We start from the raw sequence: 59,621 nt of genomic DNA, 5'->3' as shown, positions 1-59,621 counted from the left end.
ACCATTGCTGTAGTCTCTTGTGGCATGTAGTAGTTTAGAAAGTTTAGTGTCCTTTTTCTTTTGTAGAGAAGCAAAGTCCAAGCATATCGATCAGTTACTAAGCCTTTTCTGGAACCTCCTGGTACTTTTTTCTCTCTCCAAACAAACTGCAACATACTGTGCTGAGCAAGTATTCTGAGGTTAGACATCCCAGATTAAAATCTGTGTTAATCACCCACATGCACCATTTCAGCTACTTGTGAACACCTACTTGATTTTTACCCTGTTAAGGCAGCTTCCCCTCTATCCACATCACCCTGAAGGCCACTACAGCAAACACCCGTGAGCTATGTTAACTTGTAGGTATCCACTGAAGATTATGATGAAGGTTTCTGTGCACAAACTATAATAGACTTGTATGGTTTTGGCTCTAAATGGGATGTGAATGGAGTTCAAGGCCTGTAATTTTCTGTAGTGTACACTGTAAGCTTCTTGCTGCTCTGGTTAAAATGGGAAATGTGCACCCTTTGAACCCTTCCAACCATGGCAGAAAAACAGTGGATATAATTGGTTTGTTAGGAAGATCAGTAATGTGATATGAATACTTTCACTAAAAATGCTGATCTGACTTGCCAAATGGTGGTCATTTGACTGTTCTCTGTTACCATTTGATTCCTGTTTGGTGCCCTTTGTGAAGTGAGATAGCGAACTCTATTCAGTTCCCAGAAACAGCTACTTGTCTGAAAAAAAACACCCCATTATTACAGGTGACACCTAGTTGTCACACTGGTTAGCAGACTCAGACAGGTCAAGAATGACCTATGACGAGCTCAGAGGTAGGAGCTTGCACTTTGCACTTGCTTCCCATTATGGACCTCAGTATTCAGGCCTGGCACCTTTTGCCAGTATTAATAAATTCACTCTTGAAAGAGTAACAATAATAAAGAGAGATCAAGCTCTCTAAGATCTAAACTCTGCCAGTGGGTTCAGCTGGGCTAGTTGGCTTCTTATAGTGCATTTTAACTCCTTGCTACAGAGGACTTGGTGATTCAGTGACTGCCTCTCTGTCTTCTTGTTTGCCATAGTGAACCCACCGGGAACTTGTGGTACCACATGGTGAGGACAACAAATATAAGCCTTCACTGCAGGTGTGCAAAGTCATTCCTGTATAAAGTTTGACCCTGGGGTAACAGGATAATTTAGCTCTGTAATTCTGCAATCCTCGGTATCAGAAAAATGTCAAAAATTGGAGGTAATTCAGAGAAGTGGGGAGAAAATGTAAGGGGCATGAGGTTTTGATATATAAAGAAAGAACTAAAGCTGTATAGCTTAACCAAAGAGTCTACGTGTATCTAAAGGGTGTCACACGGAAGAGGGAAAGGTCTGGAAGAAACAATCCTGCATTAATATGTGTGTGTGGTGAGGGTAATAAGTCTTACTCATCTCTAATTTCTATGGTCTCATAATTATACTGCTCTGCTTGTATTGCTGAAAGTGTATATTTCATCATAATGTTGCTCTCACCTGCCCTTTTCTGTCTTTCTCAGGCAGCTCTATCTCACCAGCTCTATCTATTCCCCTAAGCCTTGGTGCATTCTTTTAAGCCCAGTTGGGGTCACCCTGAGACAGAGTATCTGGGAGAGAAACTGCACTGGAGGATGGAGACAAGTTCATATGCTCCAATACTGAGCCACTGGGGGCAAACATAATGTAACATAAAAAAATAAAGGCCTCTGTTATTTCACTGCTCCTAGTTCATCTGCTCTCCAAAGTACTGAAGTGGCACTTCAAAGCCAAGTATGCAAAGTAACTAAAAAAAAAAGTCTAAATGAAGGAGGTATAAAGTAAAGCTCTTGGTTCATCAAGTCAGGTGAATGTCAAATTCCCAAGGGGGATGGAGAGGTTCAGAGGACACCATCAAAAGACCTTCTCATCTTTTTTCATTTGTTTTTTTCTTCATCAATACTAACAACACTTCTAAATGCTCAAAACTGAAGTGTCTCCCCTCCATTGCCATCAGCTGTACCAGTTTGTTGGTGTGTTTGTGGTTTCCATCACTCATTATGAGGTCTTAATTGTTCATACACTGGTTTGTTATTGTAGGGTTGTCCATGGTTGTTTGATTACATTGGTTTATTTTTATTGCACCGTGTCACCTTTCAGCCCTCTATCGCCTATCCCCCGACTTAATCCTTAGGGTTTCTGTATGCCATTCCCATGACTCTGACCAGGTATTCTAGGCAGGTACTGAGTGTTGCTGTGATATGTAACCTATTATTTAAATCAGCTTCTGTACCAAATTACTAGAGGATAGCTAATGTGACACCAATTTTTTAAAATGGCTCCAGAGATCATCCCAGTAATTACAGGCCGGTAAGGCTAACTTCAGTACCAGGCAAACTGGTTAAAATTGTAATAAAGAACAGAATTATCAGACACATAGATTAATATGATTTGTTGCGGAAGAGTCAACCTGCCTTTTATAAAGGGAAGTCATGACTCACCAATTTATTAGAATTCTTTGATGGGGTCAACAAACATGTGGACAAGGGTGATCCAGTGGATATAGTGTACTTAGACTTCAGAAACCCTCACCAAAGGCTCTTAACCAAAGTAAGAACTCATGGGATAAGAGGGAAGGTCCTCTTGTGGATCAGTAACTGGTTAAAAGATAGGAAACAAAGGGTAGGAATAAAGTATCACTTTTCAGAATAGACAGAGGTAAACAGTGGTGTCCCCTAGGGGTCTGTGTTGGGACCAGTGCTGTTCAACATATTCATACATGATCTGGAAAAAGGGGTAAATGGTGAGGTGGCAAAATTTGCGGTGATACAAAATTACTCAAGATCGTTAAGTCCAAAGGAGACTGGGAAGAGTCACAAAGGGATCTCACAAAACTGGGTGACTGGGCAACAAAATGGCAGATGAAATTAAATGTTGATAAATGCAAAGTAATGCACATTGGAAAACATAATCCTAATTATATATACAAAATGATGGGGTCTAAATTAGCTGTTACCACTCAAGAAAGAGATCTTGGAGTCATTGTGACTAGTTCTCTTAAAAACATCCACTCAATGTGCAGTAGCAGTCAAAAAAGCTAACAGAATATTAGGAACCATTACGAAAGGGATAGATAATAAAACAGAATATATATATATATAAATCTATATAAATCCACAGTATGCCCTCATCTTGAATACTGTGTGCAGAAGTGGTCGCCCCATCTCAGAAAAGATATATTAGAATTGGAAAAGGTACAGAGAAGGGCAACAAAAATGACTAGGGGTATAGAACAGCTTCTGTATGAGGCAAAATTAAAACAACTGGGAATTTTCATCTTGGAAAAGAGGTGTCTAAGGAGGGATATGATAGAGGTCTATACAATCTTGACTGGTGTGGAGAAAGTGAATAAGGAAGTGTTATTTACTCCTTCACATAACACAAGAACTAGGGTATCACCCAATAAAATTAATAGGCAGTGGGTTTAAAACAAACAAATGGAAGACAGTATCCTGTCTTCCAACAGTGTCCCAAATCACAGTAAATTCTGTATTAGCTTAATTAAGGGCCTTGTTACCTTTAGAAATTAGGGAATAAGGAGAAGAGCACAGTAATAAGGTAAGTGGGATAATTCCTGTCTAGTCTAAGATGTAACATTCTCTTGCTAGACAGGATGAAATCTTAGTTACAGTCTGTTGAGTCGAGTAAGGAAACTGCTGCTTTATTGTGACAGTTGCTATGTCAATGAAAAATTCTCCCATTGTCCTTCCCTTGGGTTTACACCCTGTATTTACACTGCGTCTCTCCCCTTGATGTTCAGGTGTGAAAACGTCCCTGTTACTGCCTGAGATATGAGGGATGAAATCCTGGCCCCAGTAAAGTCAGTGGGCATTTTGCCATTGATATCAGTGGCTAACGGTCTTTTGTGGTACCAGTGTACAGGCTGTTTTCCAAACACAGCTTCTTAGAGTAAGCATATCATTGTTTCTGCTTGTCTACCCCCTGTTCCATTTGCATCCATTATTGAATGCAGCTTCTGGACAGGACAGCCTTTCAGATGGTTTCCAATTAATTTGCAATCCTTTTTAAAAATCCCTTGAACCTGGTGAAGTGTTCAGTGTAAACATTAAATCTATTGTTTGAAACTTCACTTAACACCTCTCTGAAACTGTCCTTGTTACACCAAAACCTGTTTGCTGTTGATGGCCCCATTTGTCTCAGGCAACTTCTTTGTTTTTCAGGCTGATGGATGGTTTCACTCATTTCCTACAGCCACACGTTTAAATGTATCATCCTACCACAACACCTCTAATTGATCTCAGATCGAGCTGTAGATTGGAACAGGGTTCCTCTGAGTTCTGGGTTACACTCTGACTGGTTTGTTTTGCAGGATTACACATCCTGGGTGTTGGGTTACTGGCGTTGGATTGTTTGGGGATGTTTTTTTTAGAAAGGAGAGCACTTTGTTTGTTTGTTTTATGCTTGTTTTGACTAAATCTTCCTCTCCATAAGGAATGACATGCACTTCACTGAGAGTTATAATTACAGAAAGGTAAGTCAAGCTTGTTGCCTACCAAATTTTTCAATTTCTCCCTTAATGAGCCTGGGCAAACCTCAGTTTCCTTGTCATTGCAGTTCACCTTTGCTCTGCTCCTAGTTCACATGCCTAAGCTTGCCTGTTATATTATATAGGAACTCAAACAATAACACCTGTCCCTGGAGACTGCTTCATCCTCTACTTAATCCCATGCTAGACTGCCTCACTTACAATCACCCATTTTGATTACTTGCCTTATGCCTCCAGCAGACAGACCAGACCTTTGCATTGTCCTTCCACATCACATGGAGTGGGGCATGTCAGCTAGGAAAACAGTCTCCAGCTGCCATCTTGCATACTCAGATGCACTCATCTTCCTTAGTTTCTCCCTGAAAGGGTATCTCCATAGAAGCAAACTGGCTCATTCAGAGGCCACCTACTTAGACATCAGTAAAGATGATCAAGGGTGGGTGCTCCAAGCTGCACTGAGCTTCCATTCTGGGGCTTGTATAAAAACTCTGTAATGCTGAGTTCTTTGGCATCTTTATTTCAGTTGGTGGGATGGGGTCTGATTCTCCACAGCCATACACCGCCAAGGTCATTTATACCAGTGCAATACAGTAACCCTACTAACTCAGAATGAGGTAGTGTTCTACACCCAGGTTGCAATCCCTTTGCACTGGTCTAAATGACTGCACAAGCTTCAGAGCTATGAGAATTAGATCCAAAATGTTTTGTTTGATTTCTCTTTCTGCTGTTTCCCATGACACAAATCCTGAAAGTTTCTAGAGCCATGTTGTTTTGCTGTCTTCTGCTTTCCACATGTGCACCCGGTTGTGCCAAATCCAGATTAGTGCATGTAACTTGACATGTCTAAGCAAATTTGCAAACTTTGCAGACAGTTTTGGAGGGTGGCTGAAAATCTGTCCTATGATCTAGATCCCTATAGAGTGCTGATTTTATACCACCCTGTTTTTGTGGTCAGTGCTAAATTAAGTGACTGAGAGGAGACTGATCCAAACTTCCTTTTTATTTTGTGCTTTCCTAGGAGCTTGGAGATTTTCTGAGGATCAGATTAAAAAGGTAGCACTGATCCTTTCTGTTGCTGGCTTTGTGATACCATAAACACAGCATTCTGAGTAAGGATCATAAAAGATGAGCTTCTATGAAACAAAGATCCTGTTTTCATGCAAAAGTCCCTAGTAATAATGAACAAATGAAAAATGCCAAAATATTATTTAGAAGCAAAACTGGTTCTAAATGGAATGTTTTCCAAAGATTCCCATGGGGTGTCAACAGCTCTATATTGCCTGGTCCATTCTCAACACGTGCTGCAGAAAAACACCCAATCACTAGGAAAGGCCTTGATCTTGTTAGTGCCCCTTTCCTTATTCCACATAAAGTTAGCAGGATAGCATTTATGTCCTAGTCCCCAAAGAATGCTAAGCCAAGGCTATTATATCAACCACTTGGGAAGGGATGAATTCTAGTACTCCTGCAAATGTGGAATGGATACAAATAGCTACACCCGGGTAGAATGCAGACAGATGACATGCAAGCTTCCCATCCCTCACATCTCAACTTTATCCCACCATGTCAATGTTGATCTGTAATGGACTTTGTATTCCAGTCCTGGACCCACTGCGGTTCAGCCACCGTACTCCAACCCTGACTTGCAGCACTCCTGGCTATGCCACTCTTGGATCCGCACATAGCTCAGGCTTATGTATGTTGCACTTATTTAAAAATCATTTTTGTACCTGTTTTCCCTGTAGAAAGTGGCAGGATACAGGGACTATATAATGATTTTGTGAACTACTTTATTATCCCCTTTACTATCTATGCTTGGCAGTCTCTCCTCCTTCACTTAAGTTAATAATTCTCTAGATTCTTGATGATTTCAAACAGTCCTCTGCAGCCTACGTGAGAACATACACCAGTGCTATGGACTTGCATCTCTGCCTTCCTCCCCACAGTAGCAATGTCCTTCATATAACTGTATCTTCTTACACTCATTCCTGTCACTTTTGCACATACATTTCTGTGTTAGTCTCTGCAGGAAGCAGGCATTCAGATAATTTTTTAGGCATTCAGATAATTTTTTATCACCAGTCTTGATGGATTGAAATCCATCTGTTGTCTTGCTCTTTACATGGTGTCCTTAAAATATTACTTCTTTTAGCCAGCAATTGAGGGCTAGTAGTAATGTACTGTCACATGGGGCTCTGAACTTGCCCCTTTTCTTCCTATGTTGAAAGTAGCTGGGGAAGAGGCAGTAGGGAGCATTTTCACTGTCCTTCCAAGAGAACTCCTGCTGACCATGGGCTAGACCATGGTTATACCACAAGCCCTGAGTAAGGGACTCAGAGTTACACTCTGGTCCCTGGTTTCCTGATTTGGTCTAGGAGGAAGCAATCTGCACCAGACCTCTACATGACACAGGTTATCGACCTTGTGCATCAGTTTAGCTGTGCTGGCTGGCACATTGCAGGGGCACAATCTAGTCTCACCCACTTTTCAAGGTTTCTTTTCACTGGAGCTGAGACAGGAAGAGCACTGAACATCCTGTGACCTCTCCGGTGCTGCAAGAACTCATACCACTTCCCACCGTACTGGGTCAGTACTTTTAAATGTGACACTTGCAATGAAGAAGAGAAGGTGCTGCTTCCTCTACACTCCTTCATCATTGTATGAAGAAGTAGTGGAAGCCCTCTTTGCCAGAATTCCTCAGTCACATTTCTAATACGAGTATTGCAATGGGCTACTTGTTACATTGTGTGTGTAGGTGTGCATATATATGAGTTAGAAGACTGTCCTCATTGCCCACTATCCATCACCTGGGAAATCTGGACTTCTCCGGCATATATTTAAATAGCCACTGGAGGTCTCTGAGCTACAATATATGAAGTGACTCTTGGAGAGATGTTTGGAAAAATTGCTTCCAGATGTCAGTCTTGTTTACAAAAAGCAATGCAAGGTTTGAAACAATCTTCTGGTAAGGTGCTATGATGTGACAGGCTTCATCCTTTAATCTGATCTCACAAAATCCCAGTTAGATAGATGATTGCAGGCTAAAGATGGGATCCTGCACACTTGAAATTTCTCCTAATTATCTGTGCTAAATATTTCTTTATGAAATAACTTTGCACTGAAATGAATGGAAGCATCAGTTCTAATTGTGCAGATCAATTTAGTGCAAGTCATTTCTCAGCCTGGGGAGGAACATTTTCTCATGAACTATCCAAGGTCTCCTGAGGAAAGACAGTTGCCAAACGCTGAGTGCAAAAGTATGTGAATAGCACAAGATTCAAAACCAGAATCACTGCTGCTAATTCTTCACACCAACAAGTCGGTAATTAAAGTTGCCCATTAAAAATGTCATTCGTTTAATGGAAAGGTAGATGTGATGTGGGGGTTTGTTTCTCCATTTCTTCTTGGCACCTTCCTCCTCTCTTTAATTAATATTGTAGGGTTCTAATTAATGGCCTGTTTTCATGTTAGTATCAGTCTATCCATTTGCAGTATAACACACAATGTAACTAACTTTTACTGGTGATGGGAGCATGCATAGCTAAGTGGTTTCAGATCTGATCCTGTAGAGCAGAGGTGGGCAAACTACAGCCTGAAGGCCGCATCCAGCATGCAGGACTGTCCTGCCCGGCCCTTGAGCTCCCACCGGGGAGGTTAGCCCCTGGCCCTTCCCTTGCTGTCCCCCTCCCGTGCAGCCTCAGCTCGCCGTGCCACCACCACTCTGGGTGGCAGGGCTGCGAGCTCCTGCCAGGCAGTGCAGCGGTGTGGCTGGCTCCGATCGGGTGGTGCGGCTGCCAGTCCTGGTGCTCTGAGTGGCATGGTAAGAGGGTGGGAGAGGGAGTGGGGTGGATAAGGGGCAGAGGGTCCTGGAGGGCAGTCAGGGGACAGGGAGCAGGGGGCGATTGGATGGGGTGGAGGTTCTGGGGTGGGGCGGTCAGGGGACGTGGAACAGTGGAGGTTGGATAGGCATGGGAGTCCCAGGGGGCCTGTCAGGGGGCAGGGGTGTGGATGGGGGTTGGGGCAGTCAGGGGACAGGGAGCAGGGGGGGTTAGATAGGGGGTGGGGTCCGGGGGGGCGGTTAAGGGTGGGGGGTCCCGGGAGGGGGCGGTCAGGTGACAAGGAGCAGGGGGGGTTGAATGGGTTGGGAGTTCTGAGGGGGGCAGTCAGGGGGTGAGAAGTGGGAGGGGGCAGATTCGGGCAGGGGCCAGGCTGTTTGGGGAGGCACAGCCTTCCCTACCCAACCCTCTGTACAGTTTCAGAACCCCGATGTGGCTCTCAGGCCAAAAAGTTTGCCCACCCCTGCTCTAGAGTTTTCTTTGGAACTTTCCATAACATGGGCAGTCCTGCTGGTGAATCCCCACAAGGAAAGGTTAATGCAGTTATAAAAGTGGAGCACAGACACTTTATTGGAGTGCAGTGTAACATGGGTTAAATTTTTGCTCTTGATCTTCGAGTGGTTAGTGGAAGTGCCAAACTGTGTGTATGCCTCCTGCTCTAAAACCAAAGGATACGATCAGTTGGTATTGGGTGCACTGAGATATTTTTATGGTATTTCCTCTTGTATGTTTTATTTTACATGGCCAGGCCATTGGCCCTCTCTAGTTGATAAAGCAGCATGGAAGAGGTGATCCATTTATTGAATTCAAATGTAACATATAAAAAACAGTAGAACAACTGAGGATTGAGAGTAGTACTTTCACCAATTTCTTTTACGGTGAAAAGAACAGAAGTTATATGAGACTGGAAGACCCATGACTAGGAATTGGGTTTATAACATATTGTCACTTGATGAGCTGGCCCTTTAAGGAACATAAGTGACACATGTTGACAATTTTAGGAAAAGGCCACCTGGCCCAACCTATCGCTGCCCTTTACTTTTTCGTTCCAAGTGTGACCCTGGGACCCTCTCAATGTCAACTGCCAGAGAGCCCACCATACTGTGACTCAGATCAGGCCTGATACGCTCATTGCCCCCAACACTCTGTCATCTTAGTATGTATCTAAAAATTGTCATGTAAAGTATCATATGTAAACTGGTGACACGCCGGTCCCAAAAATCATTGCATAATGTATGTACGGGTTGTGTACAAAGATTTATATGTGTGTGCTGGAAATATGTTCTTAAAATGTGTTTGGGAGTCAGTGCATAAACCCAGCCCGCCCTAAACAAAGGAATGTGGATTTACTGGCAGAGGACAACAAAAGTACATTTATATCTATGATAAACAAAGCTAACCAGTTAACAAGAGCGGCTAAGTTCCGATCTACACTAGGAACTTATATTGGTAGAGTTATGTATCCCAGGGGTGTAAAAAAATCCACACCCCATGAGAGCCACAGCTATACTGACCAGGCATAGAAAGCTCTAGGTTCACAGAAGAACTCTTCCATCAACCTAGCTAGTGCCTCTCAGTGAAGTGGATTACTTAGGCAGATGGGTGACCCTCTCCCGTTGGTGTAGGTAGTGGCTACATTGTAGCGTTTTAAGTGTAGACATACCTTTAATGAGCACACTGGGGGGGGGCGAGAGGGGGAGGGGACCAGTGGGAGGAAGACTCACCACCCCAGGAATCCTTTCTGGCTCTTGAGACAGAGACTATGGACTTTGGGTAATGTCGTCATCATCATCATTCCCATAACTGCATTGGTCATTGGGGCACCATCACTGATGGTCAATCAACCAATTATCTCCATCCCTGACAATTGTGTGTCAGTGCTTGAGTCTCTGCGAAGTCCATTCCTGTCCACTCTTTTATGCTGTCAGTCTATCTCTTCTGTCTACCTTTTCTTCTCTTCCCCTGTATTGTCCCTTGGAGGATGACCATGGATAGGCCAGATGATCTTGTTATGTGGCCATACCACTTCAGCTTGCACTTTTTCACGGTCGTCAGGAGGTCTTCCTATGACCCAGCATATTGGGTGATGATGTTGCTGACCTTTTCATTAGTGATGTGGTCGAAGTAGGAGATGCCCAGGATTTTACAGAAGCCTCTCATCTCTACTACCTGTATTTTCCATTCAAGTTCTGCCGTAAGGGTCCATGTCTCACACGCATACAAAAAAATGGAGATGACCAGTGCGTGCAGCAGTTTCAGTTTGGATTCCAGGGAGATGGTCTTCTTCCTCCAAATTGGCTTTAGCTTTGCCAGTGCTGCTGCTGTTTGCGCAGTTCTTACCCGAATTTCTGCCTTGGATCCTTCATTAGTGATGATTGCCCCCAAATACTTGAACTGTTTCACTGTCTCCAGCTCTTGCCACTGGCAGTGATATGTGAGCTGATCCCATCATGTTTGTTTGTTATCAGTTTCGTTTTCTCTGCACTGATTTCCATGCCATATTTTGCGGAGGTTTCATCCAATTGTTTCACAAGGTTGACAAGTTCATCTTCACTGCCTGCCAGGCCATCAATGTCATCAGCGAACTGAAGATTTGAGATTGTTCGCCCCCCAATGCTGACTGTGCATATGCAATCTTCTAGGGCATCAGTCATTATGCGCTCCAAGTAGATGTTGAACAGTGTGGGCGAAAGAAGGGAGCCTTGCCGGACTCCAACAGTGGTGCGAAACCACTCTCCTGTTGTACCATTGATGAGAACTGCACTGCTGGCCTTGGCATACAGTTGTTTAATGGTAAGAATAAGCTTAAGACAACATTGCAATTCTTCATGGTTGCCCAGAGAGCTTCGTGCCATACTCTGTCAAATGCTTTCTTGAAGTCAACAAAGTGGTAGATGTCTTGCTGGAGCAAAATGGCATTTTCATTATCCACTACTTAGGGAACAAAGATAGCAGCTCCCTTTGATTTTGTGAATGTTGGGTCCACAATCTGGAGGGTTGGAGATGCTGGTAACTTGATGGGAGTAAGAAAACTGCTTAGGCAAAGATTGTAACTTGCTAAGATTTAAGTTTTAGTCACTAGAAAGTGTGTTTTGTTTTGTTTGTATTCAGATCCCTCTTTCTTTCTTTTGCTTAGTGTCACTTAAATCTCAGTTCTTTTTTTAATAAACGTATTCTTGTTTTAATACAAATCCATCTCAGTGCTGTGTATTTAAAGCAAAGTCTGAGTCTTCAGCTAACCTAAGAGACTGGTGTGGGCTCTGTCTCTCTGGAGGCAGCGAACGTAATAATTTCTGCGAGTATCCAGTGAGAGGGATTGGACACTTCAGGGAGTCGTCTCTGAGAAACAAGAGGACTGGGATTCGTTGTTTGTTCCTTACAAGGCAAGCTTCAGACTGGCAGAGTTTTGAAGAATTTGCTGGCCAGGCTGGTATGTCAGGGAGCTTACACGTAGTTTAGCAGCTGCAAAAGAGCTGTCTTGCTCTTGTTAAGGCAGAGGTGTGACACAGTGGATCACAGTTCTGGGTGCCCTGAGCAGGATGTCAAACCAAGGTACAGCTAGAGTTGAAAAATCTCTGGACTGGACCTTGAAACGTTAAGATTTCATTGACTTCTGAAAAGCAGACAAAAACTGCCATCAGTAGCAAAAGTTAATGAATTGCTCTCCAAAACTTTCCAGAAACTTCCAAAGGAGCTGGAAATATGCCTCCAGACAAAATATGGAGAGTTAGTCTCTCCACCTGGGAGGCAGAGGAGATATTCTTTCTTCAAGGCCAGAAATTTTACTACTCTTTTATGGGGAAAAATACAACTATTTGTTCTTTAAGTAGAATCCTTGAACCAGACCTGGATTAAGATCTTCTGAAATGTCAGGTCCCTCACCCATCCCCCCACTTCCTCTTAGTTACAATTTTAGGCTACTTTAGATATAATCCTCTTCCCTACATCTCCCCAACCCCGGGCAAACTGGACTCAGTGATCAGTGGTCACTCAGTGGTCACTTACACCAAAAATCACAAAATATTCAGGTTGCTTCCAGTCCCAAGAGACCCAGTCATTTACTCCAGATCAATTTGTATCTTAGATCTCACACCAAAGACAATGCTGTAGCCAATCCTATAATAAACTAACAAAAGATTTATCAGCTATAAAAAAGAAATGAGTTATGTGCAGGTTAAAACCGGCAACAGATAAGCACAAATGAGGTACGGTCTTTGGTTCCAAAAGGTGACAGTAATCTGTCCACTGAATGTCTTTTAGGGCTAACCCAGGTTAATCTGAGGGATCTCTGCATTTGTTCCTCAGCTCCAGCCCTTGTGAGAGTCAAACAGCCAAGAGATAACCATTTCCTCTTGTGAGCATCTTTATATGCCCTTTTCTCAGAGTTCAAACCAATGGGGCCAGCGCTCCTGCACATAACTTTCTCATGGATGGAAGGGGCAATCAACAAAGGTTTTGTCCTACCATGGCCAATTTAGTCTTGATAGTCCTTCTTGACGGGCAGGGGAAACCACTCTTCTTGCTTAGGTTCACAAGTTCAGAGCAGGCATTTTCACAATTATATAGCAAAACTTACATATTACCTTTTAGCACGGGATACTGATATTACAAATAAGATGTATGCATGCAGCAACTTACCAGCATGTTATAGAGTCTAAACACATTCTTGCAAGTCTAACACCTATCTTGAACAATACTAATATTTAGGTGAGCTGGTCTGGTTTGTCAGTGCTCAGCTGACACCAACAGCCTTGGCAAGAGCTGGCACCTGGTTTACCAGTATTATACACACTGTGACCACAGGTGGTCATCTTGAAACTGTTACATGAGTGTGTGGCTAGTCAAGGCCTTAACTTTGCTATGGTGGTGGCTGTCTTAGGACAAGGGCAAGACAAAGTAGCAGGGAAAGTGAAAGTGCTGCTGGGGCCAGTGGGACTCGGCAGGATCTGAATGATCTTTACTCTGACTGCCCTGGCTCTAAAAGCATCAGTAACAAAAGGGCTAGAGGGGGTTCTTCTCTTTTTGAAGTCTTAGCTGTGCACTGTTGTGTATAGCTGTCTGTACATCACCATTAAGGTCCAATCAGCCACTTAGATTGTCACTGCTGGTGACAATCACTACCGCCTGCCATACTCCAATAGGCAGTCATTCTTAAAACTTGCCAATTGACGTTGAGAAGTAAACAGCTTGACCTCAGGTTTTGCAGTTGTCAAGGCATGCCCTTTAGTATTTGAAAGAGAACGCAAAATACGTGTTTAAACAGCAATTTAGCTGCAGTCTTAACAATGAAGTGCCAAGGATTGCTTCATAACAGGGAATACAGCAGATACTGAGGAACTGTATCGATTTCCTTAGGGCAAAACTGACATATTTTTCTGGGTGACCCCAGTTAAATTCTTCCAATTTATGAGCCCCAGTGCATACAATTATTGTATTTTTTTTAATCCAAGAATGTGCTGCTATGTATGTCATTTCCTATTTGACCTCAGGTAATACAGCTCCTGAGCTGGGCCGCAAAGGCCTCTGTAAATCCTAGGAGAGCACATGGGAAGTTAAAGGAAACCAGGAAGGAGGTGAAACTCTGGGAATGCACTCAAGTAGCATCTTGACATCTGGCAACCAGACCATTCTGTTCATTGGTTTGGACTAGTAGTGAAGGAGTGTGACGGCTTAATCTGTTCTGGTTTGATGGAGGTTTCAATTCTGAAATGGTCTTTCCCAGGCAACTTGCAGAATAACGTATGCATCCAATGAAGTGAGCTGTAGCTCACGAAAGCTTATGCTCAAATAAATTTGTTAGTCTCTAAGGTGCCACAAGTCCTTCTTTTCTTTTTGCAGATACAGACTAACACGGCTGCTACTTTGAAACCAGAATAACGTAATTTCAGACATGAATTAAGATCACTCAGGCCTCATGCTGTGGCTGCCAACCCATTTGTGGAATAAGTTACAGGCATGGTTAACCGCAGGACTGTGTCATTAGCAGCTTAACCTTCAGTTCCGCTGAAGGAGGTAAGCACAATGGTACATGCCAGCAGAGCTGCTAGCAAGCTCTGAGGTGTTTTAATTCAAACAGAGAGGACAGGAAAGCAGCACTGGAATAGGAGAATCAAGCTAGCAGGAATTAAAGTTGATGAAGATGAGAGACCACAGGGAAAAGTTAAAGATGGAGAGGCAAGTAAATGAGGCTCAAAGAGGGATGGAATTTATTGATGGATAACTTGAATTTGAAAGCAGTTTGAAGCCCAGAAGACAGTCTAGAAATATAACAAGTGAAGCATGTTCCTTCCTTCCACAGTCTGGGGGTAATTCTGCCATTTAGACAAGAGAGCAGGTTACATTGTAATGAATCTATATGACCTTGGGCCTGCTCAGTGCAAATTACCTAGTAATCTGCGGATGTTTGAGCTGCTCAGAAGATGAGGGCAAACCCTGATTTTTACCAACATTTTGACTGGTACCCAAAACCTTCACAAAATAGGAGGGTTTGGATAACTGGGATCTTTAGGCCTATGAATCTCACAGGGCTGAAGGTCATCTCTAAGCTCTATAGATGCAGAGCAAAAGAGACCAGAGCTCCTGCAGGGCTTTGGAGTTTTGAGAGAATTTAGCTTCAGCCCTTTGGAACTTTTTGAGGCTGAATCTGTAAAGCAAGCTCCAGCTCCTAGCCATGTTAAATATAGTTGGCTTCAATGACACCATTCCCTCTGGCTTCTGCGGGGAACGTGTTGCAAAGTGGTGTTCCTCTTCTGTTCACATGCAAGGAAAAATTAACAAAGTCAAATATAATTTTTTTTAAAAAATAGATTAAATTTATTAAACTAAACCAAATGTTGAATAATTAGTATCTCCCTCTGAAAAAGCAGCAAAACACCACCAAGCAAAAATATGAATATCAGTATGAAAGAAATGCTATCAGGCAACAAAATCCTCAGCTTTTGCAGTGTTCTCATACTCCCACAATCTCCCCACTCCCCAGTTTTTTCTGATATAGAAACTGTAAGTGGGAAGCAAAACTGGGACACCAAAAATCTTATCAGAAAGGGATCCAGGAGCATTGCTATTTGATGTTAATTTGCCTTCCTTTTGCAATTGCTGCAGTAATGTTCAATTTGTAGCACAAAAATGATAACTGATACAATGATGTTGGTCACTTAAAAGAAAAATCACTGAAAACTTAAAAAACAATGTTTACTCTAAAAAGCAAATTACAATGTACACTAATTACCACAAATATAGCCAAAATATAAACAGAAAAGGGAAGTTTCTCCATCACTTTGCTACTTGAATATTGCCTCATATCTTTAGGATTGAGGAATGTCTTGTTGTCACCTTGTGCTTCATTTAAAAGAGTGGTACCACTTTTAAGAAGTTAAGAGATGCAAAAGGTTTTTTCATTAATATGTAAACCTAGGATCACCTAGAAGGAGGAGCACCATGGGTAACTATCCACTCGGAAATGAATCTCAAAAAATATATATATATATACACATAAACATGTCCTTCCCCTAACTCCTGTTACATTCTGACAAGACTGGGAGGAGAGTGGGATACTGGGAAAGACACTCCCACACTGCTCTGTTCAATTTTTGTTGAATAATATCCATAAAAAGAGAGAGAGACAGAGAACTATATGAAATGTCCTTGTTGTATTAACCTTGGCCAAACTCTCCATTTCATAGAGTCATAGATTTCAAAGCCAGAAGGGACCATTATAATCATCTAATCTGACCTCCTGGGTAATACAGGCGAGGGAATTTCAACTTGCGATACCTACTTTTACCCAGTAACGTGGGCTGAACTAGAGCATATCTTTTAGAAAAACTCCAAGTGATGGAGAATTAACAAATACTTTAGTAATCTGTTCAAATGTTTAAAGCCTCTTAGTATTAAAAACTGGGTCTCATTTCCAGTTTGAACTTCGCTGACTTCGAATGCAGCCTTTGGATCCTGTTATGCTGTTGTCTCCTAAATTCAAGATCCTTCATCTATCTGATATCTTCTCCCTGTGTAAGTACAGGCCATGGCCAAATTGCGTTGTAACCTTGCGTAATTGCGTTTTACAAGCTAAATAGACTGAGTGCCTTAAGTTGCTCATTGTAAGGCAGATCTTTCGGATCTCAAAACGTTCTTGTTGCTCTTCCTTGAATTCTTTCTAATTTTTCAACATCTGTTTTAAAGCATGAACACCAGAACTGGACACAGTGCCCCAGTAGTGGTTCCACTGTTCCACTAATGTTGTATTGGTGAAATGAGAAGTAATATCCCTAGTAGACTTCCATTCCCTTAAAAGAGGAGTCTTGCCAAGGGAAAAATTGCCATATATATATACACACACCCTACTTAAGCACAACCCTATTTACCTTCACATTAGTTTTCCATAATGTGTTTAATTATTCTTGCTAATACTGAAAATTGTGTGGGTCAAATTCATCCATCTAACCCCTAAAATGAGAAGTTATGCCAGAGTTGAATTTTCCCTATTTAAACAAAGGATTTGCCACTACCAGCGTCATCTTCTCTTTCTCGATTTCTGACATCAGTCATTTCCCTGGCAACAGAGCATGAACTCACTGGAGGATCAAGCAGAAGAAGTTCAAGTTGTGAGGGAACTGAGATGAACAACTATTCAGATACAAACACTTTTAATTATACCAAAAGGAATGTACATAATTGCTGACAGATTATGCAGCTTTTTTGTTTTACTGCTTTTTTTTCAAAAATCAAGTACCCCCCAAAATCAAGCTACCCTTTCCACATGCATGGCCCACTATCGCAGTCACCAAATCATGCAATATTGGATTCCATTCACTTCCTCAGCCCCGGGAAGTTCTGACCAGACCCTCTGAGAGAGCTCACTTGATTGTGGTTACTCAGGTGAGTGAGAAGAAATGTGTGATTAACATGCCATTCTGGGTATCCTCTCTCAGAACACTTTCTTAAGACTGCCTGAAATTCACCTTGTGACTCTCAAAGCAAGGGTCTTAGCTGTGAGGTTTATGATGGCCCAGTTTTGCTTCTAAGGGACCATCTCATATGGAGAATGACCATCATAGGGAAGGGTACATGATTATGAACATTCTACCTCTCTCCTATCTTGGTGTCTTAAGGATTCTTAAGGCCAGACCCAGAACATGTTAATTCTGCTGTACCTTTGACTGTGCCAACAGGATCGTGCACATCTCAGAGCTGGCCCTTTACAAGGGACTTGCCTTGATGAACTCTAGGGATTCATGTCCCAACCACATTTGGCACCCTGATTTCAACGTGTTCTCTTGCAATAGGGATACTTGTTTTTATTACAGTCAGTAAAAAGCAGACTGTTTTGGGAGCTAGAAAGGGCTCTGGGCTGCCCACATCAGTCCTGGGTCTGGCTCATGGATGTGGCTCATTGAGAATTTGGGACCAAGGAAAAGGGAGGAATGATAAATCCAGACCCAGCACACATTGATTCCTCTACTACTCCTTTGTCTCTGTCAACAGGATCTTGCACATCTCGGAGTTGGCCCTGTGCAAGGAAAGCTCACGTCCAGCAATAATGCCCCGTCTCCCCTTGCGAACAGTAATGCTTTGGTTCAGTGAAGATTCGGAGATTGTAAAGATTTCTCTGTGGAGCAGAACAAGAGCAACAACAAAGTAGTTAGGAGACTTTAGAATCATACAAGATTGGACCCAACTTGTCTCCTCAAATCAGCATGTTCCATGCTGATGGGTTCATACCTCATTCATTCCTTAAAAGTTTGATCTGTTGGACTGTTATGGCATATTCTGACAGGTGTTTTTTCTTGACTTCTGTCAATGGGGATTTATTGCCCCTTGAAAACAGTATTATATCCATGTTGTATAACCATGCTAGAGGCTGCTATGAATTTAATCTTTAGCACAGATTAACTAGCACACTTTAAAACAATTCCAACATTTCACAACACTGGACAGGGAAATTTTGCTGATAGTTTCACCTATAATGTGGACGGGGCCTAAATGTTTCAGTAGGAGGATGAACCACTGCTGTCTCAAGTTATCCCTCTGCTCCCAGCAATTGACTGAAAAGGGGAAGATTCTTAGAGAATGAGTTGATTTCTGGCACTAGTCTGCAGTGCACACTGAACAGGAGAGTGGAGCAGACTGGACTTCCAGGAAAAGCTGTGTAGCAAGATTTGAAAATCTGTGGAGAAATGAATAACTCCTCAAGAGTTTCACTCCTCAGTGGGAAAGGACCTTGGATCCAAGAGCTTCTCTCTCTCCCTGTTTTGATGCCTGACCTGTAGGTGAGGTTCCCTTCATGTCCCTGATGTATCTCTGGGGTGGTTAGGAGGCCCAAGGCTTTTCTATGGGAACCTATCCATCTATTATTTGCAAGTATTTCAGACAGTTACACTCAGCCCTGTTACCTCGAGTCAGCTAGTAAGTCATAGGAACAGTGGTATCTGCCTCTGATGCCATACAGCAGCAACAAACTGCTTGACACTTTTTTATGTTAAGAAGGAGCCATGAAGGATTTATCAGTAACAGCATAATAAACAGTGATGTTATATCTGGGACAAAATCAATATTGGCATTAGGACCAGCAGTTACAGTATAAAAGAGGTTAATTGCCACAATACTGAAAAAGACAGCCCAGCATTCTTCTGGGCACAGGGCTTGTCTTAGTACTTCTTAAGCTGGCTAACTCTCCAGCATTGTCCAAGGCTTCCTTTAACCTTTTACTGACCTCTCCAAATGGAGGGACTCAACAGAACCTGCTTTAAGTCAAATTCTGGACAATGAAACTCCTACCACGTGCTACAAGAAACAGGGCAATAAATAACTTGCTGCTTAGTGGGAGGGTGAGAACTGGTTTTCATAATAACCTCTCCTCTTGTATCCTGAGGGTTTAGTATCCCCGGATATCTCAGATGCTCATGATATTGCGGAAGGCCAAGTACCACTGGAACTAGGGAGCACAGTTGTCAAGGTTCTGAACTGAGTTCTAATGTCAGGAGGACAGGGAGAAGTAGTGCATGATCTCCCTCCACACCTTTCCCACCACTGGGAATCACAAACTAAACACTGTGTCTGGTGTGAGAATGTCCGTGACAGTAGGAGTGTCCTAATCCCCACCCCTGAGTAGAACTCCACACCCTAGTAGTCCTAGACTAGAATGCCTCATCTTACCTGTAAGGAAGCTGCTCCTCCCTTAGCTGCAGACACATGAGCACAGGATTCCCTGAAAATCTCACCGCTGTATCAAAATTGATTGAGGCTTCTGCCTCAATCTGGCTTTTCACACTGGCTTGAAAGAAAGGGGCATCGATTTCTGCTGTGAAATCAATGGCCAGTCCACCCCTGCAATGGGAGAAAGCATAAATCCTGTCACTGACCAATGCCTCCCAGGGGAACATACTGTCTGTGCAATGCCGGCAGTCTATGATTTCATTATTTCTTAATTTGTCAGCAGCTGATCCCGAAGGAAGGGGAGGTGCAAAAAAATGTTAATTAAACCCATCTATCAAAGTGAGGCTTTTAGCCTGATCCCAAGCACAGGCTATGGGAGCCTAAAGACAGTGATAAGTGACGGGTGTCTGTGTTCACGGGGAGGCAGATCTTTCAGAAGTTGCTAACTTCTTTTTGTGGGATCCTTGAACATATAGGTTCAATGGGGTAGATTTAAAGGGGTGTGTAACCGATGTAGTTCTCACAGCTAGTATAGAGGTAGAGGATACTCTATGCAACTCCCTCCCTCTCTCCCTCCCAAAAAGCCCCCATCCTCACAGCATGGGATGTGCATTTGTGTATTTGGTGGGAAAGGCATGGCTGGAAAGCATGGAGCTCTAAAAAGAAAAGGAGTACTTGTGGCACCGTAGAGACTAACAAATTTATTTGAGCATGAACTTTCGTGAGCTACAGCTCACTTCATCGAGTGCATGCAGTGGAAAATACAGTGGGGAATGGAGCTCTAGTTATCTTTGGCCAATTATATAAAATAGCCCTTTGGGGGCTGTTACAAGTCAGCCTAAGTTGGAGCAGCCCTGAGTCTGTTCTAATGTTTGGAGCAGCTCTAAGGCTGTTCTAATTTACGCTAGTCCCTGCTAAGTCTCCTGAGTGTTCAGAGATTAAATAAGTTTTCACTCATTTACCTCGTTTTGATGCTTGTTCTTGATTCTTGCTCCCATAAATTCATATCAATGTTGGCTGAAATATCTAACCCAAGTGCCCCCTGAAGTTTAACCACAGATTGCAGTCCAGACTGGAGTGGAATTGCCTGTAGAACAGAAAAGAGCATATTTATTTTGGAAGCACTTTTCTTGATCTTAGGTGCTCATACAAAAATATTAAACAGCAGCTGGCCAGAGGGGATGCTGCCAACTTTGCACTCCCAATGCCTACTAGTCTAGGGAGGGGAAGACAGGAATTGAAGCCAGGTCTCCCACATAGCAGTGCAGAACCCACCTCTAATAAGCCAATTCAGAAAACCAAATCTTAACATCCTTTGATCAATGCCATCCCATGGTTAGATTTGGCACCATCATGAATCTCAGGCATGAGCCCATGGCTTGCAAGCAGGCTTCCTCCAGAATATTCACTAAGCTGCAGTGTACCATGGTGCTGTTTAACAGGCAGCTTGGATGACGGAAAGCCCTCATATCATACAGCCATTACCTGTTCATGATCCATCAGCAGGACATTCCCTTTGACCACATTGGTTGGCTCTCCGCTGCTTAAGAGGACCTTGGCCATTAAATCCGTATACCCTTGGAAGAAAACAATTGGCCGTAACTGGACTTCAAAGAAAATGGCAGACATCCCAGCCATGAGCTCCTGCTCCTCTTCTCCTTCAGTATTACTCTCTCCCAGCACAGATTCTAACCCCTGGGCTTCAACAGAGACCTAAAATACACAAGCAGAGAAAATGTGCTGTACAAGGCAAGGCTTCCTCAAGGGTTGACCTTTACTACTTCCACTAGGGAAAGCTGGATAAAGAACCTGCTGATATGCTGATAGAAACACTTATATTGAGAGCAGTTGGTTGGCATCTTACATTACTGTACTACTGATTCAGGTAACATCTACCCGTGGGCCTAGTGAACTGGGAAGTGATTATATTTAAAGCTCAGTGAGCCTGATAAAACACTGGCCTATCCTTTGAGCAATCATTTAAGTTGAACAAAGTGATTGCAAAACGCTATTGATCTGATTCGGTATTATTTTACACCAATTTTGGACAAATGTAAATGATAACACAGGTGGCAAAGCAGTGGAGAATCAGGTTCTAGTATTTGATATTGTTTATTTTAAGGGTGTTAATTAAAGTAGAGAGGAAGGCTGTCTAGTGGTTAGGACACCATCTGGGGACTTGGGTGACTAGGTTTAGTTTCCTGCTCCATCACAGTGAACTTGGGCATGTCCCTAAGCTCTCTGTGCTTCAGTACCTCATCTGTAAGATGAGGATAATAGTAACTCCCTCATTCACTGGGGCATTGTGGGATAAATACATGAAAGATGGTGAGATGCTCAGATACGACAGTCACGGGGGCCATATAACTCTGATAGATGGACAGAAAAAAGATTCCATTTGCAATCAATCCTATAGAGTGATTAGCAGCATAGAAATCTTAGACGGGTTTCAGATCTCCTTGCACTGTGTCAAGTGTGGATCAGACCATGATGTAAAATTGTCTCTCACACTAAGCATGAACGTGTGAGGAAAGTTTCTCAAAATACAGGGGCACTTAGCGGCTTCCAGATTTCACCTAACCTCTACTTGGACATTCAGAATAACAGTTATTATGACTTTTTTAGGATGAAACCCTGGACCAGTTCCTGGCAAAACTCCCATTGATTTTAGGGGCCAGTATTTCACTCAGTCTTTGTAGTAGTACATTTTAAAACATCAGTATAACAGCAGTGTCTCTGTTCCAGTCTTTTTGAAAATGCCATGGGCTAGATCTTCAGCTGGCATACATAGGTGCAACTTCACTGAAGTCAATGGAATGAGATTGATTTACACCAGCTGAGGATATGGGCCCATATATCCATAGATAGATGATGAATAAAAATGTCAGGAAAATATTGACGTGTCAGGATGTTTAGCCAAGGTGAGCAACCTTCAATACAGGCACTCTTAAAATGTCAAACAGCAGGTTTGCCCTGGTTCCCACTTCAGAACAGTGAATAACACAGCTAAGCAGCTAAGGTATTGAGCCTTCCCATGTGTGGCTAGATGTAGCAGATGTTCTCTATTGTGGGGGCGTCTGAATGGGTACATGAAGTCAAATATTAGGAACCCACCAGGCCTACAAGGAAGGTTAAAGAGGAGATATTGAATGGCTGGCACAATGCAGGAGTCCTGGGTTCCTGCACATGTATCTATTGTTCAGTCACTCTAAAGTGTTTCACATTTAGGGACAAAAACTGATAGCAGACCTGAGCTGCCTGAAGCTGGTGGCCATGGCTTCGCAGCATGAAACCTGAGACACTCTTCCTCAGGAGACCACCACTCTCAGTGAATAGCAGCTCCAGACTGAAAGTGGACAGCATGTCATCCGTGACTGAAAGACAGAAAGATACACCAACGAGTAGAGCTGTACAGCAGTCATCACTGGGAAAATGTTACACATCCATTTTTAAAACGTTCCAATAATGGCTAAGGGGCGGGACACTTTGCAACTATCTGACTGGAAAATAAAGAGTTTGGAGGCCTCCCATGTAATATAATGGGAAGATCTGAAGATTCTGCCATGGGATTGCAGAGAAGTCCAGTGTGGTCTTCTGTGTTCAAGGTGTCGAATTCAGTGGCATTATAACTCAAAGTACAGAAGAGCTCTGATGGGGGTGCAGGAAACATTACTTTGTTATGTAACCTGTTGGGTTTCTGGGTAAATCAGACAAAAGGCTAGAGGCCTTTTGGTAAGTACCAACCCCATTCAGATCATATCATTATATTCAATATCTCTTCCCTTCCAGGTTATGGTAGATGAACAGCACAGTCCCATACACTAACAATTAACAGTCTGACCAAGAAGCCAAAATATGAGGGGTGCAAAATTTAATCTCTGTCCAAACTTATAATAATCAAAGGATTAGCCCTAAAATGTTCCTGACTCCCATTTAGTTTGCCTCTGCATGCCCAGAACATCCTTTGGGGATATACAAAGGAACACAGTTAAAGGGTAAAAGGGAGAAATGATATGAATGGGCACAGAAATGAGAGCTGGAGGGTGGGGATAAAAATATTTGGGCAAATCATAAAGGTTGTGTAAATTGTCATAGCTCCAGTCAAGTCATCAACTGAGGATCTGCCCCTTTGAAAAGCTTATTAAAATACTCTAATGAATTAAGAAATAATTAGGAATAGAGCTAGTCTCTTGGCCTAGCAATAGCAGCAATGTGCTATCACACAAGAGATCTACCACAGGTTTAGGTCCCAGATTTGGCTAATCTTTCGTGGTAGCAGATTCTGGGAGAACTGTGATACTGGCATGATCAGTGTTTGTATAAAGTATGTGGGAAGACGTACCACACGGTGGCACTGGTCCTTTAAGAGGAAGATTGTGATTGGTCAGCTGACTCCCCAAGTTGGGCTTAAAAGAGGGTACCTGGCTGGGCCCTAGATATGGCACGAAGTGGTGGTGGAACGGGGAGCGAGCAAGCATCTCTGACCCTCACCCCAACCAACCTGGAGAGTTAGAGTTGGCCGAGTCAATCAGGAAAAGAATAGGTGACAACTGCCAGAGACCAGGGGACTGTGGAAAAGTCTTGGAAGAAAGTTCTCGGTGGTTCCTGGGGGAAGGCTAAAGGCAGGAGAGCAATAAGAGAGGTTTTACTGGCTGATTTCCCCAAACCAGAGCAATGGAGTTGGAAGGCTGGAGAGAGTTGAAAGCCAGAGATCAGCTGAGGGAAGTGCCTGCTGGCTCTAAGCTGGAGAGCTGCAACTCAGGGCTGGAGAGGGCTGAAGGCTAGGGAGCAGCAGAGGGGATTACCTACTGGCACTTCCATCCTGGAGACCTAGATCTAGCAGAACAGTGAGAGGGATGGGGGAGTTAGGGATTCTCCCCTGGTGAGGATGACCTCCCAGAACAAAGGGGTTCCTACTTTGAAGAAGTGGGATTCCACTCTAGCTGGAAGGGCTGGGGTGGGTATCCTGGCAGAGAGACAGAAGAGGACTGACAAGGAGCCTAGGTGTGGTGGAAGACACTGGAGTATGGCATGGAAAGACTTCCAGCAAAGAAAGTGGTGTGGGAGGTGGCCTGCTGGGAAGAATGGGGTGTTAAGGACTATACACCCTGGGTGTGGTAGGGGTATGATTTAAGCAAATCTGAAGTGGAGTTACTGGGGCCTCTGAAAGGGGAAACTGAGGTAGGCATACTTGGCATGCTGTGACTGTCACAGAAGGGTGCTCCAGGATGGGGCTGCCCTTTGACAAGCAGTATGTCAGAAACAGATGTATTTGGATGATGGGGTGTGTGTCTGACATCACTCCACACAAAGCTTCAGAGTAGCAGTGATACGCTTTGTAAAGAATCAAGAACAATGGCTCTGCTAATGTGACCATGTCTGACTGATTTGGTGCCTCATTCCATAAAGGAGTCATTTTACGCTCTACATGTAGAGCCAGCTTTTGGATTGTGGTGGCCCTACCATAGCAGTTTCTTTCCCTCACATATCCTTCCCCCTCCTTTCCTTCCCCACTGCTTTTAAAGTACATGCAACTAGAGCTAGTGGAGAAATAACCAATGTGCTTAGACATCTCAGGACACATACAGAGGACTCTCGCCCCCTCGTCTTAAATTTGGGACAGTCACACAAGTTAGAGATCCCCTTTAACTCCCAGGGCTCCTTGACAATGGATTCCAAAAGTAGACTCTGCCTACAGGTACTTTCACTTGGTCTTTGAGATGAGCTTAAACATAATCTTGTCCATGCTGTCACCTGCCAAGGGTCCTGAGAAAGAAGAGGAACTGCCAGTTTTGGAGAGGTAGTTGTAATTATTGATCTGTGGATCTTTCAGAATTTCTTTCATTGCTTTCCTAGAACAAAACAGAGGAAAAGGTGTGTATGGGTGGGGCAGAAAAAGAGGAAAATCTAGTGTCTGAATCTAAATCAAAAAGGAGTACTTGTGGCACCTTAGAGACTAACCAATTTATCTGAGCATAAGCTTTCGTGAGCTACAGCTCACTTCATCGGATGCATTCAGTGGAAAATACAGTGGGGAGATTTATATACATAGAGAACGTGAAACAATGGGTGTTACCGTACACACTGTAACGAGAGTGATCACTTAAGGTGAGCTATTACCTCACCTTAAGTGATCACTCTCGTTACAGTGTGTATGGTTCTATAGAGAACATGAAACAATGGGTGTTACCGTACACACTGTAACGAGAGTGATCACTTAAGGTGAGGTAATAGCTCACCTTAAGTGATCACTCTCGTTACAGTGTGTACGGTAACACCCATTGTTTCACGTTCTCTATGTATATGAATCTCCCCACTGTATTTTCCACTGAATGCATCCGATGAAGTGAGCTGTAGCTCACGAAAGCTTATGCTCAAATAAATTGGTTAGTCTCTAAGGTGCCACAAGTACTCCTTTTCTTTTTGCGAATACAGACTAACACGGCTGCTACTCTGAAACCTGAATCTAAATCAAAACTCAGAAAAGGCAGCTGCCATTATGGAAGGTTTTATAGGGAGGTTAGGAGACATGCACTTAAATATATGTATGTATATATGAACAACATATTGAGAACAATTTAAATGGCATAAAAACAGCTTTACTGAAACCAGCTCCTTTATAATCTTTCTCTTCTTTTGTATGTTCCCAAAGGAGGGAGAAAATAGCTCAGCGATATCCCATATGGCATGGGCAACTATTCATGACGTGCATAAGTTTGAGGCTTGGTGGTGGTTGTAATTGATGGTTCTACAGCATAAAAAGGACAGAAGAACATGGAGCAGGACAGAAGAAGAAAATGAGGGAGAGAGGGTAGAACAGAGTGGAGTTGTGAAACGGTATAAAAGCCTTTCCTAGCTCAGGGTTTCCTTAGTCTGGGTGTAGTTATATTCCTACAAGAATAGAATGTGATGTGCTAGAGATGGCTGAAGTAGTCACACTGGCCAATGTGGTCAGTAAACTTAATCTTCTTCTTTTGGTGAATTGTCCGCAAACGGATTGATTTTTTTTTATGATTTAGTCTGTTATTCAAAATGATTTAAGAACTGGTTTGTGCAAACATATCCTGCTCTGTGAATTGCTTACAAATGATTTGCCATCAGAGCATGTGATTGTTATGTAGATGACCATGGTGTTGTTTCTTTCTTGACTGGATGACTGCCAAATCCCCAAAGAGCTTTCAAGATAGCTATGGGAACACTCCTGTGAATATCTGTTCATTGGAGCATTACAACACTTTCCCTTTCTGCATATATTTTTTGTGAATGAAAAGTTGCTTGTTATGAATGTTTGCAGAAAATGAATGAAGAAACTGTGAATACCTTTGAACTAGATTCACTTTTTTACCTGAATAAATGTATTCAAATACATTGGTGCGATATGTCATAGATTCTAAGGCCAGAAGGGACCACTGTAATCATCTAGGCTGACCTCCTATATATAACAGGCCACAGAATTCCCCCCAAATAATTCCTGTTTGAATTACAGTGTATCTTTAACAAAAACATCCAATCTTGATTTAAAAAATGTCACTGAGGGAGAATCCACCCCCTACATGCCTTAAATAGTTCCAGTGGTTAATTACTCTCCTTGTTAAAAATTTACATCTTATTTCCAGTGTGAATTTGTCCAGCTTCAACTTCCAGCTACTGGGTCTTGTTATCCATTGTCTGCTAAATTAAAAAGCCCATTATCAAATATTTGTTGCTCATGTAAGTACTCACAGACTGTGATCTCATCACCCCTTAATCTTCTCTCTTGTTAAGCTAAATAGATTGAGCTCCTCGAGTCTATCACTATTTGCCAGCTCAAAAACTTTTGCATTTCAGTCAGCTGTTGGGTTGGGCTTTTTTGAGAATCTGGAAAGACTAATATAATTGCTCATACTTTATAGATATCTTGCAACCCTGGAGTTTAGCTTCCGAACACCTCTACAGTTTTTACACTGTCATTTGGGTGTTCCGTATAATATTGTTTACTGCCTTCAACACATAGAATACCACTGGACTGAGGCAACAAATCTGGGAACTTAAATCAAATTAGTTTGCTTAAGGGAAAAAACAACAAAAAAGGAAAGACTAACAGATGAGAGTGAAGAGAGAGAATGTTGGAGAGAAGGAAAGAGAGGAAAAAGAGGAAGGCGATGGAGGGTATTTAGAGGAAGAAAGGAAAAAGGGATTTGGGTCTTAAAGTGACAATTAATACTTTCCAGTCTCCATACTCACCTGGCTGGGTGATGGTGAGAATGTAAACTAGTCTGGATTTTCGAAAGTAAAAATTTTGACATTTCTGCTTCCAGCTCTCTGGTGGCCAGTAGGATATTGGTGAGGTCCATGGGCAAAGGCTCATTGTCCAACAGAATTTCAGCAGCAGCCAGTCGAGAGGTTTTTTCATAGTTTCTGTTTTTCTGATGGAAAATCCTCCTCATTGCCTTTTTCACCTAATGCCAGAATATAGTTAAAACTTTACTTCTCACCATTCCTAACACCAAATATATAATTATTGCATCTCACACTACACTTTCATGTTATATTTTGCACGTGGAATCCTAGATTTTGGGCTTTCAACAGAAGACCTACTATTTACAACTCCAGGAAAAAAAACGGAAGTATAGTCATCACCAAAGCCCTGCAGAGCCACCTCCTGTTCCTAATCTAGATGGCATCTCTCCCAGTGGTGGCAAAGCATGAAGAATGCTCTCTCGGAAAGAAAAGTTGAGAGACCACTAGGTGTTAGAAAGATAGGCTGAGATCTATGGAACTACTGTCAGATTTGAAAAGACTATCACATTTCCTACTGACTTGGGTAAAGGGAGTCTCCATTCTGGCTCCCTGGGTATGGCTAATGCCTATGAGCCACAAAGCTCCCAGTTAATATCAGCTACAGTAATGAGCAGAACAAGCCTCAGCAAGTCCAGTCATCACACGGAGACTCTGCTAATTGGATACATCCATCTAAGCACCATGGGGCAAGCACACCACTTATTTCCTTCTCAGTGCAGGACAGAGGGACTTCTGGGAATAGCAGCTAAAATTTAAGGAAGCATTATCCCAGATGTGATAGATGGAGAATGCTGGTAGTTACAAAGTGACTTGGTGAGAATGCTATCCCATACACTTCCTGGAACACGGACACCTGGGCTGTTTCATGGAAGGGTGTTTTAAATGCATAAGGAAAAGCTCTGATTCTAAGTAGGCTCGTTCCATACCTCACCAGTGATATGCTGAGAGGAGAACCTTTGTAGGGCAGATACTGCTGTACCTGAGACCCCTGAAGACCCTTCCTCTGCATAATGCAGAAGGGTAGGAATGGTTTCTGGGAGCAGGGAATTCTGCAGGGACAACAGGTAAATGATTATCTCAGAATTCTCCTTGGTGTCTCTTAATCTTCTCAGAACAGTTTCCATTCCAAGTCCTACTTCCTGTTTATGTGGAGGAGGCAGAAACAGAGCAGGGTGAAAAAGAAGCATGACACAATTTTCAGGCAGCTGTGGGGAAAAAAGGGGAGGGCTGAAATGAATAACTGCAGCAATCATGTCAGGAAACCCACCTGCAATCCACACAGCTTCATCCGGCACAACTTGCCAGCTAGAGTGCCAATGACAATTATGCCTGTTTCCCAGATGGCAGGGTCTAACTCCTTTCCATTCAGCTTGTCCTGGGAGAGTGGGTGTAAAGAAATGAAGGCAGGATGAAGGGACAGAGAGAGAGAGAGAGAATATGTTTTAGTTATAACCCCCAAAGGGTTTAGTGAGAGAGTCTCTCTAGCTTTGCTCTCATCTGCCTTGGCCTAGTCCCTCAATATTCTGATTTCCATAGCAGGCAATTAAGCTTTTACTGTCTATATCAGCCCACTGATATAAAGTCATGCCACATATTTCCTCAGAGTGTTTATTCCCATTTCAAGTATTCATGTACAATAATATCTTAAATAGAGGGATTTTACACAAAAATGAATTTTCCTCTCCCACATTAATCCCTTTGGTGGGATTTTGCATGTCCTGGATGGAGTCCTAAAGATCCTGGACAGCTTTTCCCTCCATTATAAACCCTTTTTTTTACTTTATGAGGTCTCAGAACTCTAGCTGAGGAGGGTGGCACAGGCTTCCCTTTGAAGGCCAACTCCAGGCCATAATTGGATTACTGTTGAGCAAAGGAAGTCTTTGTCAACAGAGGTTGTAAAAACACCTTTCCTCCAAGCTCTCATAGGCTCCACTACTGTGGATGGTATGAGGCTGTGCTCTGTCCTGAGGCCAGCCTGGAATACTCCTACTGGCCCACTGATTACTCCAGAAATGTAAAAAGTAACTCCAATTCCATCTTAGGTTTGCCTTCCTACATAACAACATGGTGGCAGGAGATCATTCTCAGTGCCCCTCTGATCTTAGGCTGCCAGAGCTAACCATGGTTTTAGGGGCTGCTTCACAGAATTCCTCTTTCCCTTTCCTCCCTCCCCACTCCCTGTAGCCTTGTGTAAGTAGAGTTATTGAGATGTCAACATCAATACTGGCTGAAAAATGAGGAGAAAAAAAGATTTGTAAAAAATGTTGACATTTCAGAATTATTTCCACTTTGAGATCAAAATGAACTCATTCATTGTCTGAATTTTTTTCCCAATTGTTATTAACATGTTAATTAACATCATTATTGATTTTTTGACGACTATCAAACCTGTTTTTCCTTAATTTTAACATGTTAATAACCATTTCCATAATGATTTTGATAAAATTTTAATTGAAAAATAATGAAAAAAAAGAGTCAACAGTTTTTCATGTAAAATTTCATTTCCCAAACAAACCATTTCTGATGGGAGGAAAAACCCCACCTTATTGAAAAAATGTCAACCAGTTCTAGTCAATACACCTAGGCAACTTGCTCCCCTTAATACAGAGCAATGTTTTGTCCAAAATCATGAGGATTGCTTCTGAAGTCCCTTCATTAAGTGCTTGGATGGACAAAGGACATACTTAGTATTTTATCTTTCTCCTTTGTGAGGGCTTGATCTTGCTCCACTGAAGTCACTGGGAGTTTCTCCATTAACTTAATGGGAGCAGGATGAAGTCCAAATCCAGTAGTAGGATCACCAAAGAGCAGAAGGGGAGAGAGGAAATGCCTCTGACTTACTAGCACCAGGCGCAGAAGTTCTTTTGAGGGCCGAGGAGAGAAGGCTGCAGCATAGAGAAACTGCTCTAGGAGGGGCACTTGTCCTTTGTTGCTAAAATCCAGAAATTCAGAGAGAGCTGCCAAGGAAGCTGTTGACTGGGCAGCTACTGCAGCATCAATGAAGAAGGTACTGGAATGAGAGGAGAAAGCGAATTATGTGCGCTATGTACAGCTGAACATGGGGAGGATGGAAGCATTTGGGGCCAGATCCTCAACTGGTGTAAACTGGCATAGGTCCATTAAAGTCAAATGAACTCACACTGATATATACCAGCTGAGAATATGATCCCTAGTTTCTGTTTCCCCCAGTTCCAGAAAAGGAAGTAAATTCAGTCCTCCATTGAAGTCAGTGAAACTGCACCTACTTACATCAGGGCTAAGTTTGGTCCAGAAGCTTTTCAAAAGTGTGCAGGGTAATTCCAGTTCAATTTACATTCTACCTATATAAACACCCTTTGCAGCTTCAATTGGATAAATTATACACATAAATAATAAGCTACCATATGGAGAAGCTTTCATCCAAAAATTAGCTAATTTACAGCAGTTGATCAACTGGAACCATATATATGTAATCACATATAGATTTCACCTAGCACTGAAATGCAACCACCTCTTGAGTGGAAGGCAGCAGCCTTTAAAAGCGCACAGTGACACCATGCAACAGTTCAGCATAGGAAGTGAAAAATGACATTGTCCTGGAATTACTGAATGGGACATGTAGAGCAGGGATCTGCGTTTATATGGGGCATGTGTCTCTGAAAGGTTCCCCAGAGCACTTACTCTAAAATGTGCTGAATCTGCATCAAAAACATTCAATTAGCTTATGGTACCTTGTAAAAAAAGGCCAAGTCCTTAAAAAAAGTGGCCCTTGAACTTCTTCAGACTGGTCATTTGAGATACTGGGAATGATAATGTGCCCTTTTCGCATCTGCCTGAATGAAATGTGGTTAATCATTAAAATGAGTCCAGAAACTGCCTTGTGAACAGGTGTCTGTAAGAATGGCTGTTGTCTTTTCTGAACAGACAGTCACTGGGGAATTTACTTACACCATCTTCTCCGGAGCTTTCCTCAGCAGCTGGAGGACATCCCTCTTCTTGGCATCACGCAACATCTGGATGAACCTGTGGAATTGCCAGGTTGTTGACACCTTGGAGACATCCATTTTGACTCTCCTGTTACCAAGAGTCCTCAAATATGTTTTGAGCTGAAAACAAACACTCATATTATCAATAAATGCAATTTTATATAGATGCCATAGCATGGGACAAAATGTGCACAGTATAAAGACAGGGATTATTTCACCCATCTCTTAAATGCAGCTATCTCTGGCATGGACATTAGCAGCCTTTCCACAGATAGCAACAACATTAGATCCAAATATTTAGGACAGAAATAAAGAATACCATGTCACTGCAAGGGGGATTTTGGTAGGCAGAATATTTTGGTCCAGCTGCAATTTGGACAGGACTAATATCTCTATTCTTGTAAAAAGTTCCATGAGATATTTAATGACCACAGACAACCAAGATCTCAGTTGCCAGCAGCAAATGTTCCATCATTTCCCCCCTCCCCTTGCAATACCAGACTGGGACACTGATTAAATAGTGACTCAGAGGGAAGCGTACTACCTTCTGCATCAACAGCATGCCTTGCTTCTGTAGTGCCTTGTATTGACCCAGTTCAACTCCATTTATATTACGTGGGCTGACAAGTACAGAGGTGTGGCTCCAGGCTACTAAACACCTCTGCTCCCTCACAGGGAACATGGGTGGACTTGACAACTTTGGACATGCAGAAACTACAAAGCGAAGAACTACAGTGTGAAGAATGAGAAGTGGGAGCTGAATCTTGGCCTCTCTATTTGCAAGGCAAGTTACTCCTTACTCAGCTCTCAGGAGTCCCAGATACCAGGTGTCCTCCTGCTGTAGTTTTCCCATCATCCTTTGAAAAAGATCAAGCAGGGGAGTTAAAGCGCCAGCCTTGAAAAGCTAATAATTTCAATGCCTGACCTTCAATCATCAAAGCTCTTAAAGAAAAGCATGTGAGCAGTGAACCTCCAGGACTAGTTACTGAGGCCAAACACCTGACAAGGACCTAGACAGTACCTCTGACCAATCAAGAAAGTGGGTTCATAATGGAGTAGAGGGCTATGCCTTTGGCATGCAACCTGACATGCAACTGAAAAGTTTGATGGCTAAGGTCAACTGCTCCATCCACAAAATCACAAAACCAGAGAAAATGCATTTAAATGGGCTAGTCTGCAAAGCATGTGTTGAAGAGCAGACAGAGTGAAACTTATGCTGTGCATTGACAGTTTAATAGCCCCAGCTGGTACAATGAGGGCTTGGAACGCTATCAAGGGTCTGACCACTTTAATAAGGCAACCTGTACAAGGCATAGTCCAGTGGATAGTGCACTGGACTGGGAGTCAGAAGACCTGGATTCTTATCCTGACTGTGTCACTGCATGGCTGTATGACCTTGGGCAAGTCACTTCACCTTTCTGTACTTCTGTTTTCCTCCCCCCTTCATCTATTTTGACTATACGCTGTTTGGGGCAGAGACTGGCTCTTACTATCCTTTTTACTGGGCTTTGAACAAAGGGGGTCTCCATCTCAGCTGGGTCCCCTGGGCACCACTAGAATACAAATAATGTTTAACATGGGCATTGTTAGGGGTGCTGTCTTTGGAATGAAACTTTCACCCATGGTTCCTTCTTTCCATCGCTGGTGGCTACTGTGCAGGTGCTCTTAAAGAACCCATCACACTTCCAAAAACAATGGAGTGTAGCCCCAGTATCCTGGGCAATACTTCCTCTTTCAGTACAGTAGTCTTAATATTCACAGCTGTGTGTGTATTATTACAGAGTACATAACAGCAGACAGGCTTACCACACTCCATGGGTTTACTCAGAGAGCCCTTTATTCCAGTGCTGCAGATGAACAATAACATTTTGAAAACGTATGCGGCACTTTGGGGACCCTACATAACATTCCAATCAGACTGAGGAACTATGGAAAACTATAAGAATACCTGACATTCAGTAGGTATTTCATGTGCCTACCTGGTGTTGCCTAGAGCAAGAATCTCTAGTTGCCTTTCTCCCTGTGGGCACCTAGAAAAAGTGTCTTTACACTAGTACTTCGTTACTTTACGAAATGAAGCAGCCCTTGTGATCATGAGACTTTGGTGGACAATCTCCCTACCTACTGCCCGAGCCAAAGTTAGCCAGAGAATTCTTTTGAGCCATTGTGTTTAATCTCACAGTGATAGATACTGGATGTGTAGCTGCTGTTGGCCCTTCCTTGCCATCACTGTGTGTACTGATTTTCTATTTAAACTTCTCAGACCCTTCAGCCTTCTCCAGCTAGATCTCACTTTGTTTTGCATTCCCAAGTGTCACATTAGAAAGAGAATTCTTCTGCAAGCATTTGGTGCTACTCACCGATGGGCACTGCATGCAGGTTCTCTTGAAGGGCGGGCTAATTGTGCTTATAGGTTGGTGCTTTTCCAGTATGCCAGCCAGAGCTTCCTGAAGGCTTTGTACAGGAGTCTCTGCAGGGCCAGGCATCGAAGAAGACACAAGTTCAAGCTGCTGTCTGGTGAGAGAAAAGAGGCTGTTGAGAAGGGTTTCATCTTTTAAACCTCCCTTTGCTTAGGGAATGGTTAGGACATATGTTGGTATCAGTATGGTCTATGAGGTGAAGTGAAATGAACGTAGTGGTAAACAAAGGGCATTTAGTATTCCAGAAGCTGCAAGGGAAAATGAAGAGGAGTGAAGGACCCCTCAGTTTTGGGGTGTGTTTTGTACTCCCATAGCCTGCCCTGGGTTTATGTAGGAGCCAGAAAATATAAATCCTCTGGGATGATTTTTTCAGTGTGTCCAATTTTTATCTTTCACCATCGACAGCCCACATCAAGACATAACAAGAAAATCAAGCCCACATGGGAGAAGTGTATCTCCTAGCTGCCAACTTTTGTAGGGAGACATTGATCCCATTCCAGCCTACTCAGTATATGCAAGCCTCTGGAACCAGCTCAGCACTAACCTTGACACGATCTTGGTGCCAATGGAGGACTTCAAGGTTGGAGAGACCTCGTGGCTTTCCTCCGACAGCACTGACTGGATGAGACTTCCTCGTACAGAGTAAAAACTTTTGCTTGTGGGTTGCCACAGAACTCCAAAAATCTGCAAAAGAATGGAACAAACACATTATCCTTTTGCCAATCTATTCCTTTCTTGTTCTCCTTTCAATGTTTGCTCTTCTTTTTGTTTCTAACAAAAGTTGTATCTATGCATTTGATAGTCTTACCCTGGAGCCTCCTGGATGAAAGAACCACCTCATCACAGAACCGCTATGCAATTTGGCAGCTTTGTCAGTTTCTGGTCAGTAGGGAAGATGCCCAGGACTGAACTAGTAGGAGATGTTGTTTGTGGGGTTTGAGGTGCCTGGATAGATCTATGACTATAATATTAGAAGGTCCTGCATTGCATATATTGGCATTATTGTGTGGAGTCCAGGACTATAATGACAAGGCAACCTGCAATTTGGGATTGAGATGCAATAGCAGAACTAAGAGGTGGTTCAGCAGAGGATGGGTCAGATCAGAAGTGAAGTACAGAGACAGAACTATTTAGGAATCCAAGGCAGGGATATCAGTGGTGGTCGCAGGTTAAGACTGGTGTCTATTGGCTAAGATGAGCTGGGATCTAGTAGTAGACTATGAGGGCCTGCTTCAGGTTACAGCTAAGTGCACTGAAGAGCTGTGAGGTGGCACAGGGTTGGAGTTGCTGGAAGAGGAATGAGGAAGGTTGGCTGAGCTGTGAGAGGACAGGACTAGGACAGTTGGAGACACTTTATCTGAGAGCTCAAGTGCATTGGAATAACTGTATGGGGTAGGGCCCAAGAATGGAACACTCTAGTTCAGTTCCTGCATTGTGGGCTGGCAGAGCTGAGTTGGGCCGTCTTCAACAAGGACTGCGGAGGAAGGTTATTCACTCAATCCTACCCTTGCATGAACACCAGATTCATCTTAAAATGTATGAAAGGAAAATAAAGAAATGCCTACTCTATTTTCTATTTCTAACTGTAGAGCACAAAGCTGATAGTTACTCTTAGGGCATTCTCTGGGCACCAGTAGGATTTTGCTAATCCCTTCACTGCTGCCAGAACATGCATAACTCCCACAAGCAATTTTCTGTAAGTGGAACAACAGGCTCTAAGAGGAACATCCAGCCTGCATGGGAGGAATGGGTTTTCCAAGATACATCTGGCGCCATGTTCAGCATCGGAGCACTTAAACTAAAGAGAGATGTTTCCTGTCAGGTTCCCACCCTGTAGCAGAGATTAGTGTGGAGGAACAGTGACATCCAGTGGAAGGTTCAGTGTATTACAAATTGTCATTGCCAAAGCCTAAAGGGGAAAATAGTGACACTTTCTCAGAGTGAAAGTAGCAGGAAGGGATTTTGGACTAGGGGAGAAAAAATTAGTGTCTGGGGTCAGCCAGCCTCTAATCACTCATGTACAGCACAGGACTGCCCAAGTAGTGGCCCAGGAAAAGGCACTGAAGGTGGGTTTTGATACATAATTGTGTGTAGTGGTTTTGTGCTATGGGCACATGCCCCAGGGACTACATTGAGCTCACCAAACACATTTCACTTTTGACTTACTCCATATTTGAGTCCTGGTCTCCAGAGATGAACAACAAAATGTATTAACACAGGGCATCTCTTATGCTTTGGGTAGCTTGGCTGTTCCTTTTAGCCATCAAGAGATACACAGTGTTCTGTGCAATCACTAGATAAACAAATGTGAAGTGAATGCCTCCCGAGGCAACAGTAATAGATTCTGGATGGCGTTCCATCAGCCTCTGTTGACAGCACTACAGGTCTTTCCAGGTAACTCCCTACTGCCTTTGCCTCATATCACACTCATTCTGGTCACAAACATTCAGACAATCGGGAGAGACAACCCCCATCGTCACCCCCAACATCCTTACAATTAAGGGATACTGTGAAAGCGGGGAATTATGGTTCAGGGAATTAGTAACATGTTATACATTGTTATAAAGCCTAGCAGGTCAATATAATCATGGCTTATAAATATCTTTAACATCTTCTACTGGTGTGTTTATAACCATCTATAATGCAAACAACTCACATTTGTAACATCTATTATTTGTTTAGTAACCCCTTATAAACAATGTGTAAATAGATTCCTAATACAGAGTGTGACCAATCATATTAAAGGGGCAATGTGAGAGGATCTTCTGTGGATAAAGAGAAGCCTCATTCTGCAGCAGTGTCAATCCAGCATATTTCACCCCCACCCCCAAATCTACTGTGAAAAAGGAAAGCACAGAAAGGGAAAGCCTACTGGGTTAGTGTGCTTATTCACAAGGCCATTCAACAAATAAAAAAGAGAGAAAAAGCAGAAATTATCAAAAGTGAACCCAAGCCAAAAATGCTTGGCTCCCTTGCTGTGCTGCAGAGTGACCTTGCACGAGATTCTTTTTTTTTCAAAGAATGACGCACTTGCCAGACTTCACCATCACCTCTCTGCTGCCCTCAGCTTCACTCAGAGACCTCTGATAACTTCAGGAGACATTATCTGAACACCTGGGCCATTATCTGGAGGATTCTTTATGAATGGAGAAGTCGCAGGGGAAGAATAGAGCTGCAGGAAACTACCAGGTTTGCTTTGTGAATCTTTGTACATGAGATACAATGACCTAGTTTACATAGTGAATTATAAGAGTAATAACACCCAGCTCTTATGCAGTGCTTTACATCTGTAGATTTCAAAACACTTTAGAAAGGTGGGTCTGTATTATTAGCTTTGTTTTACAGATGGGAAAACTGAGGTTCAGAGAGGTGAAGTGACTTTTCTAAGGTCCTACTGCAGGCCTGTAGAAGAGTCAGGAATGGAATTCAGGTCTCCTGAGTTCTAGCCAAGCACTCAGTTCACTTGACCATGTTGCCTCTCAGCCCAGTGAAGGCACTATAGTCCTGATCCTGATCAGGACTTCCAGTAACTCAATGGGAATTATTAGACTGAGCCCTAAAGTTCTACCACTGCCTTCCACCTCATCCTCACACACACATCCACCCTGGACAAACCTGTATCCTCATGAATTTGGTCCTGGCAGAAATTCCATTATTTTCTTTGAGAAAATGTGCCGTGTTTACATTTAAATGGCTTTTTTTAATATAAATATTCCTATTAGGTCACCTATAGTGCCAGTCCTTGCCAGTGCATGTTTGTCACTACAGTTTTTTCTCCAGTGCTTTCAGTGAAATCTAAGATATAGGTCAAATCACTCTTGGCACAGGCAGATGTAAGGCCAGTAGCTTCAGTGGAATTGTACCTAATTTTACCAGGTCTGAATGCCTGAAACCATCCATTGGGGCTGCTGCCACTTCCCTTGTCACACTCTTCCACAATCCAATTGATTTCACTATTAGCAAATATTTCTGGATATTCAGTCTCCTTTGCTCCTTTTGAGCACAGGGCTCAGAATGATCATTGAATCTGATTCTGCCTTAATTCTTCAGTAGCCACCAAACTTTGGCAGAAGAGACCCCAAGGAGGCTTCAAAAGTGAACTTTTCTTTCTTTTCAAAGCTTTCTTTAAGCCCCAGCATGAAATAATCATAATACACCTGAGACGGTTCACTCTGGGACCTCCCTGAAGTTATTGACCCTATGGTAAGATCTGGAGAAGACTGAAGTACATTTAAACGGGGTGTGACTGGGGCAGGAACATTCTAACCCACCACCATCAATGTAGGAATGGACTTGCTTTGTTAACGGAGGTGAATCCAAACTTTGGCCTTGTACAGCTGTGCAGATCTTTTGTCTTTACAACGGAATCCTTGGAAACAACATATGTGACTTGACAGCTCCCAGAAACATCCTCCTGAAGCCAAGCAAATATAAGAAATCACGTCATGAAATTATAACGTGTGAGTAGAACTTATGGCAGAACAAAATACAGTTCACTATACATAAAAATGACGCAATCCAATTAGAACAAATTATGTAGAAAATCTGCACAGAGCCAGATACAGGGCCATATTTTGAAAAGGAGACTCAAAAGCCTCCTCTTCTGTATATATGCCTATTCTAGCTCGCATAGTTACTGCAACAAGGTGAGTGTATAAAAAAAACCAGGCAACTGCACACCCAAATGGGTGTTTGACATTTAAGTCATTATAGCAAGTAAACACAAAAAAGGCATGAATGTAATCACAGAAATTATGAAAAACATTATTGTAACTGGCACTAATTGGCAATTGCAGAAGAGAGGAATGGGTTTGGAGAGGGAAACACCCTCTCACTCCAGGGATGGTTTTACTGATGCACTAAGATCAGGTTCCTCCATATTTTTCTTTAAAACAAAACTATATTCTGCTCCTACCTCAGTTGCTGTCCCAGAATGTGGCTGGAATTGGAGGAGACTGATGAGGCCCTGTTTCAGATTCAAGGTCTGGGGCCTTCCTCCTCCATCTCCATAGATGCCTTCTACCTATGAGGAGAAATTTGATTTATGGGAGAGAATCTCTGAGACTGCTGAGAAAGGGACAAGAACTCAGCATGAAGGCATGGAGATAGCATGATGAGCATGACAATGAGAGAATTCCCCTCTCCCCAGGCTCTCAGAAGGGTTTTCTGGACTGATATGGAAGTTCAAGGTGGAGAAAAATTTCAGATTAAGGGGCAGTAGGGAGAACCTCAGGCTTGGGACTCCATGGGGGATGAGAGAAATATTCATTGTGCTGTCACTGCACTAGAACTAGGTGACGACTACACTGTTTTGAAAGGCTTCAAAAGAAAACTGATATCCCTGATTAGCACAGGCTTAATTTCACAATACATTTATGACCACAAAGTCTTTTTTAAAAGTGAGTCCTCTCCACTTTGCGCAAACCTTAAAGCAGCGGCAGTTCCACTTGTTGGTACCTGGAATACTGCTCTACTGAGTCGAAATAACATTCTTTTATCTTCATCTGACTCCTACGAGGCATCCACAGCTGTTAACTGAACAGTAAATGTAGGACCAGTGCAGGGGCAGCTCCTGTAGACTACCCAATTGTGTAACGTACAACAGAGCAGGGGGCTCTGTAGCAATAGCAGGACTTCAGAAAGAGTGTCTGTACGTCCCTGAACAACCTACAAGTTACAGCATAGGCCAGACGGTCTGAGTAGGGTGGGGTGTAGGAGAGCTTTCAAGAGTTCTCTTAAGTAATGAGCTTCTGTGCAGCAATGACCAACACTCTCCCATCTAAAATTTTGACCTAGAGCCACCATTGCTAACCCAGACTGCTCAAGCCTATTATATTTCAACAGAACTATCACACCTGGAGCCCACTGGCTGACTCTGTGGTCATCTTGTGCACTGCTGTGTGGAAGATCTACTTCCAATTTCTTTCCTTTGCTCTATTCTATCCTAGATAGGTGCTCGTAACACCCTCCTCATCATAATATCGGCGTGCCTTCCATTAGTGCATGAAGTGAAGTGACTAACTGTCTGGGCTGGTCGGTGTTCAGACACTGAAAGGCTGGGATAGGGCACCTTTTCCCAAAAAGGGAATGCCTTCTGCTACTCAACAGTCACTCCCACTAGCCAGGTAAACAGCAGCACTGATAGCATCTGAGGAGAGTTTCATCTTGGGGTCCATAGCCAGAAGAGTGGTGCTTACCACATAGAAATTTGAGAGTGGCAAGAATGTAAAGCAGGGAAAATGAGGGACTCTTCAGGTTTCGAATAGGGATTCGTTAGGGGCTCTTTGTGTGTCTGTGGGTGAGGTACTATTAACACACCTTCCCATTATTCCAGTGGAGGAAAACTGGCAGCTGAAGCTCTGCAGTGTCCTCTTTGCCCAGCACAACCTCAGTGGTTGGGTCTCCGGTAACATTCTGACTCTTCTCGTGTTTTGAATCATGGTGGACTTTTAGGTCTTGGATCTAAAACCACAAAACACAGATGGAAGCTATGAGGGTATAGGTCACAGAGCGGGTATGTGTCCCACTTCCCAGCACCTCTGGCCATTTGACTTGAGGGGAGCCACAGATTTCATTTTTAACTAGGGCTGTCTATTAATCACAGTTAACTCGTGATTAACTCAAAAAAATTAACCGCAATTAAAAAAATTAATCATGATTAATCCCAGTTTTAATCGCACTGCAAAACAATAGAATACCAATTGAAATGTATTAAATATTGTTGGATGTTCATCTATATTTTCAAATATATTGATTTCAATTACAACACAGAATACAAAGCGTACAGTGCTCACTGTTATTTTTTATTACAAATATTTGCACTGTAAAAGTGGTAAACAAAAGAAATAGTATTTTTCAATTCACCTCATACAAGTACTGTAGTGCAATCTCTTTATCGTGAAAGTGCAATTTACAGTAGATTTTTTTTGTTACATAACTGCACTCACAAACAAAACAATGTAAAACTTTAGAGCCTAGAAGTCCACTCAGTCTTACTTCTTGTTCAGCCAATCACTAAGACAAACAAGTTTGTTTACATTTACAGGAGATAATGCTGCCCACTTCTTATTTACAATGTCACCTGAAAGTGAGAACAGGCATTCGGATGGCACTTCTGTAGCCGGCATTGCAAGGTATTTACATGCCAGATATGCTAAACATTCATATGCCCCTTCATGCTTCAACCACCATTCCAGAGGACATGCTTCCACACTGATGATGCTCGTTAAAAAAATCATGCATTAATGAAATTTGTGAATGAACTCCTTAGGGGAGAATTGCATGTTTCCTGCTCTGTGTTACCTACATTCTGCCATATATTTCATGCTATGTCAGTTCCAGATGATGACCCACACATGTTGTTCATTTCAAGAACACTTTCACTGCAGTTTGGACAAAATGCAAAGAAGGTGAGATTTCTATGTGAGATGTGAGATTTCTAAAGATAGCTTCAGAACTGGACCCCAAGGCTTAAGAATCTGAAGTGCCTTCCAAAATCTGAGAGGGACAAGGTGTGGAGCATGCTTTCAGATGTCTTAAAAGAGCAACACTCTGATGTGGAAACTATAGAACCTGAACCACCAAAACAAAACAAAACACCCCAATTTTCTGCTAGTGGCTTCTGACTCAGATGATGAAAATGAACATGTGTTGGTGCACACTGCTTTTGATCGTTGTCAAGCAGAACCTGTCATCAGCATGGACGCATGTCCTCTGAAATGGTGGTTGAAGCATGAAGGGACATATGAATATTTAGCTCATCTGACATGTAAATATCTTGTGACACCAGCTAAAACAATGCCATGTGAATGACTGTTCTCACTTTCAGGTGACATTGTAAACAAGAAGCAGGCAGCATTATCTCCCGTAAATGTAAACAAACTTGTTTGTCTGAGAGATTGGCTGAACAAGAAGTAGGACTGAGTGGACTGGTAGGCTCTAAAGTTTTACATTGTTTCGTTTTTGAGTGCAGTTATTTGTGTACATAATTCTACATTTGTAAGTTCAACTTTCATGACAGAGATTGCACTCCAGTACTTGTATTAGGTGAATTGAAAAATACTATTGCTTTTGGTTTTTTTACAGTGCAAATATTTGTATTCAACAATAAAGATAAAGTGAGCACTGTACACTTTGTATTCTGTGTTGTAATTGAAATCAATATCTTTGAAAAAGTAGAAAACATCAAAAATATTTAAATTGTATTCTATTATTGTTTAACAGCATGATTAATTGCAATTAATTTTTTTAATTGTTTGACAGCCCTATTTTAACATATCCCATAGACTCTTCACAGACACCACTTATGTCAGAAACAGAAGATGATTGGGATTGAATGTCTCCTATGCCCACCAACTGAAATTAGCATTGCTATGTGTTTATTCAGTGAAGAAACTCTCAGGCAAGCATTTTGGCACTCAACTGGCTTATTAATGTTTGGATAAAGATGAGCCACTGGCCATTTTTCCACAGTCAGCATGCCTGAGTAAAAACTTAATCTACTTACATGGAAGGAATCCGTTGCCGATGGAAACCAAGATGATCCAGCAGTAGTAGCTCTATCACTTGAGCTAAAAGGAAATCCTCATTGCCTGTTGGTCCTAGAAGTACTAACAGGTTTTCTCAGGCTTGCAGGAACTAGGGGACAAAACCATCACATACCTGGATCTGGAGAAGCTGCTCCCCTGCAAGATTTCTCCAGAGCAGGTGCACCTGAACCAAAGCTTCAGCCCGCATCCGACTTCCTTGCAAGGACAACCTTGAGACATAATCTAGCTGCACCTCCAGTGAGTAGCGATATTGATAGAGGATTCCAGGCTGGAAAGATGGTGTCTCCAAGTTCCCTATGAAAGGAGACCAGAACTGAAGCCACCCACACACTTTCACATTCCTCGGTACCCGTGATGGTCTTGCATTCAAATTTATCTCAGCAGAGATGGTTAAGTGGCAATGAAAAGAATCCCATTGACCTCAATGGGCTTTGGACCAGAACCTGACTGAGATAAAATACATATGTTTTCTTATTCTCCCTGTCCTGCTGCTGAGGCCTGGGTTGGTAGAAAGAACCTCCACTTATCTTGCCTTTAGTAACTCCTATTCCTGGGCCCTTCAAAAAGGGGGTACAAGTAGGAGTAAAGATTAGAAAGGACCTTGTCCACACCCTTAGATTTGACTGAGCTGCCTGAGAGCTTGTGTCTCTGCTCTGCTTTTCCTCACTAAGTGCCAATAACAGACTCACCCCTCACAGATGTAGATGTTTCAAAGACTGTGATTTGTACAAAGAGTCTCTAGGTGGAACACTGCAAAAACTACCAGTGATTTATGACATTATGAGAGGTTTAGCCTGGTAATGGGTCTTGCACCATGAATTCAAATTTAAAAAGAGAAAAATCTGGCTAAATACTAAGAAATGCTTCCCGACCTTGAGATCTGTAGCCTGTGGCATAATCACCCAAGTGGTGGAATTGCCATCCAGGGAGACATTTAGAACTAGACTTCACAAAGCATTAGAAACACTGTACAGAACAGGGCTGGCCAGCACTGGCCGGGGGATGGGCCAAGTGACCTAAAAGGCCTTTTCTATTTCTAATGTCCATGATAATACTGGCAATGTACATTTCCAGATGAAGCCAGTGGAGTGACACTAGGGATGAATCTACTCTCATGCCTGACAGTCATTTGCATTTCTCTCTGTCCAACTCCACTGTCTCTGAAAGCTTGAAAGATATATATATATATATCACCTTAAAAAGTTGCACTGAGTCATTTGCACTAAAGCCTAACCCAGTGCCTGGCAGGGGAAAGAACACTTTTATCTTACAACAACAAAACTATCTGCTTTATCTGCCTGTGTCTTCCATTTTACAGTGTATCAACAACAGAGCAGGAAAATAAACTGAATCACTTTTAAAACTGAGAGTAGATTAGCAGTATTTATTGTATTTAACCCAGAAAATTGAATTTCAAGGCCTGGATCATCAATTAGTGTAAATTAGCACAAACTTCAATGAAGCTACCCCAATTTACAGCTGCTGATGTTCTAGCCTCAAATGTGTATTTGGATGCTACTGTACTAATGTGAAAAGGGTGACTTTCAGATGAGATCAACCCAGCTTCTGCTGATTCAGCTGGGAAGAGTGGCAGGGGGACTCCACTGGGCTCTAATGGATGCTAGGAGGGGATGTAGAATGCTGATCAAAAGCTCCTTGATACAGTTCCATCATCAGATTAAAGGGTGAATTGGGATTGATTTCACAAACTCTGATGGAATTCGCTCCATTCTCTGCCAGTGATGACTTATCCCTTGGGCTCATGAGAATACTTCTGAATTGTATTGCTTTGCTTTTTGAAATTGACAATATTGCACCAATACTGACTGGGAGATACAATGAGTCTTTGTTAGAAAACACTTAATTCCCCATACCCCCTCTTCAACCTATACAAGTAGGACATTGTGCTACACTACCAATATACTTACTATATTTTTCAGGAATGGATAAACATTTCCAGCAAATGCACATAAGTCTGTTTGCCCAGTGGTACTGCTTCTTTCCGTGGTTGTGGGAAAGTGTTTTTGTTTAAATGAGAAAATAAGTGAATGGATTCCCTGAGCCCTCCCTCCCCATCTTATCTCTCATATCTCTGGGGTTTATCAAGGACTAAGGATGAAAATTTAGTAAGATACCTTTGTTAACAAAACATCGCTGAACGGAAGAGTTCATTGGTCTATGTAATTACCCAACACAGGTCCACAGCAAGTTTAGCAGCCAAATGTGGGCCTATTAAAATTAATTATGTGCACTGTAGTGTCTCACCACCAGTTTGAATATACAGCCTGGAGGAAATCCTAAACTGGTCTAAGTTGTTATAACTCTACTGAAGTCAATGGAGTTATAACAATGGAGCTATGACAAATTATATCAGATGAGGATCTTCCTCCACTATCTGCTGCGGTCTCTGAGACCGTGGGTAAAGTTACTAAGTAGCCCTATCATTCACCTTTGAGTAGTGCTGTATGTAAACTCCATCTACTCACAATTTACAAGGAACCTTCATGCTATTTCTTAGTCCCTTACAAACTGTTGAATTACAGATTGCTGGTATCATAATACAATAACATTTGCTATTGCCAACCAGTGGAAACCTGTAAAAATTTTCTTAATTTGGTGCAGTTCTTTTCTATTTTATTCTGTGTAGGTTCTTGTAACACGCCCATCACTGTGATTGTCACGGTTCCTCCCCCACTCTGAACTCTAGGGTACAGATGTGGGGACCTGCATGAAAAACCTCCTAAGCTTATCCTTACCAGCTTAGGTTAAAACTTCCCCAAGGTACAAAATATTACCCCCGTTATCCTTGGAATGGCCGCTACCACCACCAAACTAATACTGGTTACTGGGGAAGAGCTGTTTGGACGCGTCCTTCCCCCCAAAATACTTCCCAAAACCTTGCAGCCCACTTCCTGGACAAGGTTTGGTAAAAAGCCTCACCAATTTGCATAGGTGACCACAAACCCAAACCCTTGGATCTGAGAACAATGAAAAAGCATTCAGTGTTTTACAAGAAGACTTTTAATAAAAAATAGAAGTAAATAGAAATAAAGAAATCCCCCCTGTAAAATCAGGATGGTATATATCTTACAGGGTAATTAGATTCAAAAACATAGAGAACCCCTCTAGGCAAAACCTTAAGTTACAAAAAAGATACACAGACAGAAATAGTTATTCTATTCAGCACAATTCTTTTCTCAGCCATTTAAAGAAATCATAATCTAACACATACCTAGCTAGATTACTTACTAAAAGTTCTAAGACTCCATTCCTGTTCTGTCCCCGGCCAAGACGACTACAGACAGACACACAAACCCTTTGTTTCTCTCCCTCCTCCCAGCTTTTGAAAGTATCTTGTCTCCTCATTGGTCATTTTGGTCAGGTGCCAGCGAGGTTACCTTTAGCTTCTTAACCCTTTACAGGTGAGAGGAGCTTTCCCCTGGCCAGGAGGGATTTCAAAGGGTTTTACCCTTCCCTTTATATTTATGACACGCCCCCCAAATCTCAGCTAGGGTGAAACACTGGCTGGGATTTCTTCCTGGAGCTCTAGGAAAACAGAGTTAATAAGACACATGCATCTCTAAATATACTACCAAGTACATAAGGACTAACAATATTTTCCACATCTCAAGGACGATTTTAACCAGTTGATTCTGGGAAACTTTCACGGGAGAGTGCATCAGCCACTTTGTTAGAAGCTCCTGAGATGTGTTGGATGTCGAAATCAAAATCTTGGAGAGCTAAACTCCACCGAAGAAGTTTTCTGTTAGTTTCTTTGACGGTGTGAAGCCACTTTAGTGCAGCATGGTCGGTTTGCAGGTGGAAACGCCATCCCCAAACATATGGGCGTAGCTTTTCCAGAGCGTAGACAATGGCATAACATTCTTTTTCAGTGACTGACCAGTTGCTTTCCCTCTCAGACAGTTTTTTGCTGAGAAACACTACAGGGTGGAATTCTTGATCAGGTCCTTTCTGCATTAAAACTGCTCCCACACCACGCTCGGATGCATCTGTGGTTACTAGGAACGGTTTGTCAAAGTCTGGGGCCCTTAGTATAGGGTCAGACATGAGTGTCGCTTTAAGCTTGTTAAAGGCCTTCTGACACTTTCCGGTCCACTGAACAGCATTTGGCTGTTTCTTGTTGGTTAGGTCTGTCAGTGGGGCAGCGATTTGGCTGTAGTGCGGTACAAATCGTCTGTAATAACCGGCCAAGCCTAAGAAGGATTGAACCTGTTTCTTTGACTTTGGGACAGGCCACTTTTGGATAGCATCCACTTTGGCCTGTAGGGGGCTGATAGTTCCTTGACCCACCTGGTGTCCAAGGTAAGTCACTCTGTTTAGGCCTATTTGACACTTCTTAGCCTTAACAGTTAGTCCTGCCTCCCTTATGCGCTCAAGGACTTTTTGTAGATGTTCCAGGTGGTCTGCCCAGGAATCCGAAAATATGGCCACATCGTCAAGGTAGGCAACTGCATATTCTCCTAATCCCGCTAGGAGACCATCTACAAGTCTTTGGAAAGTGGCGGGTGCATTTCGCAGCCCGAAAGGGAGTACATTAAATTCATACAGCCCGAGATGTGTGATGAAGGCTGACCTTTCCTTGGCAGATTCATCTAGCGGTACCTGCCAGTACCCCTTGGTTAAGTCCAAGGTAGAGATGAACTGGGCCCGTCCCAGTTTCTCTAATAGTTCATCAGTGCGTGGCATTGGATAATTGTCTGGGCGAGTTACAGCATTTAGCTTACGGTAGTCCACGCAAAAACGTATTTCCCCATCTGGTTTGGGAACTAGAACCACTGGAGATGCCCATGCACTTTCAGAGGGGCGGATTACACCCATCTGTAACATATCCTGGATCTCCCGTTCTATAGCAGTTTTAGCTTGAGGAGACACCCGGTAAGGTTGGACCCTAATTGGGTGAGCATTACCTGTGTCAATGGAGTGGTATGCCCGTTCAGTCAGTCCTGGGGTGGCTGAGAACGTTGGCGCGTAGCTAGTGCACAGCTCCTGGATCTGCTGTCGCTGCATACGCCCAAGGGTCATGGAGAGGTTCACCTCTTCCACACCACCAGCACATTTCCCTTCGTAGTAGACACCTTCAGGCCACTCAGCGTCGTCTCCTCCCTGGGCTGTAAACTGACAAACCTTTAATTCTCTGGAATAAAAGGGCTTTAGAGAATTAATATGATACACCTTAGGCTTTCGGTTGGAGGTGGGGAATGCTATGAGATAATTAACAGCTCCCAGGCGCTCCTGGACCACGAATGGCCCTTCCCACGATGCTTCCATTTTATGGGCCTGGAGCGCCTTTAAGACCATGACCTGGTCTCCTACTTTGAAGGAACGCTCTCTGGCATGTTTATCATACCAGGCTTTTTGCTCTTTTTGAGCATCCTGTAAGTTTTCTCTAGCAAGGGCTAAAGAGGTTCGGAGGGTGTTTTGTAGGTTGGTTACAAAGTCCAGAATGTTAGTTCCTGGAGAAGGTGTAAATCCCTCCCATTGCTGCTTCACCAACTGCAATGGCCCCTTAACCTCACGGCCATATACAAGTTCAAATGGAGAAAACCCTAAACTGGGATGTGGTACAGCTCTGTAGGCAAAGAGCAACTGCTGCAATACTAGGTCCCAATCATTGGAGTGCTCATTTACGAATTTACGTATCATGGCCCCCAAAGTTCCATTAAACTTCTCCACCATGCCATTTGTTTGATGATGGTAAGGAGTGGCAACCAAGTGATTTACCCCATGAGCTTCCCAAAGGTTTTTCATAGTTCCTGCCAGGAAATTAGTCCCTGCATCTGTGAGGATGTCGGAGGGCCAACCTACCCTGGCAAAAATGTCTGCTAGTGCCTGGCACACACTTTTAGCCCTGGTGTTGCTTAGAGCTACTGCTTCCGGCCATCGGGTGGCAAAATCCATGAAAGTCAGTATGTACTGCTTTCCTCTGGGTGTCTTTTTCGGAAAAGGACCCAGAATATCCACAGCTACTCGCTGAAATGGAACTTCAATGATGGGGAGTGGCTGGAGAGGAGCTTTGACCTGGTCTTGGGGTTTTCCCACTCTTTGGCACACCTCACAAGACTGGACATAGGTAGAAACATCCTTGCCCATTCCCTCCCAGTGGAATGACCTCCCCAAACGGTCTTTGGTCCTGTTCACCCCAGCATGGCCACTAGGGTGATCATGGGCTAAGCTCAAGAGCTTGGCCCGGTATTTAGTTGGAACTACCAACTGTCTCTGAGGATGCCAGTCTTCCTGGTGTCCCCCAGAAAGAGTTTCCTTGTATAAAAGTCCTCTTTCTACAACAAACCTGGATCGATTAGAAGAGCTGAGAGGCGGTGGGTTGCTCCGTGCCGCCGTCCAAGCTCTCTGGAGGCTTTCATCTGCTTCCTGTTCGGTCTGGAACTGTTCCCTTGATGCTGGAGACATCAGTTCCTCATGGGATTGTGGACCTAGGCTTGGTCCCTCTGGAAGCGATATAGGGGATGGAGCTGTTTCTGTTGACTGTGAACCGCTCTCCGCTGGTGTACTATGTTGGGATTCAGGCTCCGGCTGAGCCTCTTGTGTAGGGTTATCGGCTGCTGCCAGTTCAGGTTCGGTGGGGCCCTCTGGTGTTGAGGTTGCAAGTACTGGATTCAGTGCTGACACGGGGTCTGGTGTTGGTTGTTTGGCTGGTTCCGGTTCTGGGACTGGTTCCGTCTGGGTCTCTGGGACTGGATCCACTACTGCTGTTGCAGACATTGGCCTGGGGTCCAGGTCCATCACCTCTGACTGGGTCCTGATAGAAGTTTCCGGAACAGAGCTAGGCCTCACGGCTTGTTTAGCCTGGTTGCGGGTGACCATTCCCACCCTCTTGGCCTGCTTCACATGATTGGCCAAGTCTTCCCCCAACAGCATGGGGATGGGATAATCATCATAGACTGCAAAAGTCCACATTCCTGACCAGCCCTTGTACTGGACAGGCAACTTGGCTGTAGGCAAATTGAAAGAGTTGGACTTGAAGGGTTGAATCGTCACTTGGATCTCTGGGTTGATTAAATTGGGGTCCACTAAGGAAGCATGGATAGCTGACACTTGTGCTCCGGTGTCCCTCCACGCGGTGACCTTCTTCCCACCCACACTCACAGTTTCCCTCCGCTCCAAGGGTATCTGGGAGGTATCTGGGCCTGTGGACCTCTGGTGTGATTCCGGTGCAATGAACTGTAACCTGTTGGGGTTCTTGGGGCAGTTGGCCTTTACATGCCCCAGCTCGTTACATTTAAAACATCGTCCAGCTGACGGGTCACCGGGGCGAGGTGGGTTGCTGGAGAACGGGGTGGTGGGACGATAAGGGGTCTGGAGGGTTCTTTGGGAGGTAGGTGGGGCTTTGGGCGGCCCCCGGTAATAGGGTGTGGTCTGGGGTGGTCCCTTCTGGTCTCCGCTCCAACTGCGACCAGTTTTCTTCTTCTCTGCCACCTCCACCCATCTGGCTCCAATCTCTCCTGCCTCAATTACAGTTTTGGGTTTCCCATCTAGGATGTATCTTTCTATTTCCTCAGGAACACCCTCTAAGAATTGTTCCATTTGCATTAGGAAGGGCAAATTTACTGGAGATTCAACACTTGCTCCTGATATCCAGGCATCCCAATGTTTTACAATGTGGTAGGCATGTCGGGTAAATGACATGTCTGGTTTCCACCTTAGGGCTCTGAACCTCCGACGAGACTGCTCGGGTGTTATCCCCATTCTGACTCTCGCCTTGGATTTAAACAGTTCATACTTGTTCATGTGTTCTTTAGGCATTTCAGCTGCCACCTCAGCTAAGGGTCCACTGAGCTGCGGCCTCAGCTCTACCATGTATTGGTCAGTAGAGATGTTGTACCCAAGGCAGGCCCTTTCGAAGTTTTCTAAGAAGGCCTCAGTATCATCACCTGCCTTGTAGGTGGGGAACTTTCTGGGATGGGAAGTGGTACCTGGAGAAGGATTGCTAGGGTTTGTTGGTATATTCTGCTGGGCCTTTATCCTCTCCATCTCCTCCACATGCTTCCTTGCCTCCATTTCCCTCTTGTGGGCAGCCTCCTGTACCTCCTTCTCCAGCCGCATGAGTTCTATCTGTCTTTCATGTTCCCTTTGTTTTTCCTCAGCCTGAAATTTGGCTAATTCCAGCTGTAGTCGAGCTGAGGATTTGGCCATTCTAACCTCTCTGTTTTTAACTAACTTTACACCCGAGGTTTAGAAATAAACAAACAAAACTTGGCTGTAAACTTTTGCTGTGCTGGAATAGAGTACCTATTCTCTGATAGTGATTGTCAGCCTACAGAAAAAGACAATTCCCTTGTCTCTGCTCTGGGCCCAAATTAAAGCAAAAAACCTCCAACTACTTGGAAAACTGCTTACCCAGCCCAAAGAAAAAAAAAAATTTCTTTTCAAACCTGTGCTCCTTGTAAAACAAAAAAAAAAAAATCAAAATCCTAAAAAAAAACCCTGCCACTTTTGTCTCCAGGCAAATGGGTAGAGCACACACCCCCTATTTACTTTTAGGAAGAAAAGAAAAAAAAAAAAACCTCTGGGTTGGAAGACTGTGAATTTCCCTGCAGGAGTTAAGTACCCTGCCTCCAGGCAAGAAAACCTGCAATTCACAAGATAATCCCCTTTTGTCTCTGCTTGGCCACAAAGCAGAGAGAAACCAAGCTGCTTTCAGTTTCAAAGCTGCCTTCTGGACTTCCTAAAAATTCCTTTTTAAAATCTGTATTTCTAGTTCAAAAAATCTCAACTGGATCTCAAAATGATTTCAGGTTAATCCCACCTCTGCCACCATGTCACGGTTCCTCCCCCACTCTGAACTCTAGGGTACAGATGTGGGGACCTGCATGAAAAACCTCCTAAGCTTATCCTTACCAGCTTAGGTTAAAACTTCCCCAAGGTACAAAATATTACCCCCGTTATCCTTGGAATGGCCGCTACCACCACCAAACTAATACTGGTTACTGGGGAAGAGCTGTTTGGACGCGTCCTTCCCCCCAAAATACTTCCCAAAACCTTGCAGCCCACTTCCTGGACAAGGTTTGGTAAAAAGCCTCACCAATTTGCATAGGTGACCACAAACCCAAACCCTTGGATCTGAGAACAATGAAAAAGCATTCAGTGTTTTACAAGAAGACTTTTAATAAAAAATAGAAGTAAATAGAAATAAAGAAATCCCCCCTGTAAAATCAGGATGGTATATATCTTACAGGGTAATTAGATTCAAAAACATAGAGAACCCCTCTAGGCAAAACCTTAAGTTACAAAAAAGATACACAGACAGAAATAGTTATTCTATTCAGCACAATTCTTTTCTCAGCCATTTAAAGAAATCATAATCTAACACATACCTAGCTAGATTACTTACTAAAAGTTCTAAGACTCCATTCCTGTTCTGTCCCCGGCCAAGACGACTACAGACAGACACACAAACCCTTTGTTTCTCTCCCTCCTCCCAGCTTTTGAAAGTATCTTGTCTCCTCATTGGTCATTTTGGTCAGGTGCCAGCGAGGTTACCTTTAGCTTCTTAACCCTTTACAGGTGAGAGGAGCTTTCCCCTGGCCAGGAGGGATTTCAAAGGGTTTTACCCTTCCCTTTATATTTATGACAGTGATATTTGAGTGCCAGGAGATCTTTTCCTAGGGTTGATAGTGATTGATTCATTGGCCCATTAAGGATTAGTTTGCACAGTTCTGCTGAAAGGTAAATAAAAACGGGAACCCTGCTGTGGGACTTCAAGACTTCGTATGGGACCTTGGAGATTAGCTCTCAACAGAAGGCTTCAGTCCCTTTTTCAATTCCTACTCCTGTCCACTGCTGCGGGTGACAGAGGTTTCTTTCCAGGGAATGAATTCTAGTCCTATAGCACAGTTCTATGGATATGTTCATGCTCAGCAAAGTTTGAAGGATCCTTACAGAGATGTCCATTCATTCCATCCTACCTTGGACAACCTAGAATATTTGATGGTGAAGGAATAGATGACATATTCCCACTTTCATACACATACATTTCTTGCCTGTTTTAAAGTAGCAGTGATGAGAAGTGTATCTAAGTCATAACCCCCTAACCCTAACTTAATCATTGACCTAACCACAGCATGTTAGCATAAAGATGCTGGAGAGGCCTTGCCTCAGAATGTCTTTGTTTTTCTAACTCAGCCTTAATATTCTTTAATTTTTCATTTGATGTAGTATGCCTAGAATTATTTGAGATCAATCTGCTTGTGTATTTTATACTTTGTATATCCTTAAAGATTGACTCTGATTTTTGTGTTGGCTTTTGCCAGGAGGAATAATCCGTTCAATCCATTATCTAAAGATACAGTTGTGCTTGAAATTCTCAAAGGGACCTACTGTTCTTCCAATTCATTGTGAACATAGTAGGTTACTGAAGTGTTTTGGAATTCTGTCATCTGATCCTTTACAATGACCAGCAAAATAGGTTTTAAAACTCTCCCCAAAGAATGCCAAAGTCTCCATGAAGGGAAAACTCCATAGTAGATGCAGGCATACATAGGTGTAAATCTAGCTGCATTCCTTAAACCATTCTCTGTGTATCAGAGTTAACTGGTGCTGGCTCTTTTACAATATTTCCTGTATTCCCAGGCACCCAGAGAGAAGCTTCTAATCGCAAAGCCTGAAACTAAGTTACAGCCACCTGTCCCTGAATTCTGGAGATGCAAAAGCTGTTGTTAGTTGCCATGCTAATAAATCTTCATAAAGAGATTAAGGAAAGCTCTGAAAATGCTCAGATTTCTAAACTCCCCTTTTTTGACTGTGGGACTCTAATTTTGAGATCTAGAATTCCAATAAGCACCAGGCATGATGCAGAGTTTTGTGTAAGGTGATGAGCATCCTGTTTCTCGGGTCCACAGAATACTTTCCCGTTTCATGTCATTTCAAAAGCTGAAGTGCAAAGTAGCTTACCTTTTGCTGAGCTGGTAAAGAAAAAGAAAATCAGCCAAATGTGTCCTGAAGCTGCTTGTGAATTCATGGTAGGGATTGTGTGTGAGCAAAACAGAGTGCTAGGGAAAGAGGAGAAGGCTAGAGAAAGGACAGGGCAGGAAGGGAGGGCAGGAGGAAAATACAACAAACCCCCTCCAGAGTGGCCAGAATTGACAGGATTCACAATGTCAGGTGACAAGGCCTGACCTTCTCCCTATCCCTGAATCACACATTGAAGGAGAAGCAAATCATTAATCCCTTGCTCCAACTCCCAGCAGCAGCCGCAGCAGCAAAAGAAATAAAAGGTTTGGAAATCATTTGGATTTGCCAAAGCTTGCAACAAGGAAATCAACAAAAACTGCAAAATGGATTTCTGGGTAGAGAAAAGGCAACAGTCTGGAGTCTCCCTTGCTGAATCTGCCTGGGGGTTCAGAAGAGTAGCTCTGTCCTCTGAAACATACGTGCTCTCCAGGCCTAGCCACTTCCCCTTCTCTACCAGAAAGAAAAGGGAAAGAAAGGAAGGGAAATTGACAAGAAAGTGGCCAAAAAAGCAGCAGCAGAATCATCCCTCTTCCTTTCCTTTTCACGGGCTGAGGAGTTCCAGCCTCTCGGATCAGGTTACTTAAAGGGCCAGGCTGGAGAGGAATAAGAAAGCTGGGCTCTGTGAATGAAGCTTGTTGAATAGAACACACACACACACACACACACTGGAATGCAAGCTTTCAATTAATCTCAGGCCTCTAACACAGCACTTTACCAAGTGTCCGTGAAAGATGATCAGAATTGTAATCTGTTTCAGAAGGAAATAATTTGGAAAAGTAGGGCATTAGGGTTAGGAGAACAGTACTATTTACACAGCCACATGTCAGCACATAGACAAGCCATGCCGTCATCCAGGTTCCTCTATAAATCTGAGAAGTGTTTGTTGTTTGTCATTAGGAGCAGACACATTTGTGCTAGGTGCTCTCCAAACACAGAAGGAGGAATGGCCTTCGCCAGGAAGAGCTTATAATAGACAAATCTCATAATCAAAAGGCCGGGGAACCGTAATCTACAACATATGACAAGTGGGAAGGTAACTGGCCATGCTAGAATACAAATGCTATGATGTAAACTGAGCCTAAATCAGTAGAAATTGGGTGTCTAAATCCCTTAGATCTCCTATGAAAATTCCAGCCCTAATGTTTTAATAAAACAATGAAATATTTGCAAAAAGAAAAGGAGTGCTTGTGGCACCTTAGAGACTAACAAATTTATTTGAGCATAAGCTGTAGCTCACGAAAGCTTATGCGCAAATAAATTGGTTAGTCTCTAAGGTGCCATAAGTACTCCTTTTCTTTTTGCGAATACAGACTAACATGGCTACTACTGTGAAATTAAATATTTGTGTATGACGTATAATCTCCAAGAACCCAATTCATAGGGGCCTTAATCAGTTTACATCTCTGAGTCACAACTGAAATGGGTTTTAGGGAGGGATTTGTATGCAGAGAGAGTAATGACCGCTGGAGAGGAAAGATAACTAAAGACTGAATCTTGCAGTGCATGAAGGATCTGGCTAGAGATCAAAGGATGCTCACTTACCAGCCCCATTTCTCCTGCTGACCCACTTGCCCTCTCAGGAGCTTGTCTGACTATACCAAGTACTGTGTGCCTCGCATTTCACAGGGTCTTACATTTCAGTCAGATGTGTTGGCAGGGGAAGGAAGTGCAGTGCAGCCAGGGAAAGGAGGGAAAAACAAGAGCTCTAACAGGATTTTTGTGAAGAAAGGTTTGACCTAGTTTATTTATAAACTCTTAACATAGATTATGGGGTGATGAACTGGTCGTGCCTAGTTCCTCACAGATTGCCCATATACAAAATAGGACTTGAGTCCTACTGAATCCTACTCCATGACATTATTCCTAGCTCTGCCACGGACTCACTGAGCTAGTTATTTAGGGCTTGTCTATACTGGGACTTTAGCCATTGGTGCAGCTGCACTAGTGCAAATCCATAGTGCACGCACAGTTTACATTGGTGCAATGCCATTTGCAGCTTACCCTGCTTTTGAAACTGGTAGCTAAAAGCTCAGTGTAGACTGAGTTTCCCTTCCTGTAAAATGGCATAAAACTCACCCACCTCACAAGGGTGTTTTGAAGTTTTGCAGAGCACTTTGAGCTCTTCAATGAAAGGTGACATATATGTAAAAAGCAACAAATCTGGCAATTATTACAAAGGCGGTGTTAGCCCATTAGGGGCCCTAAAGCAGGAATATTTTGCCCCCCAACACATACCAAAAAGTGACTAAGGGGGCCCCCTTGAGCCGCTCAGGGTGCTGAGCAATTGCTTAGTCTGCTTATGCCTAGCTCTGCTGGCAAACCACTTTTAAATAACATACGAGATCTTTAAAATTCCAATTCCGATCTTTCACAGTAAGGTGTAATGGTGCTTAGCTTGCTTCATGGAATGGATGGTCATGCAATGATCTCATCTCCCATCCCATTAGCTCCCATTCCTCTCAGAACCATTGTCCTTTTCTGCACCATATTTGGAGTCACTTAGTGCACTCAGAAGCTGTTTTAGTACACAGCCAGGTGTGGGATGCCTGTTCATTCATTCATTTCCATGTAACCTGTGTTTGAGGCAAGGAAACATATTACAGACCAGCACATCACTTTGGTGCATACACGCACACAATGTGGCTGGAGACTGGACTGACTGGTTTGTGGGGCAGAGGATTCTAATGGTTTGGTCTATGGGCTTTGGATGGCAGAAGTTCAATATCTCAGACCTCTATAGTACTGGGCACTAGATTGACTTGGTATTGTACAAGTGTTACATGCAGTACGATTGTATTCCTTTGTAGATTTGCTCCTGTCTCCCGAAAAGCCAACTAATGTGATTCTGATTCAGAACACTACTTTTATTAAGAAATAGAGTTGCACTGAAGAGATGCACGGACAACAATAAAGCACTTCAACTTGTTAATGAGCAGCTTGTTATTGAATTCTCTGCATGTGCATAGAATACCAGACCCAGCTTACTTTCTTGTTGTGGCCACGGACAGAAGCTCTGTGGCAAAAATCTCCAATATCCATGATATTCCGGTGCAAATGCTTGCAGTAATTTGAAATCTTGTGAGGAGCTTCTGTAGCTCTACAATTCATTTGCAAACTTAACACCATTAATTTGCGCTTGAACAGGGACTGGGAGTGGCTGGCTCACTACACAAGCAATTTCCTTTCTCTTGGTATTGATACCTCCACATCAATTATTGTGAGTAGACAACATCCACCCTGATTGAATTGGCCTTGTCATCACTGGTTCTCCACTTGTAAGGTAACTCTCTTCTCTTCATGTGCCAGTATATGTATCTGTAATTTTCACGCCATGCATCTGAAGAAGTAGTTTTTTACCCACAAAAGTTTATGCCCAAATAAATCTGTTAGTCTTTAAGATGCCACCGGACTCCTTGTTGTTTTTATGGATACAAACTAACACAGCTACCCCTCTGATACTTGAAATCTCGGTGGCAACATGAAATGGTAATACAACATTATAGTGTTATGGCACCTTTCACCTAAGCACGTCAGAAACCCTAATTAAGCCTCTCAACATCTCCAGTTTCTGCTCTGGCTGCAGTGGCCCTCAATACTGAGTTTACCATGGCGCCTGGCCCAGGATCCAAAGGGGCTCTGGCCTGGCCCACTCTGCTTGGGCTGCAGTAAGGCACCTCCAGCTCTTTTCCGCCCCCCCTCCTACCGCTCTCTCCTGCAGGGGCAGAAGCTTGGTCCTGCCAGCTCCTGGGGCTCCTGCTGCAGGGCAGGCTCCACCCACACCCAGCGGCACCCAAGCTCCCCCCTTCCCCACCTCTTCCCCCCGAGCGTGCCGTGTTCCCGCCCCTCCCACTCCCGGCGCTTCCTCACCGCCGAACAGCTGTTTTCTGGTGTAGGGGTGGAGGTAGGGGGGAGGAGTGAGGCCTCAGCATGCTCAGGAGAGGAGGCGGAGAAGAGGCGGGGACAGGGCCTTGGGGAGCGGGGGTGGAATAAGGGCAAGGCTGAGCAAAGGCGGGGCCCCCGCACTCCCCTACAGACATCCCCTCCAGCCTCCTGCCATGAGCCACTCACGGCAGGGGGCTGGGAGCACCCTCACACCTCCAGCCCCCTGCCCTGACTCCTGCACCCCCCCATATCCCCACCCCTCGCACCAAACAGGAGCTGCCCCAGGTAAGCGCTCCACACTCCAGCCTCCTGTCCCAACCCTGTCCCAACCCCCTCCTGCATCCTAACTCCCTCCCAGACCCTGCACCCCCAGTCCTGACTCCTTCACCCCTCTCACACAAACACAGCCCTGACTCCCGCACCCCTCTCACACACACAATCCTGACTCCTGCAGCCCTCTCACACACTCCCAGCCTCCTGCCCTCCCTGACTCCTGCACCCCCCACATCCCCACCTGCACCCCTCGCACTAAATGGGAGCTGCCCCAGGTCAGTGCTCCACACCCCAACTTCCTGCCCCAACTCTGAGCCCCCTCCCTCACCCTAACTCCGGGCCAGACCCTGCACCCCAACCCCCAGCCTGATCCTGCACCCGAACTCCCTCCCAGACCCTGCACCTCCAGCCCTGAGCCCCCTCCTGCACCCTAAGTCTGGCCCGACCCTGCACCCCAATGTTTTTTTACTTTTTTTTTATAAAGCGCTCTTATATACAGCGCTTTGCAGTAGTTAGCTAATGGTACAAACAATATTGGGAAAAATCATTAAGTGGTCTGCTGAGACCCACAGAGATTTTCAAGTGGTCTGTGGAAAAATAAGTTAGACTACAAAAACCTTCAAGGTACCTCACTTTATTTTCATTTACTTGCTATTACTTATAGGAGGAGGATGAAGAAAAAAAGAATGAAAAATGGGGGTTGGAGGGAGATAAGAGAGAATATTCTTTTTCTTGGCTGGGTCCCAAGGAGGGGCCCCAAAAATGAAGCTGAGCACAGGGCCCCACGAACTCTAAATCTGCCACTGGGGCTGACCCCTCCCCCACAGCTCCCCACGCCGTAGTCAGGGGCTGACCCCGCGCGCCGCATGCCGCTGCCGGGACAGGGGCTGACCCCTCCCTTGCCCCAGCTCCCCGCACCACTGCCAGGAGCTAGGGCTGACACCCTCCTCACACCGCTGCCAGGGGCTGGGATTGGCCCCTAACCCCCCCAAGCTCCATTCTGGCTGGGGCGGGGGTTGACCCCCTATGCCCTGCTGCCTGACACCTCGCGTCGCCACACCCCCCCCCCCCGGGTCCTCCATGCCCCGCTGGGGGGGGGGGGGGGGCGCACCAGACTTTTTTGGTAAACTGGGCATTTGTTCATTTGCTCTTGCCAGCTGATGGGGATAACTGCCCGTTTTTGTCAAAAAAAGTCAGGATGGCTGGGTCAGAGCTTAAAAAGGGAACTGCCCCGGCCAAACGGGGACATATGGTCACCCTATCTCCAGGCAAGTGGGTCTTGAGGGAGTCCGGCCAGGGTGGGGGCAGACCCTAGCCTGGCCAATCGCGCCACTCCCGAGAGGCCGGAGTGATTCCCTGCCCTGGCCCTGGCCGCGCTGCCAGCTCAGCCTGGCAGACGCTGTCACCTTCCAGCAAGGCTGGTGAGTGTGGCCAGGGTGCTGGGTGTGAGGGAGTGGGTCTCTGGAGGTGTGTGTGGGGCTGCAGGCCAGTGGCGGGTGTCTTGGGGGACGGTGGGGGAGGTCTGTGTGTTGGGATGCTGGGCAGTGGGGGCTCTGAGTGGGGTGCTGTGTAGTTGTGGTGGTGGGCTGTGGGGAAGTGCATTGGGCAGTAGTGGTGTGGCTGTGTGTTGGGGTGCTGGGCAGGGGTGGTGGTGTGCAGGCCGCTGTGCATTTGTGGTGGAGGGTCTGTGTGTGGGGCTGCTGGACATAGAAGTTCTTGGGGAC

At 43.8% G+C, this 59,621-nt stretch overlaps 1 protein-coding gene across 2 annotated transcripts; it reads right to left on the bottom strand.

The window, feature by feature from the left end:
- Window positions 1–17,013: 17,013 nt before the first annotated feature.
- On the bottom strand, window positions 17,014–54,300 carry LOC311524293 (microsomal triglyceride transfer protein-like). 2 transcript variants are annotated; one of them, XM_084635241.1, is made up of 18 exons: window positions 53,683–54,300; window positions 42,866–43,047; window positions 40,523–40,666; window positions 39,120–39,227; window positions 38,502–38,618; window positions 34,749–34,888; window positions 34,145–34,298; window positions 31,747–31,904; window positions 30,661–30,829; window positions 29,087–29,194; window positions 28,746–28,958; window positions 27,763–27,977; window positions 25,294–25,391; window positions 22,789–22,913; window positions 21,025–21,252; window positions 20,502–20,626; window positions 19,540–19,710; window positions 17,014–17,992 (listed from the first exon to the last, which is right to left on the bottom strand). In XM_084635241.1, exons 1-18 carry the CDS (start codon window positions 53,747–53,749, stop codon window positions 17,845–17,847), a joined length of 2,670 nt encoding a protein of 889 aa, XP_084491367.1. In that variant the 5' UTR covers window positions 53,750–54,300; the 3' UTR covers window positions 17,014–17,844. The 2 variants fall into 2 exon arrangements, with proteins under 2 accessions (XP_084491367.1, XP_084491368.1); XM_084635242.1 differs by lacking the exon at window positions 28,746–28,958.
- Between the last annotated feature and the right edge of the window lie 5,321 nt (window positions 54,301–59,621).

The sequence above is a fragment of the Lepidochelys olivacea genome, assembly GCF_965140295.1.
Source record: "Lepidochelys olivacea isolate rLepOli2 genome assembly, chromosome: 7".
Lineage (NCBI taxonomy): Eukaryota > Metazoa > Chordata > Testudines > Cheloniidae > Lepidochelys > Lepidochelys olivacea.
Note: the sequence above shows the minus strand (reverse complement) of the source record. Positions and strands in the feature narration are given on the sequence as shown.

Coding starts and splice junctions, on each gene's coding strand:
- LOC311524293 (XM_084635241.1), bottom strand. CDS start 53,749: ATGAATTCACAAGCAGCTTCAGGACACATTTGGCTGATTTTCTTTTTC. Junction 34,299..34,748: donor GGCACCAAGATCGTGTCAAG/GTTAGTGCTGAG, acceptor TTCTCTCACCAG/ACAGCAGCTTGAACTTGTGT. Junction 22,914..25,293: donor TTTCTCAGGACCCTTGGCAG/GTGACAGCATGG, acceptor TCTGTCTTTCAG/TCACGGATGACATGCTGTCC.